The 72089-nt window shown below is 37.3% G+C and overlaps 3 protein-coding genes and 1 pseudogene across 5 annotated transcripts; 3 read left to right on the top strand and 1 right to left on the bottom strand.

Moving 5' to 3' along the window:
- The first annotated feature begins 26470 nt into the window (after nucleotides 1-26470).
- On the top strand, nucleotides 26471-30954 carry LOC110623581 (respiratory burst oxidase homolog protein D). Its single transcript, XM_021768575.2, has 12 exons — nucleotides 26471-27265; nucleotides 27405-27567; nucleotides 27659-27707; nucleotides 27851-27964; nucleotides 28068-28493; nucleotides 28636-29022; nucleotides 29121-29216; nucleotides 29301-29416; nucleotides 29505-29607; nucleotides 29737-29810; nucleotides 29922-30454; nucleotides 30568-30954. The coding sequence occupies exons 1-12, from the start codon at nucleotides 26692-26694 to the stop codon at nucleotides 30675-30677; spliced, it is 2745 nt and encodes a 914-aa protein (XP_021624267.1). The 5' UTR covers nucleotides 26471-26691; the 3' UTR covers nucleotides 30678-30954.
- A 12281-nt stretch (nucleotides 30955-43235) lies between these two features.
- LOC110621894 lies at nucleotides 43236-45759 on the bottom strand. Its single transcript, XM_021766176.2, has 2 exons — nucleotides 45398-45759; nucleotides 43236-43818 (listed from the first exon to the last, which is right to left on the bottom strand). The coding sequence occupies exons 1-2, from the start codon at nucleotides 45697-45699 to the stop codon at nucleotides 43329-43331; spliced, it is 792 nt and encodes a 263-aa protein (XP_021621868.1). The 5' UTR covers nucleotides 45700-45759; the 3' UTR covers nucleotides 43236-43328.
- Nucleotides 45760-48008: 2249 nt separating this feature from the next.
- LOC110623345 lies at nucleotides 48009-54120 on the top strand (annotated as a pseudogene).
- Nucleotides 54121-56687: 2567 nt separating this feature from the next.
- LOC110622234 (probable protein S-acyltransferase 6) lies at nucleotides 56688-60524 on the top strand. Of its 3 annotated transcripts, none has more exons than XM_021766679.2 (5): nucleotides 56688-57456; nucleotides 57995-58171; nucleotides 58707-59003; nucleotides 59460-59693; nucleotides 59782-60524. In XM_021766679.2, exons 1-5 carry the CDS (start codon nucleotides 57313-57315, stop codon nucleotides 60220-60222), a joined length of 1293 nt encoding a protein of 430 aa, XP_021622371.1. In that variant the 5' UTR covers nucleotides 56688-57312; the 3' UTR covers nucleotides 60223-60524. The 3 variants fall into 3 exon arrangements, with proteins under 3 accessions (XP_021622371.1, XP_021622372.1, XP_021622370.1); XM_021766678.2 differs by having other exon boundaries at nucleotides 56729-57456; nucleotides 57995-58177; XM_021766680.2 differs by lacking the exon at nucleotides 57995-58171.
- The last annotated feature ends 11565 nt before the right edge of the window (nucleotides 60525-72089 follow it).

The raw sequence follows: 72089 nt of genomic DNA, 5'->3' as shown, positions 1-72089 counted from the left end.
CTCCCTAGTCCCAGACTGGACTTAACCTTGTTCTAGAACTTGTTCTTCTTAGACTTCCTGGGACCTCTGTCCCACTTCTTGCTACCTGAAGCTGCTGCACTCATTGAAGAAGAGCCTGGGGTCTTAGAACCAGAAGGTTGTACCACTGACTGTTTAACTGTCCCCTGAACGATGGCACTGGCCTTCATTTTCCGGGCCATATCCACTATGGCATGGAAGCTCTCCCTATCTGCTGACTGGATCAAGGAGGAATATCTGGAGTGGAGTTTCATGATATACCTCCTTGACCTTTTCTGGTCTGAGTCAAGGTTTTGCCCTGCAAATGGCAACAACTCCAAGAATCTGTCTGTGAACTCCTCTACACCCATCTCATCAGTCTGCCTCAACTGCTCAAACTCTATCATCTTCATCTCCCTTAAACTATCTGGGAAAGCCCATCCTGCAAACTCGTTTGCAAACTCCTCCCAAGACATGCTGTCTACTCTGGGGTTCACATAATTCTTGAACCACTCTCGTGCCTTCTTACACTTAAGAGTGAACCCAGCCATCTGAATGGCTCTACTGTCATCAGCCCCAATCTCATCTGTGATCACCTTAACCCTTTCCAGATACACAAATGGGTCATCCCCTTTTTCATACTGAGGAGCACCCAGTTTCATGTAGTCGGTCATCTTGACCTTACTCCCACTAGCTGAGCTAGGTCTAGAAGGTTGAGTAACTGAGGCTGCTGGTTCTGTAGGTGGTGGAGGTGGTGCAACATTTTCTGAGGTAGGGTTTGCTGGATTTGGATAGTAAGGTGGGGGTGGATACATTGGGTATTGTGAATATGGTGGGTAGTAGGGTGGGTACGGCATCTGCGTGGGATAAGGGGTGAAGCTAGGGTAATCCGACGTACCTCCCATCGAATACCCGGGATTTTGTGAGAAGGGTGGGTAGTAAGGTGGCTGAACAAATCCCGAGGCCTGAGTGCCTCCTTGGGATTCTCCCATTCCCTCTTCTGACATGCTAACTCCCAAACTGTCGTCCCTCCTCTGCTCTACATCCATATCATCCCCCATGTCCTCTGACGCTCCTCCCTGAACTGTTCCTCTGACTGATCTGCTTCTACCCAGATCCAAAGACCTTCTAGGGTCTCTTACTACTCTTTCTCGGTTAGACCTACTAGACATTGCCCTAGGCAATGTAGGAGGACGGGCGCTCATGCCCTCATCCTCAGGTGGCACTCCAGTCAATCGTGCAGATCGACGAGTTCCTCTCATCCTGTTTTCTGAAAAATAGTACACATTACAAGCAAACATTAGCATCATATGGTTCATGTGGGCACACATGAACCCGCATCACATACATCACATATCATAGCATATCATTAATGCACATGCATATTACCATGGCATTTCACATCATTAAACAAGACAGGACTCCACATCCTATCCTAGTGGACATGATCTTCCTATTGTGCTTGACCTTCTATAACATCTATGAGCCCGACACTCTAGTTCCGACCATATGAACCTAGGGCTCTGATACCATTCTGTAACGACCTAAAAATCGGACCGCTACCGGCGCTAGGACCCAGGTCAGCTTAAGGCCGCCGGGACCTGTAGCAAGCCTGACATGAAACCTGTAAACCTGTTTAATCCCATACATGATCAACAACATACATAAAAATTAAAACTTTTCTTTCATACATTCTCTCATACACCAAACTCAACCTGAGCATGCACTGAACATAATCATAATCATAAACTTGACCCCTCTGTGGGATCTCATCAATGCCCCCAATGGGTGGCATAACATGTGTTGAGTTGATTTACATCTATATCATAAACATCTAAGATCATGTATCAAAAGGGATAACAATAATCATAGGGTCAAGCACAACTTCTAATCCTCAATATTAATATACATAACATGTCTATTCATAACATTACATCATTATACAATTTATCATGTCCACTTTCTATCTATTACAAAGATAAGACTTTACTCTTCTGGACTTCTCTGCCTAGCCCGTACCTGCAATCCTGGGGGATTAGGGAAAAGGGGTGAGCTACAAGAGCCCAGTGAGCAGAATAGTAAAACATTTAAACATATGATAACATGGAATGCATCACATCACAACTAATCATATCAAGGATGAACTTGTCACCATTCAGCCCTCTACATATTCCAATCATGCCAGGGGCGTAGTGCAGGCCACACCTGGTCTTTCTCTTATACATAACATAACATACATAATCCATGGTGCCGGGGGCGTAGTGCAGGCCACGTCCGGTCTTTCTCTTACATAGTGCCAGGGGCGTAGTGCAGGCCACACCTGGACTTCCATACCATATCATCATGTCATAACATATGAGGGCTAATGGATCATTCAACATTCATCCACATCGACAACATATTATGCAATGCAACATATTCGTGATTTCTAATGCAAACAACCTAAAATATCTCATGGCATCCGTGATGCATGAACATGCTCAAAACTGATTTATTTACTTGAAACATAAGGAGTTATTCTACTCACCTCTTGGCTAGCTCTGACAATGACTGAAGCAGCTGACTCACTGCTGGGGTCCTAGGTTCCTCGGGTCCGAACCTACACAGGTGGACTCAAATGAGGGACCAAACATCTAGAACATAACTCTAAAAATATCCCCCAAAAACCCCCTAAAACACCTCAAAACAATCATGCAAAAACATGCAAAGGAAGGCTGGACAGGGCAGGTTCGGCGGCACCTTCGGCGGCCGAAAGTCCCTCCAGAGCCGAAATCCAGGCAGGTTCGGCGGCACCTTCGGCGGTCGAAAGTCCTAGACAGAGACGAAAGTCTCTTTTCAGGGGCAACTTCGGCAGCCGAAAGGCCTGCCTCCCCAGCCATGTTCGGCGGCCGAAAGTTCCTTCGGCTGCCGAACCTGGTTTCTGCCAAAGGGCAGAAACTTGGCTCCTTTATGCACATTTGCCTCCCAAAACTTCCAATCATGCATATAGCTCAACCAAAACATGCATACAAGCTCCTAGGGGTCTCAAACTACCTTAAACCCCAACTACAACACATCAAACAACACAAATCCAACATACATTGTCCATAAACCAACATAAACCCAAAAACTCATAAAACCCTACACATGCATTTCTACTTCAAGAATCAACTTAAAACTTGTTAAAAACATGTAGTGAGTTCAAGATCGGCCCTTACCTCTTGTAGATCGAGAGGAAGACGACCCTAGCTCGGAGATGGGAGAGATTTGAGTTCTTGAACCTCAAATGTAATACCCGGCTAGAATCCGGCATCGGGATTCCTGCCTTCCGGCGGAATCTAGGGTGTTGGATCCCTCTAGAAGGGTAGAATGTGTTTTCTAAAATGTTTTCACATGATTTCATGGTTCTAAATGAAAATGAATTGAGTTTTGAAGATGCCTGTTTGTTTGTGGAACATTCGGGGACGAATGTTCTTGAAGGGGGGAAGAATGTAATACCCGGCTAGAATCCGGCATCGGGATTCCTGCCTTCCGGCGGAATCTAGGGTGTTGGATCCCTCTAGAAGGGTAGAATGTGTTTTCTAAAATGTTTTCACATGATTTCATGGTTCTAAATGAAAATGAATTGAGTTTTGAAGAAAAAAAGGCCAAGGAGGAAGAACCCAGGTTCGGCCGCCGAAGGTGATGTTCGGCCGCCGAACATGAGATGGTTTCGGATAGACTTTTGGCTTCCGAAAGTTGAGTTGGGCAGAAACCAGGTTCGGCTGCCGAACCTCAAGTTCGGCCGCCGAACATGGGGGACTTTAGGGTGCTGGTTTGGCCGCCGAATGTGGCTCAGCCGGTCGCCTATAAAAGGCCTCAGACCGAAAATGGGCGAGTTTTCTCCCCATTCTCGTGCCCAGGTGAGTTCATGTCCTCCCTTGGTCGATTTCACGTTTTCCTTCAATCTTCTATGGTTTTTATGAGTTTCATTCTTGGTTTTGAAGAGTTTTAAGCTTGGATCAAGGATTTGGAGCTTGGAGACCCCGGAGCTAGTTTCCTCCACATCTCCAAGGTTCGGGTCACACCAACCCTCGATCTCCAAGAGGTTAGTGTAGATCCTTGCTTTTCCTTATGTTTAATGAAGTTTTAAGTAAATTTTATAGAGTTTGATGGTTGAGTTTGGGTAGAAATGCATGTTTAAGGTTTATGTGGGTTTTATACCCAATGTATGTTATGTGATGTTTGTGTTGAGGAGTTTATGTTAGTTTATGCTCCTTTATGCTTGTGGGAGTGAGTATGCATGATTGGGAGAGAGTATGTGAGGATTTGGGTATATTTGAGTTTGGTTTTTGGCTTGGCAAAATCGGACCTGTCGTCCAGAGGGGACCAGGTTCGGCCGCCGAAAGGAGTTTCGGCCGCCGAACCTGCATGGGAGGCAGTCTTTAGGCTGCCGAACGTGCCCCCGAAGGAGGGACTTTCGTTTCTGTCCAGGAGTTTCGGCCGCCGAACCTGCCGCCGAACTTACCCGAGTTTCGTCTCTGGAAGGGACTTTCGGCCGCCGAAGGTGCCGCCGAAAGTGCCTTGTCCAGCCTTTTCAAGGTTGTTTCCTATGCATGTTTTAGTGATGTTTAGAGGGGTTTTTGGGGGTATGTTTATGAGTTGTTTAGAGTATGTTTGGCACCTCATTCGAGTCCACCTGTGTAGGATCGGACCCGAGGGACTGAGGAGGCCAGTAGTGCTAGCAGTTTCAGAGTCTGTCAGCGTCTGCCAGGAGGTGAGTAGAACTAACTAAATCTTTTATTTTTTAAGAAATCAAATGTCTAATGCATCTTTATTTTAAGGAATTCAAATGCCTAAAGCATATGCATGCATCATGTTTATATGTAATAGGATGATTGCACTAGTTTCACGAATATGACGCATTGCATAAATTGTTGTGTATATGATGTGATGGGTGGACCAAGGCGACCTCAATAGCCCACAAGTCTGTCAATGAGTTTTTGTCAGTCGGGCAAGTACATGTAGGAAAGCCCTATGAGAGCTCCTTCGGGGCCAAGTTTTGACAGAGGGAATGTTGGGGTCATGTCTAACCCTGAGGGGAAGGACGTTTCGAGAACCCTCTAAAATCACCCGCAAGAGGAAGAGATTGCTAGCGTGAACTCAAGCGGGGAAGAAATGTTTGATGTGTATTCGTTGTGATATGACGCATTTCATGAAAGCATGAAATAAAAGAAAGAATGAAATAAAATAAAAAAAAATAAAATAAATAATGAATAATAAAATGAAATCATAATTAATGAACTGTTTTCTCTGTTTCTACTCACTGGGCTCTTGTAGCTCACCCCATTCCCTTAACCCCAGTTTTTGCAGGGCCAGAGTAAGTAAGCCAGAGTAAGTCAGATAGAGCTATGGGAAAGAAGAGGTTCAAGCATGGGTTGCCATGTTTGGTTGTAATAGCTTAGCTATGTTTTGTTTATGTTTGAGTAAGGCTTGATGTGTATGTTTATGGTTATAGTGGATGTTATGTAAGGAAGTTGTTAAAGAGATGATATGTTATGTAATGCTATGTATGTTTTGTATGCCTGTTTAGCTTAGTAGTGGACATGATGATAATGATGATATATGGACATGATAGATGGACTTGATGTATGGTCCTTATGTATATAAAGAATATGATGAATGGAAAGAGTAATGAGTATGTTATAAGAGATAGAGCCAAGCTAAGAAAAGTATGTGAGATGTATAGTATAGAGTTGTGCTTTGCCTAGTGTTGGTAAGTCCCTTGGTTTTGCATGATCAATATGGAAGTTAAAGAAATGTTTTAAGAATGTTTTCAAGTTATATGAAATGTTTTAATGGTTTGAAGTATGTATGGCCGTGAGGGAAGAAAGGGTCTCAAACCCTTGACCCAAAGCGGATATGTTTTTTACAGCTAGCTTGATGACTCATCTAGTATGAAGTTCTATGTTTCTATACATAGGTCAAGCTGAAATAAAGAAAAGTTTAAAGGCTTTCTGAAAAAGCTTAAGTTTTTATGAAAATGCTGATCATGTATGGGATTATACCTAGAGTTCAGGATGTCTAGAGGCTTACTACGGGTCCCGGCGGCCTTAAGCCGATCTGGATCCTAGTGCCGAGCAGTTTGGGGCCGTTACAAGAGGTGTACCGGTTTTCGGGCTGTTACATCAAAGCTCCAAAACTTGCTCAAAACTTGAACTTGAGGTTCGGCGACCGAACCTGGGCTTCCCTCACTTATGCCTTCGGGGGCCTAAGGCTCACCCGAAATGCATACATGTTCGGTGGCCGAACTTTGAGTTTCGGCGGTCGAACCTGAGTTTTCCTCCAAAGTTGTTTTCATGCAAAAACTCATTTCCTTTTCATTTAAAATCATGAAAAACATTAAAACGTTTTCTGAAAACATGATTTTACCCTTCTAGAGGTCTCCGACATCCGAGATTCCACCGGACGGTAGGAATTCCGATACCGGAGTCTAGCCGGGTATTACAAGTTGGTCAACTTGTACCAACACATCTTCTAGGACTCCCTTGGGGTAAACAACTGATCGGTCGGCCAATTGGATTACTATGCTGGTGCCCTTGAGTGTACCTGCATCCAACAAGTTAAAGATGGAAAGTGGCATAACATTGATTGATGCCCCAAGGTCGCACATGGCCTTCTTTATCCCTATGTTGCCTATTTTGCATGAAATGGCAAACATTCCTCTATCCTTACATTTGGTTGGAAGCTTCTTTTGAATGACAGTTGAGACACACTCCCCCACACTTACCTTTTCACGTTCAGTAAGTTTCCTTCTATTGGTGCATAGCTCTTTGAGAAATTTAGCATACCTTGGTATTTGTTTGATAGCATCAAGTAGAGGTATGTGGATTTTCAACTTGCGAAGTGTCTCAAGTATTTCTTTTTCCTCTTTTCTTTTGGAGATCTTGCAAATCTTTTGGGAAGGGAGGAGGTACCTTGAATTTTTCTGCTGGTTGTTGTTTCTGCCTTTGACTGGACTCTGCCTGATCTGTTGATTTGGGCAGATCGATTTCTGCCTTCTCTGGTGATTTGGGCAAATCACTACTGCTGGGCAGTTCAGTCTGCCTAGCGATTGGGTCTGTGATTTGGGCAGACCGACTGCCCTGATCACTTTCTGGCAGATTCTCTTCAGTGATCTGTTTTTGCAATTTTTCAGCCCTACTGTCTTGCAGCTATTTTCCACTTCTTAATGTGATGGCACTAACATTATGTCTTGGATTTATTTCAGTTTAGGAGGGTAGCTTTCCTTGTGATTCAAGCTTACTCAAGGATGAAGCCATTTGTCCCACTTGTTGCTCAAGATTTTGCACCGTATTTGCTAAGGACTTCACAATCTCTTCAAGAGGTGCATTGGACTTTTGAGGTGCAACTTGTGGTTGATTTCATTGCTGGTGGCTTGGATATTGATTGCCCCTCGCATAACTGAAATTTGGTTGGTCCCTCCAACCTGGATTATATGTATTTGCATAGGGATCATACCTTCTTTGTCCATTAAAGCCTCCAACAGCATTGACTTGCTGGTCCTCTTCTTGAAGGGAAGGACATAGATCAGTTGGGTGGTTTATGTTTGCACATATCCCACATGGCCTTGGTTGGTGAATCTGCTGGACTTGTTGGGTTTGACCCACAACAAGGCTACGGACAGCATTTGTGAGATCAGAAATTTTGGATGCTAAAATGGATGTACTCACCTCATTTACCCTTCTTGGTGGTTGCTCTTGGTCTCCAAATTGCTGAGAAGCTGCAGCCATGGTGGAAATTAAATCCCTCATCTCTCGAGGTGATTTATCTCGAATTGATCCTCCACATGCTGCATCTATAAACTTCCTTTCTGCAGGTAGTAAACCTCCATAGAAATACTCAATGAGAGACTTGTCAGAAATATCATGCTGAGGGCAGCTTGTGCACAGCCTTTTGAACCTCTCCCAATACTCATATAAGTCTTCAGAATGCTTTTGCCTTATACCACTTATTTCTCGACGGATGCCAATGGCTTTCAATGTTGGAAAGAATTTATTCAAGAATGCTCTTACCATACCGGCCCATGATGTGATGGATCCTGGTGTCAAGTAGAATAGTCAATCCTTGGCATAGTCTTCAAGAGAGAAAGGAAAAGCTCTAAGTTTGACATAGTCTTCTGAAATTCCTTGAGGTCTCATGGTTGAGCAGACAATGTGGAATTCTTTTAAGTGCTTGTGGGGATCCTCATTTTCAAGGCCTCTAAACTTGGGAAGGAGATGGATCAGACCTGCCTTCAATTCAAAAGGTGCTGTCAGTTGGGGATAAGTTATGCATAATGGTGCTTGGTCTTCAGCTGGCATATCCAGCTCTCGGAGTGTTCTCTCCCGTGGCTGTGGTGCTTGGACAGGCAGGTTTCCAGCTTGAATTTCAGCTTCTTCACGTGCAGCAGGAGGTTCTGCCATTGCTGGATTTTCTACAGCAACCTGGAACTCAGTTTCTGGTGCAATTTCAGCAGTAGCAGGTGCGGCAATAGGTGAATTTGCTAGTGCAGAAATTTCTGCAGCAAGGGCAGTAGGTGTTATGTTTGCTGGTGCAGTGGCAGATCGGATGGTAGACTCCAGATTTGTTGCTGATGAAGATGAAGATGCTTTTGAGGCTTGGTTTCTCAAGTTTGCTTGCTTTCTTAAGCTCTTGGCGGTGCGTTCTATCTCCGGATCGTAAAGAAGATTTTCTTTACGGCCAGCCCTGGTCATAAAGGGTAAATACGTTAGTTTAAATCAAATCTCCGGCAACGGCGCTAATTTTTTATAGCGGTTGTCGAAGCCGTCAAAAATAAACCTATTAAACAATCAACAATTAACTTGCAGATAGTGGCAATAGGGTCGAACCACAGGGATTTGACACCAAGGATTTTTCTAATAATGACTAAGGAAAATAAATGACAAATAAATAAAAAAGGGGGGTTTTGTTTTGATGAATTAAATCTAGAAAGCAAAAGAAAGCAATAATTTAAATAAATGAGGATTTCAATGGGAAAGAGATTCTAGTTGAAGTATGAGTGTATTTCAGCTTGTTCAGAATTGATCATTGACTATTTAAGACTCCTATTTTATTTCAATAAATTAGTTTTGGTTGTGGAAGACGCTTCTCACAACCAAATTCCTCCTTAGTTCTAGTTTTATTAGGAAACGTTCGCTGATCAAACACTAATCAACAAGTTGTCAAGGAACGTCCTTGGGGCATTTAGCATCGAACAACTATTGACTGCTTTAAGACTTAGAGGAACCCAATTCTATCCTTGCCAACCGCGTGGTCAAGTCTAGATTATGCAACTGATTATATTTGTGTTCAAATAATCTAAATAATTACGGACCTAAATCATTCAAACAATTTATTACTCAAGCAATTTAAAAGCAATGGGCCCTTATTGATTCTAAAAGCAAAGTAATAATTATAGAAAAGATCAAGTTGCATAAATATTGAAAGCAAATAAGAGTTCAACAATGGAGTTTTAAATCTCCCAATTCATCACAAATCTGAATTTCCTCAACTTCAACTAGAAAAGAATGAATTTAGCCACTCATGGTGGACAAAAATATACAAAAGAAAGAAGAAAGGAAGAGAAGAAGAGTCTGCTGTAATTCTGCAGAATTTTCGAGGAGGAGAGGATGATTTGCTGGTCTGGAGGCTGCTTTCTTATAGTTGGAGAGTCCAAGTTCAATTAGGGTTTGGAATCCCTAACCTTGACTTGGTCTTTTGTAGTCTTTGATTCCTCTTTCTCTTCTTGTATTTTGTTGTGAATGAATTTCTTTGAGTGAAAAGGACCTTTACATGGCACTTGGAACTGATCTAGTAGTGTTTGAGGCGGATTTGGATTTCTTTATTTTTAAATCTGATTTTTCCCTTTTTCCCGCTCTGCTGTCAGTTTCTACTATCAATGTGATTGGGGCGGGTGATTTGGGCAAATCACTTGCCCCAATCGCTTTCTGTGAGTCAGTCCAGTTTTTAGCTTTCTGTCTCTGCGAGTGATTTGGCCAGTTGATTTGGGCAAATCGTCTTGCCCAAATCATTTCTGTGTGTTGCCTCCAGGTTTCTGTTTTTGCTTCCTGTATCTGCTTCCTGCGGGTGATTTGGCCAAATCACTTTGACCCTATCACTTTTCTGTGAGATAGTTCAGGTTTCTGCTTTAGCTTGATCTGGGCAGTGATTTGGCCAAATCACTTTGACTCAATCACTTTTTCAGCCTTTTCTGCACTTTTTCTCCAATTTTCCAATTTCTTCCTTTTCTGTAAAAACAAGATAAAAACCATAAATTAAGCTGAAAAATGTGTAAATAATAATAAAGATAATAAAAATGTGGCTATTTTATATTTGATCAGCCCCTTAAAGAGATCGTGAAGTCTTTGACAAATACAATACAAAATCTTGAACATCAAATGAGTCAAATAGCCACCTCTTTGAGCAATCTAGAATCACAAGGGAAGTTACCTTCCCAAACAGAGATTAAACCTAAGCAAAATGTCAGTGCCATCATATTAAGAAGTGGAAATGAACTTCAAGGTGGCAGATCTAAGCATCCGTTTGCCCAAGTACAAGAACAAGTTGCTGAAGAGGAGCTACCGAATGATGACCCAGGGCATCGATTTGCCCAAATCACTAGCCAAATCGATAGACAGACAGAATTGCCCTGCAGGGACGATTTGCCCAAATCTCCTTAGAAGGCAGAATTTAATTTGCCCAAATCGACAACCCAGGCAAAATCTAGACTAAAGCAAAAAAAGACAGAACAGCAACATGAAGAAAAGTTCAAGGTACCACCTCCCTTTCCAAAAAGGTTTGCAAGATTACAAGAAGAAAAAGAAGAAAAAGAAGAAAAAGAGATACTTGATACCTTTCGCAAGGTGGAGAACAATATATCTTTGCTTGATATTGTCAAACAAATACCAAGGTACGCCAAATTCTTGAAGGAGCTATGCACCAACTATAGGAAGCTTACTGAACATGAAAAGGTAAGTGTGGGGAAATGTGTTTCAACTGTCATACAAAGAAAGCTTCTAGCCAAAAGTACAAAGATAGAGGGATGTTCATTGTTTCATGCAAGATAGGTAATATGGGGATAAAGAAAGCCATGTGTGATCTTGGGGCATCAATTAATGTTATGCTTCTTTCCATCTATAACTCATTAAATGCAGGCATACTAAAAAGCACCAGCATAGTTATCCAGTTGGCTAACAGATCCATTGTTTACCCCAAATGAGTCTTAGAAGATGTTTTAGTGCAGGTGGACCAGCTAGTCTTCCCAACAGACTTTTATGTGATTGACATAGAGAAAGACAAAAACAACACCACCTCGGACATCCTACTCGGACGACCATTCTTGAGCACAGCCAAAATTAAGATTAATGTGCACAATGATACATTAACTATGGAATTTGAAGGGGAAGTAATCAAGTTTAATGTTTATGATGCCATGAAATTCCCCAATGATGTATCTCCTGTTTATGGTTTGAATATTATTGATTGCTTAAGTCAAGAAATTTTTTATTTTGATCAAAACAATTTACTAAATGCTGATTTATGCAGGAACACCAGCCAGGGGAACATGGAGGACCAGTGAAGCTTGACTGAAACAGAAATGGGGGAGACAGCTAACAGGATTTAACACCTAGTCATCGGCCTAGCGGGACTTAAACCCAGTCATCGGCCTAGTGGATACTCGCCTTATGGCTTTGGTATAAAATGCCTTAGTTAACGGGACTAATATCCGGTCATCGGGCTGGCGGATACTCGCCTTGTGGCTTTGATATAAAATGCCTTTTAATTAATGAGACTAACACCCGATTATCGACCTGGCGAATATCCACCTTGTGGCTTTGGCATAAAATGACTTAAGTAACGAGACTAACACCTGGTCATTGGCCTGGTGGATACCTGCCTTGTGACTTTGACATAAAATGCCTTAATTAATGGGACTAACACTCGATCATCATCCTGGTGAATACCCACCTTGTGGCTTTGGCATAAAATGTCTTAGTTAATAGGACTAACACCCAGTCATCAGCCTGGCGGATACTTGTCTTGTGGCCTTGGTATAAAATGTCTTAGTTAATAGGACTAACACCCGGTCATGGGCCTGGCAAATATCCGTCTTGTGGCCTTGGCATAAAATACCTTAGTTAACGGGACTAACACTCGGTCATGGGTTTAGTGGATACCCACTTTGTGCCTCTGATTTAAATACCAAAAAAGTATGAAGAATACATCATAATTTTTTTATAACATTTTCATAAATTACAAATATTTTTAAGAATAATTAACAGATTTGGTCATCTAACTTGACCAATTTTAAAACTCGGGGTTTGATTTAATAGCTGAATATTTATGACATTCTACTTTTATAGACCCTTATTTCCACTTGGCCCTCCTACAATTACGTGAATAACCCCTACGGGTTTATTTTCATCAGGATTGAATGGTGCTCTTACCTCAGGTCCTAATCTTTTTTCTTCTCTGACTTTTATAGCAAACCTTCGGAGTGTGTCGTCCCTTATCAGTCTCCCAATTTTATCTTTTAGTTGTCGGCATTCTTTTATACTATGTCCATGATCCTTGTGAAATCGGCAATATTTTATTCTATCTTGCATGCCTGATTTGCCAAGTTAAGCTTGGCGAGCCATTTGACCTCTTTGCTATTTTTCTTTATCCATGTAAGTATATATGTTCGTGAGTTATTTATCGGAGTGTGATTCTTATACTTACCTTAGTCATCCCTTCTTCGGGAGACTGGATAACTTCTACGGTCTTCTTCATACCTCGCCTCTCTAGCTTTTGGTTTGCTTTTGACTTATCTTCTTGTCTTCTCTCAGCGCTTAGACTTCATCATCTAGTCTTATATATTTCTGGGCTTTAAATTTAGCTGCTGGTAAGTAGCGGCTTGATTTTTTATTAGAAAATCCATGAACTTGATGTTGCGTGTTTCTTTTTTTAATGCTTCACATGCTACCTCATAATTTAATTTTTTCACTTGTATTGCTTCTTGATCAAACATAAATTAGCCACATTTTTATCATTTTTATTACCGTTTAAATATGTATTTTTCTAGTTTAATTTATGTTTTTATGATATTTTTGCAGAAAATGAAGAAAATGGAAACTTGGAGAAATTTTACAGAAAAAGCTGGAAAAATGATTTGGCCGAAGTGATTTGGTCAAATCACTTGCAGAAAGCTGAAACAGAAACCTGAAAGCAACTCACGGAAACGATTTGCCCAAATCAACTGCCCAAATCAAACTAATGCCAGCAGAGTCCAGCAGCGCGGGAAAAGAAGGAAATTTAAATTCTAAAAGTATAAGAGTCATATCTTACTTCAAATACCACAAGACCAATCCTATTACAACTCCAACAGCCACACTAAAGAAAAGCATTCACCAAATGAGTTTTACTCATGATAAAATACAAAGGCAAAGGAATGATTAAAAGACCATCAAGAGACCAAGTCAAAATAAGATTTCAATTCCAAGAAGGATTAGGACTATTCACCTATAAAAAGGGGGCAGCAACCAACCAGCAAGATATCTTTAGATTTTCTCCAGAATTTTAGCAGCTCTCTCTCTCTACTTTTCTTCTTTCTTTTTGTGTATTTTTGTCCACTATGAGTGGCTAAACATCTTTTTCTAGTTTAAGTTGGAAAATTTCAGTTTTGCTATTAATTGGGAGATTTAAAACTCCACTGTTAAACTTCTATTTTTCAATATTTATGCAACTTGTTCTTTATGTCTATTATTGCCTTGCTATTAGAATCCATTGAGGCCTATTGCTTTTAATTGCATGAGTGATATATTGTTAGTTTAAATAATTTGGGTCTGTAATTGCCTAGATTATTTGAACACAAGTACAATTGGTTGCATGATCTAAACTTGACCACGCGGTTGGCAAGGTTAGAATTAGGTTTCTCTAAGACTTAATGCAATTAACAGTTGAAAAGTAAAAAACCCCAAGAACGTTCCTTGGTAACTTGTTAACTAGTGTTTGATTAGCGAACGTCTCCTAATCGAACTAAAACTAAGGAGGAATTTGGTTGTGAGAAGCGTCTTCCATAACCTAAACTGAATTATTGAAATAAATAGGAGTATCAAAGAATTAATAATCAATTCTAAAACTGAAATAGATTCATGTTTCAACTAGAGTCCTTTTTCCATTGAATTACTCATCTTTTCAATTATTGCTTTCTCTTACTACTTAGTTTTAATTTTAATTCACTATCATCAAAACAAACCCCCCTCTTTTTATTTTAGTTATTTATTTGCTTAAGTCATTAACAGGAAGATCTTTAGTGTCAAATCCATGTGATTCGACCCTATTGCCACTATGTACAAATTATTTTGTTGATTGATAATAGGTTTATTTTTTACGGCTTCGACAACCGCTATCACTGCTGTATAGAAACATGAGATAAAGCTCTTTAAAGGCTCGCTCTCTCCCAAGTGGATCTTCTGCAAGTGAGAGGAGAGCTTTTTAAGAGGTATGCAAGTAATAAACCTAAACTTAAATAACATAGAAAATTATGTAAAATTTTGAATTGAACCTAGGCTCAGATGTTGGTATCATTTCTAAGCCAAGCCTATGAGTGTAGACAAGAACACTCAGTACAACACAAAATCGTTGACGTCTTGAAGTTATATTTTTGTTCAAAAATCACCAGGTGGCTCTTGGGATTTGCAGTTCCATCGTATTTGTCCAAACTTGGGAGCTTAAATTTGGCAGGGAAAGTTTCTACTAGGATCTGTTCTGACAAAGGCGAGGCATCGTTCAGGCCATAATTCTCTTCCTACTCCTTCTGGTATCTTTGCACGGCCCATATCATCTTCCAGTCGACGTCTTTTAGAGTCTCGCCCGAAGATTTCTCTTCCTCCAACTTGGCCTCTCCTTTAGACTGCGTTTGGATTGCTTCTGTCCGAGTTCTTGGGTGTCGATGGAAGCTTTCTCTCTTATCCTGGGAGTCATGAAGGAGGCCACCTCCCTAACTTTATATTGTTCTAGAATGGCCTGTAGCCTTTTTATATATTGGAGCATCTGCTCATTATTTAAATTGCTCAGATCAACCTCATTGATCATGGAGGGTGTGTTTTGTCCACTACCAGGAGTGGAGAAAATGATTACGCTCTTGCTTGCGGCAGCCTTAATAGTAGCTCATGAATTTGTTAACCATTTTAAAGAATGGAAAAGGAATAAAAAGGTTTCTTTTTAGGAGAAAATAAATGAGAGGCCGGTTTCTAATGCAATTGAATAGAGAGAATCCAATGAAAATATCCCGGCAGTGGATCCAAATGATGTGACTGAAATAAAACTATACTGCGATTGGTCAATCTGCAAGAAAAAAAATGAGGTCATTGGCACCTATACTAGCCACTTTGACGCTCAAGTCAGTAAACTGAAGAAAATGGTGAGTGTAGTGAACTGTTTAGAACTCAAGGATAGTTGTGTAAGAATACGTACCTTGATTTCTGTGTTCCTCAACTTTTATACTTAAGAAGGTAGAGTTGATTATCAAATCTCCTGGAATCCAGCTAGCACTGGCTAGCAAATATGGGATTTCGCGATTATAGGTACAACGAGGATCTATTGCATTGTGTCTGCTAATGGTAACTTTCTGTGAAGTCTTGTCCCGTTGAAGAGAGGACGTGCCTTGACAAAAAACCAGGTGCAACGATGTCCGGGTCTTCCTTTTCATGAATGGGATTGCATATCAGCTTATCAAACTCTTATTACATGACTCTATTTTATGATAACAACTCATACTTTGATTTAAACGATTATTATATCACATCAAGTACTACCTTACACAATATAAAAACTATATTTATAGAAGATATATCTTACATATTTGTAAAACTTTTACATGTTGGATTTTTCAAAAGTTTTCTATCTCACATGTTTTACTTAGTTTATAAATGAGTTTTAAATAATGAATTTGGAAAGAGTAATGAGAGGAGCAGGATTCATGCGCATAAAATTAAATAAAACTTAGTTTATAAATGAGTTTTAAATAATGAATTTGTAAAGAGTAATGAGAGGAGCGGGATTCATGCGCATAAAATTAAATAAAAAAATCAATTTCAATTTAAAATCATCAATTTACTCTCTGCACGTCAGAATATATGAAGTTGTCAAATTTTAATTTTCATTCATTTAAATTTAAAATTAAAGAGTTTTTACATTCTTTAAATTTTACCATTATCTCCGCTAAATGCAATAACTATTTTCACATTTTCTTAAAACCTATTTATTATTACCTTTTTCTCTTTTTCTTAATTATTGTACTTTTAGTAATATATTAATAAAGAGAACTATTAATATTAAATAATAAAATAATAATTAAATCAAACTAAAAATTATTTTATTGTAATTTAAATTATTTAATTACTTCATTAATCATCGTATAAAAACTTTATACTACAGATAAATGTAAATGAGAAGGATGGATGGATGGATGGATGGAGTATTTATTATACGGAAATTGGTGCGGCAGCAATTAACCATTTGAGTTTTGACTTTGAGAGACTCTCTCTCCAAAATTCCACATCTGGTGGCATCCGTATAACTAACTTTTATAAATAAATAACTCTATAATATTGAACTTTAATTTTCATTCAATTTTTTCAGTACATGTATTTCTTTCTTCTCTAAATTTATACTTCAGTTTCTTTTATATATATATATATATATATATATATATATATATATATATATATATATATATATATATATATATATATATATATAACCGTATGAGAAACTAACATCAACGAGCATGCATAATTGATTTAATATGAGCAAAACAGTTCCACATGCATGCTTATTCTCAAAATGATAAGAAATAATTATTTTTGAATTTTACAATCTATTTAGACGATTAATAAAAATTTATAATAATTTTTTTAAAAAAAAATTTTGAGATGTACGATTTTCAAAAATATAATGAAAGCTATGAGTTTATTACAAAATTTAATATAAAACTTTTACTCATTATGAATTAATTTTATATTTTAATTAATTTTTTAAATATTTTTATAATTTTATGCATTATAATTTTTTCTATTATAAAAAATTTTTTCTTAACTATTTAAAATTTATTTTTTAATAATTTAAAATTTTTGATAAATTTTTTAATTTTTTAATTTTTAATTTTTAATTTTTAATTTTTAATTTTTTATATTATTTTAATTAAATAATATTAATTAAAACTATGGTGGAGTCTAATAAAGTTCTGGTATAATCAGCAAAATGGAAAGGATGATGCATGACCTGTTGCTGGTCCAAGTTTGTATGGTAGACTCGTTGTAATAATTTGACATTTCGTGACCATTTCTTTGAATAAGAAAAATAATACAAATTGAGAAAGAATGAATCCGCGTTCGGAAAATGTATTACAATTTACATGTGATAATTGATAAACGCGTCTCTCTTCTCTTTGGAGCGGGTCAATGTCAACCCCTTTTTATTTTATTTTATAAATTGGAAAACACTACGATGTTGATTTTGCTTTTAATACAAATTTAAGTTTTCTTAATTAATTAATTAATTAATCATTGCTGACAAACCCCCTTTTTTCTCACTTTGTAGTTTTCAGTCTTTCGTCCTTTTATTTAATTAACGTCCTATCTGGGCTGCAACTCCAATTTTTCTTTTTTTTTTTCTTTTTTTTTTCAATAAAAAAAGAGAAGCAATTGTATTCGTTTATTTTGTTAGGGAAAAGTTATAGACTTCATGGGTAATTTACAAAATAGTAATTACTTAATAATGGACTTACAAATTTATTTAACCAGTTTTGAAAATTATTTATGTTTAATTAAATTATCATTATATAGAAAGACATTTATCATGTGCATTTAAAATATACAAAATTTATTAAATACTGTCAGAATATCACCGGATATAAATGATATGTTGTTTTTTTTTATCAATGAAATTAAAACATTTCATCATTACGTGTTAGGTTTTTTAGTTGGTAATTATATATTGATTAAGTGGATACAAAATTAAACTATTGGGCAATTTTTTTGTTAAAAATTATTATCTAAATTTGGTTCATCATGAATTTAAAATAAATATAAGTGGATCTTGAGTACTTAATTCAAACAAAATTTTCCTAGTTATATTTTAATTATTTTGAACCCAACTCATCCTTTCATCTGATGCAATACTCCACTCGTCGTACAAATTTTAAAAAATATGGTTAGCAAATTCAAAGTTCAATTGGTATTAGTTCTTGAGGCGTCTGCTTACTCGGCAAGACGATGTCATCGATCCTTCCTTTTGCCGTCATAATACATCACCATTTAACAAAGATGGTCTCAATATATTGAAGATGTTCTGTCAATGTGACCTGAAAGTGATCACCAATGAAACAGTGGGAAAGATTTTTAATTAACTGTATATATAGAGTCAATTCGTTCACCTGTCTTCCGCGCCCATCAAAGTCAGAAATCACATGCCAATTACCGCACTGTTGATCAGCTAGTGAGGCCATTTTTTACTCGCATTGGATTTATATAGACATATTAATGTAAATACATAAAAAAAAATTTCCTACAAATATAAGGTAATACTTGACATTTTAATTAGGAGCTAGTTTAGTTATATAAAGGAATTACCAACATTTCAACCATTGAGTAGTTCTCCAAACTGTTAGAAAAAATTCTCCATCATAATTGTAAATAAATCAGTAATCAAATTTTACCATTTTTAGTATAGCATGATTCTAAAACATAATTGAGAGTACAATCAAAAGTTTAATTGTTCATCTTATATACTCTATAAACTCTATAACCTACTACACAAAGTATAAGAAAATAAAAACAGTTTTTTTCTTAGAATTTCATATTGGTATCAGAGCAGATTTCGGTCTAAAAATATAGTTGTCCTGTAATCATCATTTACCAGATACCTTTCCTGACCTTCCCTCACCAAACCAGCTTACCAGATACCTTTCTCGACTTTTTTCTCAACAAAACAACAATAGCCGACCTCCCCAGCCCGGCTGACCAATCCCAGGCAATCATTGATCCAATAGCAGACCTGTTACAAAAACTCTTCCAGTTAATTCAGAATAGCCAAAATGGAAATCAGAAATCAGCAAACCAATTTACTCTTGACTCAGCACAGCCACCATCCGACATGAAATTGAATGACTCCAATTATGTTTGTCTGGGCAAAGATGATGGAGATGTTTATCACAGGGCGAGGGAAATCAAACCATCTGACTAGGATCCCTCCCCCTCCGGCAGAAACAGACCCCGCAATTTACCTATGGCAAACTAATAACAGCATTGTCCGAGGATAGCTAATTCAGACGGTAGAGTAGAAGCTCCGTCCAAATTTATTGCAACACAAGACAAGTAAAGGGCTCTAGGATGCCCTCAAGATCATATTCAATGCATGTAGCAACAAGCTTATCATTTACGAGTTATAGTCTAAAGCGTACAAATTAACACAACAAGGAAGCACTCTGGAGGATTTTTACAACGATCTTCAGGCCATCTGGGCCGAGATCGATGAAAGACAACTAACCAAAATCGAAGGAGACAACAATATCATTATCCAAACCAGGAAATCCAGGAGGAACGCCTTTACCTGTTTTTGGCCGGAGTACAGTTGGACCTTGATCCAGTCCATCGAGAAATTCTCAACGAGGAGCCATTGCTGACCTTGGACAATGCCTACTCTCAACTCTGAGGTGAGAAGTTGCGTCGTGCCATCCACCTTCCTCTTCCATCACTAGCGACAGTAGATTCCGACCTCGTGGGTGCCGGTTTATTGGCTAAAAACCGGTCAGACACAGACAAGTCATCACTCTGGGATGACAAATCAGGCTTAAAATGCACCCATTGCAGCGGATCTCGACACACCCAGGACGGATGCTTTAAGATCATAGGGTATCTGGAATGGTAGGAGGAAAACAAGACTCGTAAGAAGAAAGGAAGGGGACAAGATGTAGGGAACATAACCGCGGTCGCTGCCAGCGACAACCAAAAGGCCGCCTGCAGCCTAATCGGACAAATGGAAGAAGACTCGGGCGACGGATAGAGCTCAGGGGTGGCAGCAGCGCTACAAGGATCCGAGAGAGGAGGAGGCACGGGTGTCCCTTATGATCGGGAAGGAGGTATTTTAGGGTTAGAAAGGAGGACAAATGACCTTTCTACCCATGTCTCTTTAAATAAATCCAAATGTGCCCCTGCTTGTTTTAATTCTAGTAAAATTAAATCCCTAGTCCCAGATGTTTTAGATAAGTTTGTTTGTAATCCCAAAACTGAATCGTTAGCCCTTAATTCTATCGGTCATGCTAACAAGGTACATAATACTAGTGGGTAGATATTTGATTCATGAGCCACAAACACTATAACCAATAATTCTTCAGATTTTGTTTTGTTAGCCCCACCCTCAAAATCCAATATTCTAAATTCTAAACGCTACCGATGGCTCCTTCTCGGCCATCGGTGGTGGTACCGTTTCTATAACCCCCACTTTAAATGTCTCAAACAGCCTCTATATACCTTCCTTATCTTGCAAATTACTCTCTGTCAGTCAGATGAACAAACAGTAAAATTGCAAAGTACTCATGTATCCTCATTTTTGTGTTTTACAGGATATTCATACGGGCACGATACTAGGTCGTGGTACTGAGAAAGATGGACTGTACTATATGGAGGAGGTCTCAAGTACTAGGTCAGCTCATTTAGCTCAAGGGTCCTCAACCCGACAGTTATGGCTCTGGCACCTGCGCTTCGACCATCCCTCAAGTGAATATCTCCGTACTTTGTTTCCTAAGTTTAAATCCATTGATATTCCAGTTTGTTCTTCATGTGTGCTTGCTAAGAGTCATAAGAGTACTTATCATATATCCACAAATAAATCTGATACTCCCTTCTCAATAATACACTATGATGTATGGGGGCCTGCCCTAGAAACTGCCTCACCTGATTATAGATACTTTGTGACTTTTATTAATGATTGCACTCGTGTTACTTGGATTTACCTGTTAAAACAAAAATACGAAGTGGCTGAGAAATTCTGTAATTTTTTCTGCATGATTAAAACTCAATTTCACAGGATCATTGAAGTCCTCTGATCTGACAATGGGGGGAATTTGTCAATAATAATCTCCAAACTTTTTTTCGGGACAATGGGATCTGTAACGACCCCAAAATGGACCGTCACCGGCGCTAGGATTCAGGTCGGCTTAAGGCCGCCAGAACCCGTAGCAAGCCTGCTATACTCTCTGTGTACCTGTAAATTTCATACATGATCATACATTTTCTGTGAAAATAAAAACTCTTTGCTGAACCAAGGCTTAACCTGTGCATGCACTATCTCTGTACTCTGTAATCTGTACTCTGTACTCTGTACTCTGTACTCTGTACTCTGTACCCCTGACTAGAGCTTGCTCTAGATGGGTTAATTCATACCTGTTAAGCCTGGTTTTTCACATACAGCAAAACATATATGTTTAACTTAAAAACCTGAAAACATATCAAAATACTTAAGAAAAACATACATCCTACCAACACCCCGGATTCCACCGAACGACAGGAATTCTGGTGTCGGATTCTAGCCGGGTATTACAGGATCCTTCACTAAACTACTTGTCCTTATACACCACAGTAAAATGGGGTTGCTGAAAGAAAAAATCGGCATATCCTTGAGACTGCCCGAGCTCTATTGTTCGAAGCCCGAGTTCCTCCTAAGTTTTGGTCTGAAGCAGTTGCCACTTCCATTTACCTCATCAATCGACTCCCGTCTCGCGTCCTTAATTTCCAATCTCTATTGCATACCTTATCTTCTCATCACACCATCCCCTTCCCATCTCAACCTTCCACCTAAAATCTTTGGCTGCACAGTTTATGTTCACATTCCTAAAACACACCGCACTAAACTTGATCCATGTACTCTTAAATGTGTTTTCTTTGATTATGGTGTCCATAAAAAGGGTTATCGGTGTATTGACCCAATCTCTAAACGGCTCTTCACCACCATGGACTGCTCCTTTTTGGAAGAGGAATATTTTTCCCCTCACCAACTAGCAGTGAGGGGGAGACAACGGCAGAATCACCATCACTGCCAAATTGGCTTAGTCAAGGGGAGCCAGAAATTGATCATTCTTCTCTTCCTGAGTCTACACTAGGACTTGGAGACACTAACCATCTAGTACAGTCCTCGGCCTCAACGTCACAATCAAAACCTGACACTGTAGAATATCCTGAGGAACACACAACTGAGGTATGTGAATCTGAACTTTCCCCTATTTCTAATAACCTCACCACTGAACCCATTTCCCTTGAGTTTCCTTAAACAGGCCACTATGTTCTACCCCCTCGAAATAACAGAGAAATTCCACCCAGGAGATATGATCCAGAATTCAAGGCAGCCAAATCTAGATACCCTATGGCAAATGTTACTAGAGGAGAAAGATTATCACCTCAGTTGGTCAATCTACAGAAAAATATTTGCTCAGAATGGATACCAAAGGATGCCACAGAGGCCCAGAAGGACAAGAGATGGGTTGAGGCAATGGAGACCGAGATGGATGCCCTGGAGAAAAATAAAATCTGGGAAAAATACTAGCTACCCAAGGGAAAACGATCAGTGGGATGCAAATGGGTGTTTACCATAAAGTATAAGTCAGATGGAACGGTGGACAGATATAAAGCTAGACTTGTAGCAAAAGGATACACTCAGACTTATAGAGTTGACTGTTATGAAACATTCTCTCCAGTAGCAAAAATTGATACAATACGGGTCCTATTTTCTCTAGCTGCAAACCTAGACTGGCCACTTCACCAATTTGATGTGAAAAATGCTTTCTTGCATGGTAATCTGGAAGAGGAAGTATACATGGATGCTCCACCAGGGTTCACGAATGGATATAGAAGGGGAGAAGTGTGTTGATTAAGGTGAGTCTTGTATGGGTTAAAACAGTCACCCAGAGCATGGTTTGGGGGATTTACTCAAGCAATTAAAAAATATGGATATCGGCAGAGTAACTCCGATCACACCCTGTTCTTGAAGAGGCAAGGAAGGAAGATCACGTGTTTGATTATATACGTGGATGACATGATTATAATAGGAGACGATGTGGACGAAATCAAACAACTGAGGGACAACTTATTCCAAGAATTTGAGATCAAAGACCTAGGGATGTTAAAATATTTTCTTGGAATCGAAGTTCTCAGGTCAGACTAGGGAATTTTGATATCACAGAGAAAGTACATTTTTGATTTGTTAACTGAAACAGGAATGATAGATTGCAAACTGTTAAATTTGGGTTAGGCCTAACTCACCCCAAAAGCTAACTCAACAAGGAGGATTGCCTATACCCCATATAAGGGGCATATTACCCCTTTCCGCAACCGATATGGGATTCAACACACCCCCTCACGCCCAGAATTTTTACTGGTGCGTGACATATTTATGGGGCACCCAACATCAGATGGGGAGGCTCTGATACCATGTTAAATTTGGGTCAGGCCTAACTCACCCTAAAAGCTAGCTCAAGGAGGAGGATTGCCTATGGCCCATATAAGGGGCACATTACCCCTTTCCGCAACCGATATGGGATTTAACACAAACCAATCGATACTCCGGTAATGGTCAATCACGAGTTGAGCAAGGGCTCAAAAGAAGGACCCACAGACAGGGGGAGGTACCAGAGACTGGTAGGAAAGCTTATTTATTTATCACACACCAGACTAGACGTGGCATATGCTGTGAGTGTAGTAAGTCAGTTCATGCACGATTCAAAATAAGACCATATGAAGGCAGCATTGAGAATCGTTCGATATTTAAAGGGAACAGCTGGGATGGGCATGTTGTTCAAAAAGAATGGTCATTTCAGTATCAGTGGATATACTTATGGAAATTAGGCAGGAGATCATTCCGACAGACGATCTACTTCAAGATACTTTACCTTTGCAGAAGGAAATTTGGTAATATGGAAAAGTAAGAAACAAAAGGTGGTGGCACTGTCAAGTACTGAAGCAGAATTCAGGGGAATAGCAAAAGGGCTTGCAGAACTTATATGGATCAGAAAGTTGATGTTTGAGCTTGGATTCCCATCAAAGGACGCAGCTAAACTCCATTGTGACAACAAGGAGGCAATAAGCATTTTCAAATATCCGGTCCAGCATGATTTAACAAAACATGTTGAAATAGACCGACATTCCATCAAGGAAAAGTTGGACAGTGGTCTGATATCTTTACCATTTGTTCGATCAGAGCATCAGTAGGTGGACATCCTAACCAAAGCAGTAGCTGGACGAATATTCCATGACGTCTTAGGCAAGTTGGTCATGCTAGATCCACATGAACTAACTTGAGGGGGAGTGTTGGAAAGAATCCTCTGTCATAATTGTAAATAAATCAGTGATCAAGTCTTACCATTTTTAGCATAGCAAGCGAGGACATAATTGAGAGCACAATCAAATGCTTAATTGTTCATATTATATACTATATAAACTCTGTAACCTACTACACAAAGTGTAAGAAAATAAAAATAATTTTCTTCCTATAATTTTAAGACAAACCCCATATATGTTATTTCATTTTTTCCCTTTAGAAATACAATTAATACGTTAATTCGTTGTAATTAGGAACAAAGGATTGGAGCTATTTCCTCGTTCATTAACTTGAACAATGTTTCAATTGAAACAGCCGGGTCCGAACTGGCCCAAATAACTTTTAGACCCACTTTCCACTTGGCCCAAAATGGTTAACCCAAATTATTTAGTAGTTTCGTGCTAGTTATTATATACAAATCAATTTTCTCATCATTTCTCGATGTGGGACGGATTTGCGCCGCAAATCCGTAAGCAGGCAGCTGGAAGCAGCTGACCGTCACACTCGGTCCCACTAAATTTTGCGACGTCCTCGTCGCAACTGAATCGGTTACAATTGCTAACCAGGACCGGACCCTTGGGTATTGTGGTTCGTTAGTACCTCGGACGGCTCCACCTCACGGGTAGCCCTTTCCTCGCAGGCCCACTAACTCCGCACAATTTGTCTGACCCAGGATGGCTCTGATACCAAAAATCCGATTACACTCTGTATATGCACCGAACAGATAACACCTTGATGACAGGTAATTTATTTTCAGTATGATATATGTATTTATACTGTCTTTGGGATAGCGCTTGATATACAGATAGCCTTTGGGGCGTATGTCAGGTGGTCACCCTTTGGGGGTAGCTCTGCACATGTGTATGACCAGTATTTTATTTGCTCTTGGGCCAAGATTGTCATTATAGAGCCTAAGATGCCAGCATTGCTCTCAGGCTGTCATTATTTTATCACACCTGAGATGCCAGCATTATCTATAGGGAACATATTATGAGTGTATGTAGATTCTATTTTTCACAGTTTATTGTATATTGATGGAATTAAATTATATTTATTCAGCTGACTTATTTTAGCTAAATATTTGGTACTATTAAGTACCTAAACTTTATCTTTTCCCTTTTGTTATTTATTTATCCACTCACTGAGTAGTTTGTACTCACCCTTATATTTCTTTTAATATTTCAGTTCCTTTTTGGTGATCTGCTCAGCAGTCCTCATCTTCTTGTTTGTCCTTCCTTCCACATCATCCACTCAGAGTCTAGAGGAGGTCGGACCAATCCTAAGTCTTTTGTCTTTTCTTTTTGTAATTTTGATAGATCATGTATAGATTGTACAGCCCAGTGGAAAAGGTATTTTGTTGATTGTAAATATTTAATGAATTGACAGGTCCAACTATCAGTTTTTCTCTTATATGCTTAATGTTTTGAAATTATAGCAGGTTATATGTATAAATTTCATGGGAAGTTCTGTCAGTTTTTCTAGTCATATCCATTCTATAGTTCTGGGTTTAGGTGTGACAGTTTTGATGCTAGTAGTATATATATGATGTCAAAAAGAAAAAGAGAGAGATTGCAAAACTCAAATTCCAAGGCTTTACCTATGTACACTTCTTGTAACACCACTCGCCAAATTACTAAAATAATTTGTCATTGACGTTGTAACATCTCGTTTGGTGGCAAAATAATAGTTTCAAAGAGCATCTATATATATATATATATATATATATCAGGTTTGGGATTTAAAATTATTAAAATTAAATTAAACTTGAAATGTTATCATTTAAGGTTTAAACAGAACTAGTCATCTTAAGAAAAGAACGCGGGTGATCATTAAAGGTAAGATAGAGTTGTCTAAGATATTAATTAATGTAGTAAATAAAAGGGTGAATAACAAAATTATTCTAAGTTTTAATTTCATTTTTTTGTTAAAGACCAAAAATTTTTTGCTACTATATATAATTTATTTATTAGAGTAAACGCATATTCTTCGATAATATTATAAGTTATTCATTCGGTTTGAAAATCTATGGTGCTTGAGGTCTGTTTGACCGGCAGATCCTTCCTTCAAGTTTCGCAGTTCCGTATTATTATGACCGAGCTTATATGAAATTAGCTACGCCGGGACAATGGGAATGCAAAATTGTTAAAGCATATCATGAAGCACTTTCCTTTTTTTTTTTTTTTCTCTTTCTTTTACTTGTCTTCGTCTGTGTATTATATATGTAGAGACGAACATAGAGAGAAAGTGTGTTTCTCCTTCTCTCCGGGATTCTTTGATCATATCTATAGTTCTAAATATACCTAATTCTTTTTCGATTAGCTTCTCAACGGCACGTTTTAAAAAATGAGAAGCGATGACTATTCCGACTCCGAAAGCATAGCCAGCGACCGCACTGCCTTTAGCGGGCCTCTAGGAGGACCTCCACTAAACAAAAAGAGATCTTCCAAGAAGAGTGCCAGGCTCAATATTCCTCCTGAAACCACCACCACTTACAGTAACGCTGATGAAGATCCCTCCTCCTATGTTGAGATTACCCTTGACATTCGTGATGACTCCGTCGCCGTCCACAGCGTTCACCCAGCCAACGAGGACCCTGAATTCGCTTTGCTTGCCAAGAAGACTCTTGAGAACAAAACATCTTCGTTCCGAGCCTCCTTGTTTCGTAACACTTCCTCCCATATCAAACAGGTATCGCAAGAGCTCAAACGTTTTGCTTCCCTCTCAAGGAGGCCTTCTGCTGCTAGACGATTTGATAGGACCAAGTCAGCCGCCGCTCATGCGTTGAAGGGCCTCAAATTCATCGCAGCAAAAACTGGAGCCTCTGGAAATGGATGGCCCGCAGTTGAGAAGAGATTTCAGGAACTTACGGCCTCCACCAACGGCCTTCTTCACTGTTCCTCATTCGGAGAATGCATAGGTATATACTCCCGGCCCGTTGCTTCCAGACAATAACTAATATCTTTTGACTTTTTTATAACATGTTCTCTTTCGTGTCGAATTTAACAATTGCCAAATGTTATACATATAGTAATACTTTTTATTAACCACTGTGACAGGCATGAACAAGGAATCAAAGGAATTTGCCGGGGAATTGTTTCGCGCACTTGCTCGGAGGCATAACATAAATGGTGATTCCATTAACAAGTCGCAGCTTAAAGAGTTCTGGGATCAGATCTCAAATGAAAGCTTCGATTCTAGACTCCAAATCTTCTTTGACATGTATATATCCCGATCCTTCAATTCTAGTCGAGCTTCACGTAAATTGCTTTCCTGCAGGTAATAAATGATCTAACATATTGAATCCATACAGGGTGGATAGAGATGCTGATGGAAGAATCACAGAAGAAGAAGTAACAGAGGTAAAATAAAGTGAATACTTGGTCAATGTGGACTCCTTCAAACCAAAGTAGAATCCATAATTAAAAATATATATTTATTTTTGTTATGCGTGCAATGTAGTATCACTTTTGACTAACTACATCAAACTCCCGACGAATTGTAGATCATAAGCTTAAGTGCTTCTGCAAACAAACTCTCCAACATTCAGAAACAAGCCAAGGAGTATGCAGCCTTAATTATGGAAGAATTAGACCCAGATAACGCTGGATACATCATGGTTCGTACATATATATGCTCTTACGTATGCTTCTTTGTCATCTCTAATTGACTCTAAATATTCTCTTTTTCACCTTCTCCTCGCTGCTGCTGATTTTTCACAGATTTATAACCTGGAAACACTGTTATTGCAAGCTCCCAACCAATCCGTCAGGGTTGGAGATAGCCGAGTTCTGAGTCAACTGTTGAGTCAGAAACTCAAGCCTACACAGGAGAACAATCCATTAAAAAGATGGTTCCAGAAGGCCAAGTACTTTTTATTGGATAACTGGCAGAGAGTTTGGGTTATGGCGTTGTGGCTTGGAATTGTAGCTGGTTTATTTACTTACAAGTTTATACAGTATAAGAATAAGGCCGTATACGATATAATGGGATATTGCGTTTGTGTTGCCAAAGGAGGGGCAGAGACTCTAAAATTCAATATGGCCTTGATTTTACTACCAGTCTGCCGGAACACTATTACTTGGCTCAGAAACAAGACCAAGCTGGGAGTAGCTGTGCCTTTCGATGACAATCTGAATTTCCATAAGGTAATCTAATCATATGAATATGTGCAAGGTGCATTAGTTTTTCTAGCTTCAAAATATAAAATTGACTTCTTAACTATAACTATGGCGCTTTTCAAAAAAAAAAAATTATATATAACTGTGGCGTGTTATATGTGTTCACCAGGTGATTGCAGTTGGAATTGCGGTTGGGATTGGACTGCATGCAGGCGCTCACTTAACATGTGATTTTCCCAGGCTTCTTCATGCGACTGAAGAGGAATACGAGCCTATGAAACCTTACTTTGGGGATGACCAACCTCCAAACTACTGGTGGTTTCTGAAAGGCGTGGAGGGTATCACCGGCATTGTAATGGTGGTGCTAATGGCTATAGCATTCACATTGGCCACTCCTTGGTTTAGGCGTAACAAGCTTAACCTGCCTAAGCCCCTCAAGAAACTCACTGGCTTCAATGCCTTCTGGTATTCTCACCATCTATTCGTTATCGTCTACACATTACTCATAATCCATGGCATTTACCTCTACCTCACAAAAAAATGGTATCAGAAGACGGTGCGTCCTCCTTCCACACGTTTTACTGCAACCTCTTCTAATGTCTTCTTTTTCTCTCTTGTGCTTGACAATATCCCTTTTCTAATTCTACACCGCAGACATGGATGTATCTGGCAGTCCCAATAATCCTTTATGCATGTGAAAGGCTGATTAGGGCTTTTAGATCAAGCATCAAGTCCGTTAAGATTCTCAAGGTAACACATCATTATATATAAACTCTGCTAGCAACTTACAACTGAAATGGTAAGAATTTATTAATTCCATATACGCTACACTAGGTTGCTGTATATCCTGGAAATGTCTTGGCATTGCACATGTCAAAGCCACAAGGCTTCAAGTACAAGAGTGGACAGTACATGTTTGTCAATTGCGCTGCCGTTTCTCCCTTCGAATGGTAAGTTAGAAACATGTTGCATTATAGGCCATGCCACTTACTTTCGAAAGCCATAGACACTAAAGCAATATACATAATCACTACGTAGGCATCCATTTTCTATCACTTCAGCACCAGGAGATGACTACCTTAGCGTGCACATTCGAACACTGGGAGACTGGACGCGGCAACTCAAAACTGTTTTCTCCGAGGTCTGTTACTAGTTAACAACTAATCCATAAATCTTCTTTTTTTTTTTTTTTGTATTAATCTATATACCTACTTTTTAGATTGCCAACAAACCGTCTAACCTCTCCTAATATATTTGACCTGGTTACTAGGTTTGTCAGCCTCCACCTGCCGGCAAGAGCGGACTACTAAGGGCTGAGGGTATGCAAGGAGGAAACAACCCCAGGTAACGTACTTAAGAATCCTACTATTCTGAGGTTGTTAAAGGATCGATTTTGTTGTATATGTGCTCTCTGGGAATTGCAATGATATATAGTGTAAATGAATGAATGAACAGCTTCCCGAAGATATTGATCGACGGTCCATATGGAGCTCCGGCTCAGGACTACAAGAAGTACGATGTGGTGCTACTGGTAGGGCTTGGCATTGGTGCCACACCCATGATCAGCATTGTGAAGGACATCATAAACAACATGAAGGAAGAAGATGATGAGGAGACAGCCTTAGAGGCCGGGAGAGCAGCTCAGGGTAATAGTAATAATAATATTAGTAAGAAAGGGTTCAAGACGAGAAAAGCCTACTTCTATTGGGTGACGAGGGAACAAGGTTCATTCGAGTGGTTCAAAGGGATAATGAACGAGGTGGCTGAAATGGACGATAAGGGGCTGATAGAGCTGCATAACTACTGCACCAGCGTGTATGAAGAAGGGGACGCCAGGTCAGCCCTTATTGCAATGCTCCAGTCGCTCCACCATGCAAAGAACGGTGTGGATGTTGTTTCTGGCACCCGAGTCAAATCGCACTTTGCCAAGCCTAACTGGCGCCAAGTCTACAAGAAAATCGCTCTCCAGCATCCAAATGGAAGAATCGGTTGGTTCACCTACCCATTCCACTTGCATTTGTTGACAAATTATTCAGCAAATTTTACTTTACTTCTAAGGCAAATTATGACCAAATTGCATATATACTATTAAAATATGCAGGAGTTTTCTATTGTGGGGCACCCGCACTAACGAAGGAGCTAAGGCAACTGGCTTTGGACTTCTCTCACAGAACCTCCACTAAGTTCGATTTTCATAAAGAGAACTTTTGAGGGACACCCTTGTACATACGCATAGCAAATAGCAAATAGCACAATAAACTAGAAGAAGCTTCATGACTCCCGAGTGGTATACAGCGTCATCAGCAATTGTTCGTTAATTAATTTTTGTTTCTTTGTTTATGTCCATATTACCAAGTGGATAAGCATCCTTTAAATTAAAGAAAGAGAGGTGATGATAATGATATATTAACTCATTTATTTTGTTGTATTCGTTAAAAAACTTAAGCTTAAACAGCCTAAAATTGATCATTCATGTCATATATACTTACTCAAGTTCTTTAATTTACAACGTTCTCTCCCTCTTTCTCATTCTCAATGCAGTGTGTCTTTCAACACTTCAACATTTAAGAATGCGCCTTGCTTTAGTTGATTTTTTTTTTTTAAATGAATTGCAAAAGTTGAAAGTTTATTTTTATACATAATTTTGTGTTATTAATTAGCTCATTTTATATCATTATCCTTAATTAAAACTGTAGCAACGAAGAATTTATAAATTTTTTTATGATAACATAATTATTACTCTTCATTTAAAAACTATATTTATTAAGTCTGTTATTATTATATGTGGTATAATTAAATAAATTACATCTTTTTAAAAAATAAATCTCTTGAGTATAATTAAAGAAAAAAAGTTTAAGTAAAAAACTTAATCAGAAAGATCTTGAGTTTTTTACGATTAATTATTTTAAAAAAAGTAATTTAAGTGAAAAATTAAGATATAAAAAATATTGTCCATTGAATCAATATATATATATATAATTATATAATAGACAAAAGAATTGGCTAAAAAGTCCATAAGGTCCACCTATTGCAAAATTTTATTTCAATCAATTAAGATGAAAGCGTTAGAGTCCACACGTGACGACATGAGAAATTTTTATATGGGTCTTTTTTTTAATATCCATCTAAAGTCCGTAGCGTACATGAGATGCATTCGTGAAATTTGTAATAATGGCGTTTTGCAAGTCTTTGAGAGATTGATGGCAATAATGGCTCTCAGAACGCAATTTCATTGGGATTATAGTAAGTGACACACCTAAGGGGCAAAAGGGTCTCACCTCCTAAAATTTTAATTTCTTTGTTTTTTTTTTTAAATATAAGTGTGAACTTATTTTTAACATATTCTTAGTTTAAGGCCCTCTCATTCATATACGTTTAGCCTCCTTTTTCTAAAAAAAAATAAATAAATAGAAAGTTAATTTTTTATTCAATTTAATTAATATTTTTTTATAATTAGTTTGTTTGAAATGAAATTTTTTAATTTATTTTAATTTAAAAAATTTTCATTTTAGAAGAAGTTAAATTTTGTGAATTTATTTAAATTTTTTTCCTGTAAAATAAATTATATCAAACAAAGAATTATTATCTAAATACAAAAAATATGAAAATTATTCTTATAAAAATATTTTCAATAAAATAAAAAGAGCATAAATTAAATTTTAATTACTTTATAATTAATTTAATATAATCACATTTAATTTAAAAATATTAAATATATATTATTCTTTCGCTGTATGTAAAATTTGTATTAATAAATATTTTAAATGTTAAATATAAATGTTGTGTTCCCTTATTTTTATATTATATATAAAAATTAAAAGAGAAGGAGGGAGTATTGCTGACTTTCTAAACTATTTTTAGTATGTTTGTTAATTATAATTTTATTATTTTTAAAAAATTTTAATTTAATTATTTAATTATATTACTAGTCTATTTAAATTCAAATTAATTGATAAAATCTTTAATTATAGATAAATTAATTCTATTCAAATTTAAATTATTTGTATTGAAATTTTATTATAAGTTAATTAAATTAATTTTTTTTAAATAATTACAATTTATTATTATTTAAAATTTTTTATTTAATTATATTATTAATCTATTTAAATTTAAATTAATTTAAAAATTCTTGATTAAATTTTATTTATAGAAAATTTTTTTGATATTTAAATTCTATTTATTGAAATTTTATTATAAGTTAAATATTGGTGATGACCGCTGGATTTCTTCACCCCGGACCAGGGGCTTGACCACAGCCCAAGGCCCATGACGTAGAGGCCCACGCACCTGATATACATAACAAGCCTGGCTCATCCAACCTTCAAGGTCGGGCTCGACCTCTCTTCACTCAGGCTTAGCACCCGACCCAACTCTCAGCCCAGCCCAGGATCCGGAATAATATTCACCAGACAGCCTGGCAGATCCGCTCGAACGTACGCACGAGGAGAGTCAGAGGCCGTTACGCATGGAGCAGGCGGCTGATACCCTAGTACCTCCGAATCCGCATGGCAGAGACGCGTGGCCCAATCCTGGAGAGACCTTTACACGTCACCAGCAAGCAAGACAATGTATAAAAGAGGAGTCCCCTCCTCAGGAAACCAAGGCCTTATTCAGTAATACAAAACCCTTGTAAAACCATATTCTATTGGATCTCAGATCATCAATTGGCGCCGTCTGTGGGAAACGAATGAGATCTTTTCATCACCGGAGTTTTCACTTTCAAAACCCACTGAGATCCACGATGGCAAACCACCAAGAAAGTAACCTTAATATTCCAAATGACCTGAGTTCTGCCCAAGATGGACAGCAGTTCTCCTTTTCTAGCCCTACAACGTTGAATAACCAAACACCTATTTCTCTTAATCCCTCGCCAAGCTTGGTAGGGAATACTCCCACCATGACCCTGTCTAACCAAGACATTCAAACCATGGCTCTCCAGCTACAAACCACTGCTCACTGGTTGGGGCAGATAATGCAGCAAAGGGGACTTAGCACCCCGGTAAACGCACTCCCAGTAGTGGAGGAACCCAGAACCGATGAACCCCAACCTACCTCTGCCCGCCTCCAAACTAACAACCACGATGCCGGAGAGGAGGAAGAACCGAAGGCCCGAATCCATGGGAGAAGGGCAAGAGAGTTGATAGAAAATGAAGAGGTGAACGGCTATTCTGCTGAAACAACCAGGGAAACAGAAACTGAAACAGAGGAGGAAGAATGTAGTTTGGGCAAAAGATCCAGCCCGGAAGACGAGAAAATGAACCAAAAGCTGAAAAGGTTGAAGGAACAGCTCCTAGCCGAGTTAGGTAAGAAAGATCAGAGTCAAACCTCCTTGCCTACTTCTTCTCCCTTCTCAAAGTTAATGCAACAGGAGACCGTTCCCAAAAAGTTTATGATGCCGCCTATGGCGGCCTATAATGGGGCTGGTAACCCGAGAGAGCATGTCATGAACTATAAGACCTTCATGGAGTTGCAAACTCTGTCAGATGCTCTGATGTGCAAGGTGTTCCCAACAACGCTCTCGGGACCAGCGAGGGCATGGTTCAACAGCCTGGAGGCCGGAAGCATTAAAAGTTTCGGAGATCTTGCCACCCACTTCATTAGCCGGTTCGTAGCCGGGGTGCCAGCAGATAGGAAGACGAGCTATCTGGAAACAGTGAGACAAAAAGCTGGTGAATCCCTCAGAGAGTATGTCGCCCGTTTCAATACGGAGGCCCTGCAGATTCCCGAGCTTGACGAAGGAAGGGCGGTAGAGGCCATGCAAAAGGGAACAACCTCTGCCGAGTTCTTTGGTTCTCTGAGCAGGAAACCGCTGACCTCACTGGCCGAGTTAATGAAGAGGGCGGAAAAGTATATAAGGCAGGATGACGCCTTAGTAACGAGTAGATTTGCCAAAGGGGTGGCAGGAAAAGAGAAAGCCCCGGAGGAGGGGAGACTGGAGAAACACGAGAAGAAGCATGGAAAGAGGCCTGAGCCATACAAGCAGGCCTGGGAAAGAAGGGATCAAAGGCCTCCCCCTCCTCCCAGGGCTCATGAACCACGAGTGCTCCCCCCTTGGGTCCCGGAGAAACCGACCCCATTAAATGCGTCCAGAGCCGAGGTGCTCATGGCTGTCCAGGATAAGAAATTTCTCCAGTGGCCCAAACCTTTGAAGTCAGAAGCAGATCAGAGGAATCCTGACAAGTATTGTCAGTACCACAGGACGCATGGCCACGATACAAATAACTGTTTTCAGTTAATCGCGGAGATTGAAAGATTGATAAAAAGGGGGCATCTCAAAAATTTTCTGAAGAAACCGGAGGGACAGAGGCCTCAACCCGGTTTGGCAGCCCAGATGCCAAGAAGAACTGGAGCTGGACCAGTGAATGATGGGTCCAGTGGGACCATTAATATGATTGTTGGAGGAACTGGAGGACGGATGAATCGTCGAGGAAAGAAGAGAAACCGGGAAGGGGAGACCAGCAATGGCGAGGTGATGCAGATCGTTGAACACTCTCCCATGACCATCACTTTCTCTTCGGAGGATGCACAGGGCATTCAGATGCCCCATGATGACGTGCTTGTCATTGAAGCAGTCATTCATAATTTTCGGGTAAAGAAGGTTCTGGTGGATGATGGGAGTAAGGTCAACTTATTGCCATATCGGGTTTTCCAGCAGATGGGAATCCCAGAGGAACAGCTGGTTCGGGACCAGTCACCCATCAAAGGGATCGGAGGAGCACCGGTACTTGTAGAAGGGAAGGTGAAGCTGGCCCTTACCTTGGGAGAAACACCCAGAGCTCGCACCCATCATGAGGTGTTTTTGGTGGTCAAACTCCCACTGAGCTACAATGCGATTTTGGGGAGGCCGGCGTTGTTCAACTTTGAGGGGACACCCTCAGACCTCTCAGGCTCAGTCCTCACAGGGGCAGGGGCACCTTCACCAGAAACCTCTGGGCTTTGATCCTCTAGGAGGATGATCTCCATCCCTGTCCCAGAGGTCTCCTTGTCTTCAACAGGGGACTTAAACTTCCCCCCTAACACCCCCTCAGTAGAATGGACGGCACCCTGCCCCACTTGTTCAGTAGCTTGGGTCTGCTCCACAATAGCTAGGGAAGTTCCCCCCACGACCTCTGAGGAGGCTGGAACGGATCTAGATCCTTCAGCAGGCGTCGAGGTTGAGCTCGACCCACCATGGCTAGATGGCCGAGCTGATTTGATGCTGCGCGAGCTCGGCTTGGAAGTCCGAGAAGAAGCTTTGACGGGAGGTCGGCTGACCTTCTTGAAGGAAGCGGCCTGAGCCAGCTCTGCAGCAATCTCAGTTACAGAGCGCCCATCCCCAAAGGCGTCAAAATTGCATGCATGTTCTCCCGAGACAGGTCAAAATTCTTGGGGAATTTGATGCCATCCATCCTAACCTCAGAAGCTGCAAGAAACACGAAGTTTTAAAGAGTCAGCATACTTCCTGATGTTATGAGCAAAGAGGAAACAGAATAGTCGGACAAAGCACTATACCCGTGTCCCGGATATCCCTAAGGTCGGACGCAAACATACACTTCTCGACATCATACTTCCTCTCAACGGAAGTCAGTCGAAGCAGCCCAACCTGCTCAATAAGACCCAATTCGGGCAGATCGTTGCAGCCCGGATAGATCTCCCCCCACCTTAGGTCCACATCCCACGATCGGCAGGACCCTAGTTTTAACTCGGCCACAAGGAAATTCTCTACCCATCCCTTTATAGAATCCTTGTAGCCCGTAAGAAGAGACAGCCCATGGCGGGGGGAAAAGTAATAGAAGTTTTGCTTCGCCCTAACCAGACGAAAGAAAGTGACAAACAGACAGGCTGTAGGTGCGAAGCCCCAACCTAGACAGATAGACTCGAAACAAGACATGAATAAAATGGAATTTGGGGATAACATTCGAGGAGTTACCCCAAAGTATTCAAAGACCTCAACAAAGAAAGGGGTAAAAGGCAACGGTAGACCAAATTCTCTCTGCTTCAGGAAAAACACTATGCTACGAACCTCCTGGGGATCCACCAAACCAGGAGGGCGAGGGTAAGGAAGAACTATCCTCTCATTTGGAAGAGGTGCTCGAATAAGATACAACGGAGTATCTAAAAGCCTCCGGGAAATGTGATTAGTTATGTTGGAAGGTGTAATATGCGACTCAAGGTCAAAAACATCAGGAAGCTTTAAACTTGCCATGGAAGAACAAGGAAGCGTACCTGAAAATGAAATAAGGTGAGAAAAGCAGAAGGAGTTGCAGGGAGGCAGAGAGCAGAAGAGAGCTAATTTCTTTGGAAGACAGAAAGAATTCGAAATGAAAGGCAATGATAAGACGGAACGTTGATCTGAACAGTTTTGTCTTGGAGCGGCGCGATCATTAATTGCTCTCGAAGTTTACCCTCTCAACGGTTAAGTAATAACCGGAGAGACGGTAAAGGGGCAAAAGGATGATCGCTGGGCTTGTCTACATCTATCAAGGGCCAGGTCCACAATGATAGCCCATCACTTAAAAGCTCAGGCAAGCCCAACTTGTTCGGACCTGATTTCCAGCCAAGACAACTTAACCCACAAAATTCATCACTTCACCACATCCGTGGTAAGTATCAAGGAAATAGAAGGAAAAACTCAAAGATGCAAGCAGATGAAAGCATGATAAAGGTTAGACCTACTCATCACGTAGAATACATATAAGATTTGACTTGTTAAAACAAGGGTTACGAGATCGGAAAGAGACGACAAGGATACCTCGGATCCATACTGAGCTGAGAGCTTAGAGTTTAACTCATCAGAAGCCGAGCTCAGAGGTCGGATTAGTCCAGCTCGGACAGCATGACTTGGGAGCTCGACCAGCTAAAGGAAACTCAGAGCTCATTTCACTAAGCAAAGACAGAACACTTGACCTGAGAGCCCGGTCGGATGAAGGAGACTCAAGGCTCAATTCATCGAAGTAAAGACCGAGCCCACAGGTCGGTCAGACAGTCCAGCTCGGAAACTTGAAAGCACAGTTGGCTAAGTGGATCCGGAGTTCAACTCATCAGAGCTCGCAGATAAGTTAGATCAGCTCGGGAAAAAGCAGGACAGAGCTCAGTTGGTTAAAATTGTAAGGCGAGCAATCTAAAGTATTTCACACATGATAAAAGAAGAACAGCTTAAGCATGAGAGCAGAACAAGAACTTCATTAAAAGAAAAGTACATTATAGCACGTTACGAAGGCCTACACTATGGGATGAAAGACTATCCTTAAAGGATTTACATATCCAGATACATCATCATCTACGATTACACCGTTATCACCTATCCTACTACTCTGGTCTTCAGCCCGGAGGAATTCTCACAGCTCGGAATGTGAGTTTTGGCAGAAAAGGCCAAGATCTGTCCCGCTATTATAGGGGAACTGAACAAGTTGATTCCCATAAGCATTTCTCACTATCCCCTGGGCAAACTTCCGGTTACCCAAATGTGATGCACGGTACATTCGAACAAGCTCAGATATTGTATACCGGCCGTGCACCACACATGAAAAACATAAGTCTTCGAGGCTATGGCCCCGAAGAGATCGCGAAGTACACATTCGAAGAAATCGCTGGAGACTTGACTGAGTGCAGCAGATCCCAGCCTCACGTAATACTGGTACTTCACACCAAAGGGAATAATAATACTGGTACTTCACATCAAAAAGAACAACAAACTGAGCACCGGTGCCACTCCCATTTATATCAAAAGAGGACAACAGGAGCATCGAGGAAATTCCCTGTTTCTCTGCGGAAAAAGGCAAAGTTAGAGCGAACCCCACAACAGCCCAGAACTTCTCTGGAGCCCGGACAACAAGCAGAGGAGGAGGCCGACCAGACGACCTGGGTAAAGCAATTTCAGCAGCTTGCCGAATGGTCCCACCCTTCGACTGCCATACCCGAAGGATCTTCAATGCACCATCCAGACGCCTTAGAGGTAACATCGAATTTTCAAGAATTTTGAACTGACCCATTTTTATCTCAGGAACTGCGAAAAGTTTCGAAACAGGGACAAGTCTGAAACAGTTCTCCCTTAAGATGATAAGAGCACAATCAAGGCAAACCTCTGGGGCACAAGGCAATCTGTTTGAAGAAGGCGTCGGATAGACCTGCCACAGATACAACAAGAATTTCTCGCTTCAACAGAAGGCTCAAGAATGAAGAAAAGCTGGCGCTGATATATACTCGGAGCCTGAGGACTTAGCACGGGGCAGAGCTACACTAGACCCTAAGCTAATGGTGTCAGATTTCTAAAAGATATTCACAGAAAAGGAAAGAAAGGAGATGTCCAGATAATGGCGACAAGGAAGAGGACAAGAAGAATAGAGAAAAGACAGAAAGAGGAAAGAACAGATAGAATTCAGAAACTGCGCAACGACTGAAAGATGAAAGGATGTTATTAAGGCACCTGAACCCGAACAGACGCGATCATAATAGTTCTTGGTATTCACCCCCTCGGCAGTTGGAGCAATAACTGCCGAGAAGGTGAAGGGGCAATTGATGACCGCTGGATTCCTTCACCCCGGACCAGGGGCTTGACCACAGCCCAAGGCCCATGACGTAGAGGCCCACGCACCTGATATACATAACAAGCCTGGCTCATCCAACCTTCAAGGCCGGGCTCGACCTCTCTTCACTCAGGCTTAGCACCCGGCCCAACTCTCAGCCCAGCCCAGGATCCGGAATAATATTCACCAGACAGCCTGGCAGATCCGCTCGAACGTACGCACGAGGAGAGTCAAAGGCCGTTACGCATGGAGCAGGCGGCTGATACCCTAGTACCTCCGAATCCGCATGGCAGAGACGCGTGGCCCAATCCTGGAGAGACCTTTACACGTCACCAGCAAGCAAGACAATGTATAAAAGAGGAGTCCCCTCCTCAGGAAACCAAGGCCTTATTCAGTAATACAAAACCCTTGTAAAACCATATTTTATTGGATCTCAGATCATCAATTGGATATTAGGATTGTTATTTATTTACTATATTTTAAATTTAAAAATAAATAATGATTTTATTATATAAATAATTTTGAATTAATTAATAAATTACTTCAAATATCATCAAAAATAATTTTAAATATTTTTACTTAAAATTAATGCACGTTTAAGTCTTAGTTTAATTAATTTATTTAGTCATTAGATAGGATAAATATTAAAATTTAGCTATTTTGATAATATTGAAACTTTAATAAAAAATTTTGAGATAAAATTATTAGAATAATAAAATTAAATATTAATAAAATATTAAAATATTAAAATAATTATCACAATATTAAATTATTAGATTTTAATTTTTCAATTTTTAAGTTAATTATTTTAGTAATTAATTAATATTTAAATATATTTAATAATTAATCATTTTAATTTTTTTGTACATTGATATTTTTTAATAAAATTAACATTAAATTAAATAATAAAATCATTATCCATAATATTATAGGTTTATATATATATATATATATATATATATATATATATATAATTTAAAATTATAAATTTTTAAATAAGATTATTAAAGAAGCAAATTTAAATATTATATATATATGATTACAATATTAAAATATTAGTTAATAATTTTAAATTTAAAAAATAAAAATGGTAAGATATACCAAATAAAATTATCAAGAAATTAATAATTTTAAAAAATAAAATAGTAAAGTGATTATTTTAATTTTAAAAATTATTTTAGGTTTGAATATTAATAATTTTAATATAATCTAAATACTTAAAAACTGATTTTATTTGGTAATTGATTAATATTTAAATATATTTTAATAATTATTATCCTAAAATTTTCAACCTTGTTGTACTTTATACATTCAAAATTTTGATATCTTTTAACAAATCTAACAATAAATTAAATTATTTTAAAATCATCACCCATAAAAGGTATATATATATATATATATATATAATTAAAAAATTAAAATATTAATAAATAAAAAAATAGAATAATTTTTAGAATATCAAAATCAAGTTTACAGTAAAACTAGGAGCAAAAACTTAAAACTAACTATGAATTATGAGCAATTAATTAAACATAATAATTTTTTTTAAAAAAAAATTAAATATAATAAAATCAACAATCAATTGAGAAAAGCCAAAAAAAAATCCTAAATAATATAATATATGAATATCATACTCAGATATAAACTAGCTCATATATTTTAAAATTTTTAATAACATATTTAAATAATTTAAATAATTTTTTTATATAAAGAAACTTGATAATTTTTTATATAATGTTATTATAATAATTTTTTTATTAATAATATATATGTATATTATCTTTTATCTATTTAATTTTTTTAATTTTATCTATTTAATACATCATCAAAAGTCAATTTGCAAAAAAATTAAGGTAATTCTTTGTAATTAAGATTTTATGATAATGATTTATCTCTTGATTACTGTAATTATTTTTATATATATTATAATTATAATAATTTATCAGCTATAATTTATAATAAAATTAAATTTTTTTATAAGTATGTTAAAATAATATAAATATTAATATAGTTATAACTAATTATTATTATAAAATTATTATATTAAGTGAAATTAATTTCTAATGTTATTAATTTTAAATTTAGAAGAATTAAATTACTTATTATAATAAAATAATTTATTGAAATTAATATAAATTTTAACATTTAAAATTATAATTATATAATGTATAAATTTATATTTATCTAAGTATATAATTAAAACTTAAGTAGATAATATATATTTAAATTTATAAGTGGATGATAATTTTATAATTGAATTTAAATTTATAGTCGATAATAATTTTATGATTGAATTTAAATTTATAGTGAATGATAAATTAATTAGATAATTATTTTATTATTTAAATTAATTTAGCATTAATAAAAAATTTAAATTTTGAGTTATATATAAATACTAAAAAATTAAATTTATTTTTTTAAAAAAAATTCAAATATAAGGCATAAAATTATTAAAATAACACATTTAAATATTAAATAATATTAAAAAATAAAAAAGTAATATATAAAATTTTTAGATAATAATAATTATATATATATATATATATATAATAAATATATACCTATAAATACAATTTGTTTATATTATAATTTTTAAATAATATTAATTATATATATATAATTTATTTATATTATAACAAGTGTTAAACGTATGCACGCTATTAATTAATTATAAATATTGTATTTACTTCGTAGATGTAGATAATGTGTCCATGACTGAATATAGTATCACATAGGGACAAATCTCGAAAATGTATTCAGTATTCATCCCTGTTACAATCACGTCTTTTTATGTCCTATTAATGGAAATGTTTAATTACAGTGTCAAATAGATGCCCAACCTTTTGGGATGTTTGCGTAGACGATATCAAAATGACTATATCTACAAATAAATTAATTTTACCATTAAGATAAGAGGGGAAGAAAAAAAAGGGGGGCAAATGGAGAGAATTTTAGACCCAAAAATGAAAAGCTTTTTCGTCCTCTCCATATTCAAAGAATGGAAAAAAACCTACCCCACTTGTAGAGCAACTTCTGGATTCATTTTCCTTCAACAGCTTTTTTTTTTTTTCTCAATTTCCTTCAACATATTTATTCACCAAATAATGACTACTTGCATGATATGCTAACGATCATTCATTGAATTTCAAGTTTTGAACGATAGCCATTGTTGACCATGACCTATTGACTTTTGGATGGCACAGACGCCGCCGCGTCCAAGGGGTCGGCTTCTTCCTTGATTAATTGTATTTGCATTCACATATCCAATTAATCCAGCCTGCAATTCTTGAGAATTTCCCAAACTGTAGGATTCTTCTGCACAACCCATGATAGTGACAAAGCTAATTGCTAATGTGTAGATGATGAATGCTATTAATGCTAATTTCTTCATTTTTCTAATCTTTATATATACGTGCATTTGAAAAAAAAATATATACATATATACACGTGCATAAATATATATATATACACATAATGCATGTAAACTTTTCCAAGATTATTAACACGTCATTACTTTCAGGTTGCCAGTTTGCCACAAGAATTCTCCATAAAGAGTAAGCATTATCCTCTTATGCTAAATTTAATTGCCACAATGTGCCGAGGGAAGGGAAGACGACAGTAGAAGGAAACAAGGAAAATTACCAATTGTTTACAGGAGTGCATTTGGTTGCTTTCAAAGTAAATGCATGCATACATCATCTCATTCTCCAGTTTCCTCAACAAATGAACTTTGCAATAAATCCATTCAACTCTTACCCTATGACAATCCTTGGATTTCCACATATTTTATCTCAGCATCCTCATCCATGTTGCCTTAAGCTTGTAAATCTATAGCCTAACTTCCAAATTTAACCCCCATACTAAAAATCCAATCTCTCAAAAACCTCACAATTTAAGAATATTGTTAAGTTTAACGTTATAAAACGCACTTAGAATCTGCAGCAAACTAGGCCAGAATAAAAGTTTACAGCAAACTGGATGCCTTTCACGGCAACATAAAATAGTGTCAAGATAACCATCTGACTCTCTTCTTCAAGTAAATCCGAACAAAAGGATTGTAGGCAGAAACAGACATGCTATGCATTAAAACATGGTAATATGTGCTACATAAGCAGGTGACGAAGGCCATAATAGAAAATCTATAAGCTTAGAGCACATTTAACAGCACCTCTCAGTGCATCAAGGGGCAGAAAGGGGAGAAAAGATTATTAAACTTAAAGCCAAAACATTCAGCCAAAAGATACTCTAAAATAAAATACGTGAGTAAAGAAAACACAGTGGATTAGAAATCATATGTATTTATAAGAGGAGAATTAGCAAAAATATCCATGGAAATATTCCACTAGTTGCATCTTCTCTAACGACTCTTCTTTGGTCTGTCACCACCTGTTCTACCAGAAAGTGTTTGAGATGAATCAACATCATTACAGTCACTAGCATGATTGCTAGGAGAGGATGCTACTGTTGTGATATCATTGGAGTACTTTCTTATTCTCAAGGAAATAAGGACGCTGGATACAATACCAAGTATGGGAAATATGTAAGACCACACCTGAGATTTCTGAGACCCAGATGTAGAAGCAACGGCAGCACCAGCAAGGCTGCCTATGGATGTGTTCTGTAAGATCATTGGCAAACAGCCAATGACTGTGGGGAGCAGGAAATCCACCAGGAACCCAACTTTTGTAGCAGCTAGTGCATAGTTGATTACATAAGAGGGCATTGGAGAGAAGCGGGCAAGCAGGACAAATCTCCAACCATCGCGTTCAACTCCTCTAGAAAGGAGATGGAAAATTTTATTTCTCTGTGCCCATTCCATGGCTGAACTTGAACTCCTGAAAACTAACCTAAACAAATCCACAATGTCAAAGCACAGTAAAGTAGATTCGTTGGACTAACAAAACCACTACTAACACACAAAATATAAAATCCTAAGGGAAGTATTTCCATCGGACTTCAAAAATTGCAGAAGGTAGATATACAATTTCTACACTGACCAGTGCCTGCCAGCCATTAGGCTAGTAGACGAGCAGTCAAGTGCTTACTTCAAATCCTGACACCCACTTCTCCTCTATTAATTTCAGAAGTACCATAAAATGACCTGCTAACTCCAGCCCAGACCAGATGTTTATCCTTGAACTTGATCATCCCAATTTAACCATATGACCAAATGTCAAGCAAAAGGGATGATCTGGGTTCTCCTCGGGATTTGTATGAAAAAGATCTGAATATACTAACCTAAATCCTACAAAATGATAAATTACTTCCACTATTAACAACAAAACAAACTTTCTAATGAATTGTAGAAGAGCTAAATAAAACCAGAGAACAATAAGATTGGCAAGACCTTTAACCAAAAACCCACTCCAGTACCATAAAAAGGGGAGGGGTGGGAAAACATGCTCTCCAATCCACTAAATGGACCAAATTTTATAAGAAGCATACACCGAAAGAACTTTCCTAAAAAAAATCTTGTTACTTTTAATAAATATTCAAGATTTTTACCACTGTCACTAGCGCTTCTTCAATGACATATGCAAGTTAGTAATCATAGAGGCAAAGAACCTGTGACTGAGTAACTGACTTGGAATGAATTACAAGTGTTAATGGAGCTAGTGGTGGAACACAACATTTGAGTTCCATCTCAGAGTCACATTCGAGTGCATTAGTTGGGTAGCTTTTATGACTGAGTGGAGATAACATAGTGGTATGCATTATGATTAATTTTTAACAATAAAAGAGTTGCCTTAGCCACCACATGCTGCACGATCCAAGAGAGCAAAGAGGTCAATATTTCGCAATCAACAATTGCTTCTTCCAATCATGGTATATCCTTTTCCCTTGTCTTCCTACTCCTTCAATAGGATAAAATGCATAATTCTGCAGGCTAAATTTTGAAATTCTAGTTTAAATTAGACATTCAGACCTAGCACATCTATCCACCATTCTAATTTACATTTGTACTCCATCAACTGAAACATATCATCAAAATTTCACATCAAACTCTTTCTAGAATTCTCAGATAAATCATAGATCACCCACATCAAGGGGTAACAATCAATCTCAAATAGAGAAAGTACCATAATCTCCCATGCATTTCTAACTGTTGACATGACCGTAAAACTAAGGAAAAAGAAACTCGGGGACCTCCCCAGCGGCCCTCCAAAAGAAAGGAAAAAAAGAAAAGAAAGAATAAGAAATGATTCAAAAGCATAAATATCGATTAGTCAACACAATGTTCCTGACAATAAGTCAGTTTGAATTCTTCAGATAACATTTAAATATGAGATTGATAAAAATGGTGCCTATAGACAAACCAGAAACAGCAGGACTGGTTACATAGATTCTAACTTGCAATAATAAAGAATAACTTAAGTTAGAAATACAGAACAAGGAAGGAAGGGATATATAAGGGGAAAAAAAGACCTGCCGATCCAGAAGGAGAGGGAAGCCCCGAAGACTTTGGCGGAAAACACGCAGAGAACAGCAGGAAAGAATCCGAAGAGTAAAGAAGCGCCAGCCTCGAAGAAAACAGAGTAGGGCAAACATAGTGCGAGGCTAACAGTGTGAATCCCAACATAAACAGGCATCGCCCACACTCCCAACCGATCGGACCATTCAGCAAACACCTGGAGAGCAGCGTCTTTATCCCATCCCAATTGTTTGCTCAATTCCCTGAATATCCCAACGATCCCCACTACTACTGCTAACTTCCACCATTTCTGCATCGTTCTCGCTGGCACTCACTCTCAGCCTCAGATCACGCTACTCGTCAACCTTAATACTGGAAGCGAATTTTTACTGTTTTGCAATTTTAACCAACCACTGCAAGGAACTCTGAGAGGCCTCTCTGTTTTCTCGGCCTGTTAATGCCCATAATGGGCCTTCAAGTTCGTAGGTTGTTTTTGTACGGCCCATACCTGTAAACTATACCATTATTTTCCACATTAGTTTCATTAATCTTCACATAAAAGCTGTTAAATTTATTTTTATGTTTTCGTCTTATCAGTTCTGGAAGAAAGGCAGCTCTTTTGTATTATATTAGTATGAAAGAAATTAAGGATGCAATTTTCCAAATGAAGCATTGGAAAGCCCCGAGTTGAGATGATTTGTATGTTAGGGCTTTTTAAAAAATACTGAAATATAGTTGGGGATGATGTGTTGAATCCTGCAAGGAGGACCTATTCATTAGTTTTTTTCAATAATTTATAAAACGGTAACTAAAATTCTCCTTAATAGATTAAAAGACATTATTCTATATTTGATGGCGCCAACGTAAACCAATTTTATTATAGGAAGACATATTATAAAAAATATTATTATCCTTCAAGAAGTTATTCACTCAATAAAGAAAAATAAAAGGTAAAAACAATTATATGGTGCACTCCAAGACTTAGCCTGGTGGAAAGTGCATCCTGTAACTTTGAAAGGTCTAAGGTTCGACTCCCCCAACCCCATTTTAAAAAAAAAATAATAATAATTACATGGTAATTAAAGTTGACCGAAAGAAGGTTTATGATAGGGTCTGCTAAGGTTTTCTTTATGAAACATTATTTGAAACATGTTTGCCAATAGTTATGATTAATAATAACATGTATTGTTTGACTTTTTGTTCTATACAGATCTGTGAAATAAAAAATAACCATGGAATTTTATCCGAAAAGAAACATGCAACAAAAAGTTCATTTGCTACCCTATTTATTTGCATCATGTATGGAGCACCTAGCTCATAGCATTCAAAAAGCTATTGCTGCATATTTGTGGCTACCATTTAAGTTGACTAAAACAAGACCTTTATTGTCTCACTTATTCTTTGAAGATGACTTGATTTTATTTGTTAAGATATCTATTTCTTAAGTAGAAGTAGTGAAGGGGGTGATAGAGGATTTTTATGCTTGTTTGAGTCTGAAGATTAGCACTATGAAGACTAAAGTTTATTTTTCAAGAAATGTTTCTAATCAAAGTAGGATGATCTAGGGATGGCAACGGATCGGGTATTTTCGGGTACCCGATCCGACCGAACCTTAATAGAACGGATTTGGATGGTTATAATCGGGTTTGGGATGGGTTCGGGTTTTAAAAATAATACCCGTTGCAGGTTCGGATCGGATTCGGGTTTTATGTACAGGATACCCACTACCCGAACCCGTTTATATAAATAATTAATTTAATATAAAAAATATATTTTACAATAATATTTATAAATTTTTTTTATATATTTATATTTAAAAATTTAAATTTAAATATTCTTTAAAAATATTAAATTTTTTAAATAAAAATTATTAATGAAAAATATTTTTTATATAAATTATTAATTAAAATATATAAAATTAAACGGATTCGGGTTTTATTCGGATAATAATAATCGGATTTGGGACGGATTCGGATAGTTTAAATTAATTTTTAATCGGGTTCGAAACGGATTCGAATATTACTAATATAAATCGGGTTCGGGTAGTTTAATTTTCACGGGTACCCTACCCGTTTACATATCCTGAGTAAGCAACTTGGATTTTTGTGATCAATAATTTAGGTTTCTATCTTGGAGTTTCTCTTATTCGTGAAAGAGTTATATCATTATCTTATTAACCATTTAGAGCTATATGACGCAAACAATTAAGTTATCGACTCATGGTTGTGATTAATTGGAAGATTGTGCCGACAATTCTTACAGGGAGATCTAACCATCAATGGACTCACAGTATGATTAAAAATATAAATATTCAATATATGAATATTTAAAATAAATATTCAATATATAAATATTCAATATATTAAATAATATGTATATTTAAAATTATATGAATTAAAAATATAAATATTTAATATATAAATAAAACTTTTTCAATAAATAAGACTTTTTTTAATAAAATTATATGGATTAAAAATATAAATATTCAATATATAAATTCCACTATTTATCGCTATTTAAAAGTGGACAATTTATATCGACTTCTAATTCATAATCTAGGGAAAAACATAGAGAATTAAGACTTTTGGCAAAAACATGGAGAGTTATGCATAAAATGAGTGATATATGGATAGATCACCGTATTTTCTATTATGTATTTTGGGTTCAAAATTTCATCCATAGAAAAATATAGGCTATGGAGATAAAATATAGGATAGCTTGGACAATACAGGGCTGCCTCATATTTTTGTTTCTTTCATAAAAAATTTCTTCAAACTTTTTCATATTTTTCTTCAAAATTTTTACTTTTGACTTAGTTTTAATCTATAAAAACACTAAAAATTAAGTAAAAACATCAAATAATAGAATAAAATTAAAAATTTTAAAATTAAATATATAAAAATCAATTAAATTAAATAGATAATTTCACCACATCAAAAGTGGTCATATCCATAAAGATCACCCATCACAAAAATTGATTGATAAGAGGATGGAGGTTAAAATTTGGGGATTTTTCTTTCACCCATCAAGTGTTCGATGAAATACCTCTCTTGATACATTTACTTGGAACAATCTTATCAGCAACCACTTGATCAGTAGGGATCCGATCGATGCACTTTCAATTTATCTTTACATGTTGCTCCAAGGTGCTCGTGTTGACAATTGCACTTTTTCTCGTGTTTTAACTGCTTTTCGCCCTTGCAGCAACCTTTGTCTTGGCAAATAGGTCCATTGCCAGACTCTTAAGCTTGGCTTCTCCCCGGACCAATATGTTGTTACTTCTTTAATCGAAATGTTTGGGATCCTAATAGCATTGACGCTGTAAAATGGTTGTTTGATAAATCTCCTATGAAAAGTGTTCCTTGTATCTTGTTAGCTAGGCTCTACTTATTGCAAAATATGTAGGATTTGACTATTGATATGTTTCATTAGATGATGGACTCCATTGTTGATCAATATCCCACAACTATTGGTTGTAATTAAATATTATTTTTTATATATTTTAATTATTTAAATATATTATATAAAGATTATCATTTATTTTTAGTGTTTATTTAATTAAACTTTAAATAAAAAAAATTCATGAGACTATACTATGCAAAGAAAATTATGATGTGGTTATAGTTGTAAGATTTTCATTCCAATTAAGTAATGTTTTCAAATGTTTTTGGTTGATTGTAACACCCCTTACCCGTCTATAAAATAACTTAGTAAAGGATGCCACATACTATACTATATGCAATTACATATGTGGACTTAAGATAGCTTTGACATTATAAATTGTTCCTTAGTTTGTTTAAATGCATGTTGATTCACAAAATAATTTTAAATGGAGAAACCGCAAAAGTCTCCCCTGTTTATTAGCAATTATCCCTGTGAAAACTAGTCATAAAATTTCAATATTTACTCATTTCACACTATTAAAACCACAAATAGAATATAATAACTTAAAATAGTAAACACATTTGGTTATATTCATACTATTTACAATACTCATTTACAGACTCTTGGTAGACTATTAATGTACATGCCAAACATAAACAACCTCTGAACAAATCTTGTGAACAACTGGTTATGATGATGTCTCTGTGCTGATGCAGAACCAGACCTCCTAACTGTTGCTTCCTCTATTTATTACCTGCGCATGGAAAATCCAATGCGCTGAGCTTATGCCCAGTGGGTGAATAACAACATATATATATTCATTCAAGTATACTAGGAATAATCATGACATATATAATGAAATCATTTGATATAAAAGCACATAAATATTTTATGTGTCAGTGGACAAATCAGGTCATTAAATTTTATAGCAGTAAGATCATTCATATTTTGGTAACCATCTTGTATGCATGCTAGCAAAGCATTAACAAGTCATATAATTAAATCTTAGCCCCTATAAACTCTTCGTAGGATCAACTAGCTAGATAAGGGAAAACTGTATCTATATAGCACAAAGTGCCAAACTGTATGGCCTGGGGGCCGAATGCTGTGCCTGTATGGCTAAAAAGCCGAAAAACTGTATGACACGTAATGTGTCGAAAATATCATATCATGTATCCCATTAGGGCGCAGTACTGCTAAACTGTATATGGCATGCCATACCCTTATACTATTTATGACTCCTACTGAGGTTTACTAGGGCCAAGAATGCATATGTACATGTTAAATATTTATTGGTATCAAAATTATTCATTTAGATGCTTAACATGTTGAAACAAGCAAAGATGTCGAACTAGATATTCATAAGCACGCATATCGATAAAAAGAGTCCTTAAGAGCATTCATATGTGTGTCATAGACCATATTCACTTATGAGCATCTTATTCAGCCACAAACATATTACTATTTCATCAAGAACATGTGTGTAAAGTTTTAGTCTATTAAGCTAGCACGTGTATAAAGCAGGCATGTCAAGCTAGCATGTGCATAATTTGGCCACAAAGCTAGCATGTCAATCCCTTTTAGGTCAATATTTACATTTAGCTTTGTTTCTGCCTGAGATTGTATCACATTTTTAAGTATCTTATGGACACAATTAGACTCACTTTCTAGCATGTCAATCCCTTTTAGGTCAATATTTACATTTAGCTTTGTTTCTGCCTGAGATTGTATCACATTTTTAAGTATCTTATGGACACAATTAGACTCACTTTTCTTCATGAACGTTGTGTATTTATGTCTTAGCTTTCATTTGGTATATGTTAGGCTTAATTTCAATGACTACACAATAAGTTATGAGGTTTCCAACACAAACTGTCCTGTTGACACCAATTCTGCCAGTTTTATGTTTTTGGTTCCCATGTTGGATTTATGTGCTTTAAGCCTTCCAATCATCATTTCAACATTCATATTACATATTCAGACAATCAAAAGAGCATTTCCAGCAAACAAAACCAATCCCTAATGTTACATATTCATAAGAAAATCAAAGGAAAAACAGAAGTTCATACAATCACCAAACCTTTCTTGAATTCTTCTTTTCTTTTCCTCTTCTAATCTCTAGCTATCTCCTTTCCCTTTGATGTTCCTTCACCTATGCCAATTTATATCTTAGGGAAGGATTGAATAAATTGTAAATTAAAGCTTTATAATTCAAATTCATGCATGAAGAAATGAGATGATGCTATTTCCTACTCATTTCTAAGCTCACCTTTGATTTTCAAGCTTGGTGCATATGGAACCCTAAACTTTTCTTCTTCAAGTCTTTCACTATATGGCTGTTCCTTTAGCTCTTAATCTTAGGATGAATTTTGGTTAAAGGAAGAAGTTGTTTTGGTAAGGTTTTGGCTTGGCTTTGGTGGAAGGAAGACAAAATAAAGCTTTGGTCTTCTATGGTGTGAGCTACGGCAATTGTGTGATGGAGAAGATGAAAATTTCTTTTTCAATTTGCTTTATCATTTCTCCTTTCCTTAGTTAGGTGACACATGGAAAGTAAATCTAAATTTTTATGTTTTAACTTTCCATATTTATACTTTGACCTACTAAACTCTTTCCACTGTTTCAATTTAGTTTTTAAACTTTCAATAATCATAGATTGACCTACTAAACTATACATATAGCCTTTAGAAGCCCTTTTCACTTAAGCAAGCATGACGGATATAAACAAGCACCTCAAGCAAGCACGTCGGGAAACCCTAAGCACCTCCTGAAAGTGACTCGTTCCCGACTCGCTAATCACACTGTCTGCTTTATTTCTGGATATGTCCGTTTCTTTTATTAAGTTTTCTATGATTCAGTTATTAGCAGAGTAGAGTTAAGCTAGCACCTCCCCTAATGCCCCTTACTCTAGGAATGAAATAGCCTAACGATGGCACTACTCTACCTATGGGTTTGAGGATGTTACATTGATATTTTTGTTATGATTAAATAATGATTAGAGCCATTGAATAGGTTCTTTCCAGAAATAATAGATCTCATAGATTGACATATATGAGATATCTAGAACTAAAATATAGGTGCTAATTTTTAAATAAGTGCACTAAACTGACTCATCTGAGAAATTCATATGAAAAATAATGTGTTTATGGATTATTTAAGTGATAGTTGTATAAGTGATCTTTTGACTTGAAATCAATAAATAATCTTATATAGAAATTTTTGTATTTTGATTTATTTTACACGTTACTTAATTTATGAGTAACAAATAGAGATAAATTGGATATATTAATAATTATATGAAAGTGTTTATGCAATTGAGATGGGATTTGTCACCTTAAATTAAATTAGGAAATATCTCATTTATTTTCTATTAGTATTGATCATGAAATCTAGCATTGATCATGAAATTCTTATGCAAGGTGGAATAAAATTAGCAAATAAGATTTGAAATTTCATTCAAACGATCAATGGCTAATAGATGAGATCTAATATGATTTAATATTGTAGACATGTTCCATGTATTAAATGTTAAATTAGAACATTTATGATGAAAAGATATTAATTACACCGAAAAACCATGGGTTAAGTCAAATCACTTTTGATATTTCAAATATTTGGGTAGTTTTGACATATTGCTAGACAATAATGTTATTGGCAACAAATATAACTAATCAGTTAATTATATTTGTTCTAATATATTTAAAATTTAATGAGTAACACATAAAGAATTGCATGAGAAAATAAAACGAGAAGTTAAATCATGGAGGACTTGATTGCATATAAATTGACATTAGGATAAACTTGTAATTTGAAAGAATTACGATTTTGACTAATTAAGTAGATATTTAGTTAAAATTGTCTAAAATTTATATGGCCAGTTTATTAAGTTTTAGACCATAGTTGTAATTTATTTATTTAGTTAATTAAATAAATAAATAAATATTATTATTATGTTGAAACTGTAAAATTTTAGTATAAAAGGATTTTTAAGACAACTTTTGAGAACCTCCAAAATTTATAGAAAAAGCAGAGAGGTAACACTTAAAATCTCTTATCTTCTTAAACTCTTATAACCGTTTTATGGTTTTTCAGTTATCATTCTGTGTGGACATCGTTAGATATAGCACATTTAAACGATTTGTAATTTATGACAATTCAATCAAGATAAACGATCTTATATTTTTACTGCAAAAGGAATAAAAAGTATTTATTTTTTCTTTAATATTTTTACTTTCTTCGTTTGAAAATTTTTTTTCTTTGTGTGAACAATTTTATTTTTCTGTTTCTTCATTTGTTAGAATAAAATCAGACTCCCTCCTACGTGTGCAAGGCCAGCAGCTCATAAGCATGGAAAAAGGACAGTATTGAACTTAATCATATATATGGTCCAAAAATGCGGCTATGGACATGTACATTAAATCAGGATTCATAGACTATGTTGCAAATATTTTCGCTTGGATGAAGAAGAGGGATGTTATTTCTTGGACTATTATGATATTAAAGTTTAATTAGCTTACATGGACAAGGTGAACTTGGAGTAGAATTGTTCCACAAGCTGGAGAAGGACTCGTGCATAGAGATTGATCAATTTACATTTGAAGCTGTCCTCCATTGTTGTGTTACTGCATACTTGTTTGAGGAAGGAAAATGTTACTTTAATTATATTAAGGAACCGAATTCCACACACTATGTTTTGATGGTTCTCTTTTAGCTCGTGCCGCTCTTTTTGATGAGGCAAGGGCCTTTACTGAAGAGCAACAGATTGGAGGGCATGGAGAGGTACTAAGAACACTGCCAGGTGGGTGCCAAATCCACCAGAAGCAGAAATAGGTAAGCCGGTCACTGAGCAACTTTGTTAGTTGGAACCTCTTAATGCTGAAAACAATGTGTTTATTGTCAAATTGGTAATGAGAAATGAGAAAAAGGTTGGCAAATTAGGAGAAAGAATTTTTTTTCTTTCTTTTGGCCAGAATTAGGAGAAAGAATTAAAGACGTGGTTTTGAAGTTTAAAAAAAATTTCCGTAATAAAGTTCACACATTGGGGACATGAGATATATCCCATCCGCGATAAGAGAAAATATACGAGGAGATATGGTATTTAATGAAGAGAATTGAAATTGAAAAACATCGGCCTCCTGTTTTTAGTCTCAAAGATCCTGAAGAAGAGCGGAATTGCAATCAAATTGAGCATAGTGAAATGTTGGCACTTTGTTTTGGTCTCATCAGTACACGGAAAGGGGCAACGTTCGTGTTACCAAAAATCATAAGTTGCTTCCATCATTTCAAGGATGGAACTTGTTCGTGAAAGGATATTTTGGTGATGGATTTTTTATATCTATGTCCTATAGGCATCTAAGCTCATGATATTGCTGTGATGAACCGTGACTTTTAACTTGCATTGGATGTTGAACACAATGCATGGAAATGTGTCACGGTTTCAGATTTCAGCAATTACCTAGAACCGTGCGGCACTTGACTTAAACACCTTCAAGCCAAGTCAGCCTTAAGAATCACTCGATATCCTGTGAACATGACTACCCTGGTTAGTCAAGTTTATATAAATGGACAACGAAGCCTACAGGCAGCATTCCATCAGAAGCCTCACAGTAGGCCTAAAAGATAAGAATTGAACATGAGAATTCATGAACATGCTACTTATTTTATTATAGGGGCAAAATAGTAATTATACATTATCATCGACGCAATCATTACAATAATTCTCACCTCCCTTGTAGATAGGAGGACGGTCTACAAAGAGTGAAGGCACAACTTGGATCTCCGTAGGCCTACGGTAGCCAACTGGGCCCAGCCCTAGCTGGTGGCCAACTAGTCACTCCCCCCTACCTATAGAGCCTTAGGAACAACTAGGCTTGTGGCAGGAGGAAACATCAACATGTCTCATATGACACCCCCCTAAAATAAATACATGAAAAGAAATTACAACAAATTGTCTTGGCCATTATCTTCCTACTAATTTCTACTATTTTATCCCAATATTGCTTTCTAGAAATTCCAATGTTGAAAAATTACAGTTTTGGTCCCTGAAAACTCTATGACCCTGACAAAATGCCTAGCAGGTTGCTCAGCTAGTCTCTAATCTGTAGCCCTGCAAGGGGCAAGCAGAATATCTGAGGTGAAGAACACTTTGGCCAAAGAGAACAGTATCATCGTCTGTTTGCTCTTGCTAGTCCATTGGCCATTGTCTATCTCAGGTTGCTGCTCAACTTGTATATATGCACCGTTCAAATCCCAATATAGAAGTGAAATTTACCAGACATTAACCATCCTTTTTTATTCTCAAAGCAGAAGAATGATAATGATTTTAAAACCAAGGCTTTAATTTGCAGGCTTTTATGGTACAGGAGGAGAATTGTGTATCCTATTATTCTCCAATCTCTAACTTCTTAATAGGTTGTGTTTAAATTTGGATTTCTATCCAAAAAAAAAAAAAAAGATAATGTATTAATCACATAACAAGCTACTTCTCTCAGTATTCTTTTCACTGTCCAACTTCACCATATTAATATTCAATTACTTTTTGAGAAAAAATTTAGAGACAAAATCTATTAGATTCTGAATTTTTTAAAAATTTATTATTTTAATTTTATCTCAAAATTACTCAATTAAAATATTATGTATTTTTATAAAATTAATCTTTTTATTAAAAAAAAGACATTTTATCGTCTCACACTACTCATTCCAATTGGTAACTTGGCGCTTGGAGAGTTTCCTAATTAGGAGTATTTATTCTGACGTGGGGGAGTGAGTTGGCCCCGTAGACGAAAGGGAAAAATTTTAATATTAACTTATTGTTATATCGCATAGTAATAGCTACTAATTAAATTTCATTGAAAAGCATAAAATTTGCACTGGTTTTTTCACTTAATGTACATGCACATTGAAGCCTCCCAGCTACTCCTTGTGTTCATTGCGGAAGAGGCCTCCACCATAACTAAGTTGTCCTACTCGTGTAGTCTCTTCGTTCATCGATAAACTTGATGAAACCTGTGCTTTGTTTAAGAAATGATACCATATTTATTTTAAAATAAGTTATTATAATTTATAAAGATAGAAAAATAGTTTTCTTCTATTTTCTATGAATTGCAAACAGCTTCGAGATTATATCACGTTTATAAGTTCTGATTATTTAATATTCTCATTCTTTTTTCATTTAACTGTTAATACTTTAAAAAAATCAAATTTCCTAATGAAAGAGGATGTTTAATTTAAGTTTTTTTTTTTTTTAAAATTGATGAACGAAAGTATTAATGTTAATAAAATTCAATGATGGTTCATATATAAAATATAAAATATAAAATTGCAAAACAATATACATAATTTTCAGAACATTTGTAAATATACATAATGGGACTAGAATTTGTCAACAAAATAATGAAAATGTGAATAATTTATAAGATAAAAGAGATTGATAAAATCTTGAAGAGTGGAAGAAAACGACGACCAGGGATGAACGAATAGGAAGGGGGCCAGGCCCAGAGCCCAGGACAGAGAAAGCAAAAGATAAAACGTGTCAATTGGGTGGCCAAAGATTCTCCAGAGACACGTTGGGAGCTGCAGATGCATCGCTGTCATAGAATTACTTTTGACTCACTTTTTGCTGGAGCAGTGGCGTGCTCAGTTGCTCGGCCCACGTTGTTTGCTCTCTTGTTTTACAACCCCAACACGTACTTTATGTTTACTGTTATTTTATACCATAAAAAAAAAACGTTGAAAGTATTGTGTATTTTTAGAACATGTTTTTGTATAAATACTCCATGTTAACTTACTTCTCCAGGCAGGTTGTTGGAAGCAGAAAGACAGATTTGTTGCGGCCTTCAAATCTGTTCAAACTATATTTTTATATATTTATAGTTATAAAGTAATTTATTTTATTCAGGAAATTTAGATTAATTAGAAATTATGATTATGATAATGTCTTAAATAGTCAAGAAGGGTCTATAATTAATTAAAAAAGAGCCGAAAGTATAATTTGAATAAAAGAAAAAAAAAAGAAAGAGGAGACAGGTAATAGCAGCAAGGCGTTGATGGAGGGGAAAGAGTGAAGATGGAGCTTCTTTAAGGGCAATGGCAAAAGATGAATTTGCTTTAAGACCTCTATGAATAGACAGTCAAATGAGTATTAATGCTTTATTTTTTTAAGAAACAAATAGAGCTGGATTACTTACACTTTTGTCGCCAAAATCGGCGATCCGACTTTCCCTGCTTTCCAACTGAAATCGCCACGGACCCTCTCATTACCCTCTTCCTCTGCTTCTTTATCTCTAACTTTCCCTTTCCTGAACCCTGGTTGGGGTTCAGAGTTTCCGATTTCCTAACCCTCTCTCTTCCAAAATCACCAACTTGCTTTTTTGTTGCGCTGGTGCTCATTTCCTGAGAATTCTGTTTCTCTCCAAATTTGACAATTTGCAAATCGCTTCATCAGCTCTATCTATTTGCTTGTATATTTTGCCAAAATAAGTACGTTGGGGAGTGGAAGACAATCATAAAAGGAGATCTGGTGAAAATCGAACAAAAAAGCAACCAAATCATGGGGAGTGCTGACAGAATGAGGGGGAAAATGTACGCTGCTCCAATGCCGCCGGCACATCGTCATCTTTCCGGTTCCGATCGCCAAATCATCCATAACAATGGCCCTGGCCTTCGAGTTTACCAAGCTTGGAGGGGCAACAATGTATGCTCTGCCCTGTCTCTGATTTTATTTTATTTTATTTCTTTCCCCCCATTCTCATGTATGTTTGTCTTCTTCTGTTCATCTTCGCCTTTCGGCTTCTATCTTTAATTTTTTTTCCCCCATTCAGGCTCTTGGCCAACTTAATCTACAAAGTATTTCCTATGCAAAGATGAAACTTCTTTTTCCGCTGTAAGAAACCTATTAGCATCCGAAAACTCTTATGTTGGTTCTGGGATCACCGATCAGTTAGAGCATATGGGATTCCTTGACCATATATCTTAGACTCTCTGGTTGTACTTCATATTTATTCAGTAAGAATTAATAAGCATATAATTAGACTACATTAGTGGATGTTAGTCTAATAATGGTCGCACATCACCTTTATGTTTAATACCGTTTATGGAGCAATATGTCCTCTCAATTTCATGCAGTTCTACCCTGCACTTCTATTTTCTATTTAGGACCATTAAGCATGTAGTTCATATGTGATTACACTTGCAAACCATGCAGCTGGCTTAATCACCTCATTCTTCTGCAGATATTCTGCCTTGGGGGTAGAGTTATATTCGGTCCAGACGTGAGGTCGCTATTCCTTACGGTTTTCATGATTGCGACTCCAGTAATCTTGTTCTGCACTTTTGTTTCACATGAGCTCATAAATGAATTCCACCACCATCTTGGCAATCTTATTGACGTTATATGTGCCATCTTCACGGTATATGTGAGTAACATACAGTTTTTGTAAACATGTAGTACTTGAAAAATTTTTTAGACTCCAATTTCTATTGGATGTAGCCTGAAAGAAATTGATAAAAGTAATATGAGACAAAATATGAAAAGAAACGACATTAAGATTCATCCTGATTCATTTCCTGAAAATGATGATAATTGAATTTTTATTGTTAATTCTTGCCCAGGAAATTTTAATTGTCAGTTGGGGTTCGAAATCATATTGCTGTTAGGTTCCTATGGCTTCTAGTTTAATGCTGCATGGGAAAAAATCCACTAGTTATAGTTAAGACAGATGAAGAAGTCTTGTTTTTCATTTGATAGTAGTCTTTAATTTGTATATTGGAAAATGATGGATAACTAACCATGCATCAAATTTTATGATAGTAATTAGTGAGAATCTCCCAAGCCAAACTATTGCATAGACCTTTATGCTGGCCGTCCTTTCATTTACATCCTTAAGTCCCGCTACTTTCTTTATCAAATTGCTAAGATTTTTTTTTTTTGGGCAACTGATTCAGGTAATGTTTCTTCTGTTCATTACATCCTCTCAAGATCCCGGTATTATTCCTCGTAATCTTCATCCTCCAGATGAAGATGGCTCAACTATTTCTACAGATTGGCCAGCAATTCACGGTGGTGGTTCTAGTTTACCACCCATGAAAGATGTTTTGGTTAATGGGATAGTAGTCAAAGTCAAATACTGTCAAACATGCATGCTCTATCGCCCACCAAGATGCTCTCATTGCTCTATATGTAACAACTGTGTCGAGCGTTTTGATCATCATTGCCCATGGGTGGGGCAGTGTATTGGGAAGGTAAGCTCCAGCTTGAAAGTGCTTTTTTGTTCATTTCTCGAGTAGATCATGAACCTTTTTTATTCATCTTGCATCCTTGTTTGGTTTAATGCTTTATAAATAATATACTGTCACATACATTTTCTTTCTTTAGGTCCTGAAACTTTTTTGGGGGTAACAAAGAGGGAGCAAAGCTCGAAATTTTGATTAATTTTAGAGGCACTTTCTCACTTCTCTGCTGCCCAACTCCATTCTTGGTTCACCTGTATAGATGAGCAGGCATTTTGGGGAACTTTCTCAATTGTTTTTATTTTAGAAAGCCCATGTTGTGATCGATGTCCTTACGTTTTGTAGGCAAACTGCATATTTTTTGACCTTTCAGAATTTTTTTGGGATCTTGTTTTGATGGTTCATGCTGTAAAACAATATAACTTTTTTCCCTTCATTGGTTTAATGGGTTGAATTTTTTATTGACAGAGAAATTACAGATTCTTCTTCATGTTTGTGTCCTCTACAACCATGCTCTGCCTCTATGTTTTTACATTTTGCTGGGTGAATGTCAGGAAAATAATGGAAGCATATGACTGTAATCACTGGAGGGCTCTTTTGAAGTCCCCCTTTTCAGGAATTCTAATATTATATACATTCGTATGTGCTTGGTTTGTTGGAGGCCTCACTGCATTTCATCTGTATTTGATATGCACCAATCAGGTTGGGATTTTCTCTTTATCTTCATGCTCTTTGTTGTTCAAAATGTGGTTCCTCATCATTATTGTAAGCCTTTTTTTTTTTTTTCCAGACAACGTATGAGAATTTCCGGTATCGGTATGATGGGAAGACGAATCCTTATAACCTTGGTTTTTTACGCAATATTATAGAGGTATTTTTAACAAAGATTCCCAAATCAAAGAACAATTTCAGGGAAAAGATCAAGGCAGAGCCATATTCAGTATATGCCACTTCAATGTCATTGGGACATTCCTTGAGCCCTGAGGTGCCTAAAACTAGCTTTGATGTAGAAGCGGGAAAACGGCAAGCTGTTGCGGATGAGGATTTTGAAGAAATACAGAGCCATATTGACAGCGTTGGTGGATTGGAGAGGTGTGGGACCCAACCAAGACACACAAATCGGGATCAGAAAGCCAACTGGGAGATAATACCTGACATACATATTTTGGCTGCTGACGTTGAAATGGATCATGGTTTGAGAGATAGACAGAAAATTTCTCGAGATCATTGAAGTTGATTGTACCGTGTAAATTGTGGGAGGAAAGCATTCACATCCCAAAGACCAATACCATATTACATTCTATAACTGGGCTGATTGGAACTAGCCCATCCGCATGCCATTCAACTAGAAGGATGAAAAGGATGTTATACGCTTCAAGAGCAAAAGGAATGCTCGTGCTTGATATGGTGTGAAGGACTAGATATTGTAAATCAAACTGTCTTCGGTGTTAATTTGGGAATGCTGTGCTATTACGTATTGAATTTTCTGGAAAATTTTAGTCGGTTGTCAATATTAGTCAGTTCATTCCATAATTTTAGCAATATTCAGGTAGTTTCATTAGCCTCTAAAATCTTAACAATTTCGTTGCCGATAAAAGATATGAAATTGAGAGAGCAGCTTACCATTTTGGTGAAATTTTAAAACCGCTTCTTTTTGTAATTTATAAAACTAATAGTTTGCTCCAGTATTAAAATTTTTTTCATTATTATTATATAAAATAATATAATTTTATTTTATAAAATATTTTTTTATAAAATATTTTTTTATTTGTTTCAAAAAAATATTTTTTTTATAAATTTATTTTGCTTATTAAAGAAGCAAAATATTTATTTTTTCATATTTAGATTTAAAACTTGAAACTATTGATTAATAAAGAAAGGATTATAGCAATTTATTTTTATTTTTTATGATTCAAAATAATATAAAAATAATAATAATTTTTATAAAATAAAATATTTAATTTCATCAATATATATATTAATTAAATATGCAATCCATTACTTTTAAATAAAAAAAATAAATATGAAAAAATAATTATACTAGTGGATTTTATATAAAATACATATAAAAATTATATTTTTATAGAAAGTGAATATATTAAAATTATTATAATAATTGATATAATAAATTATAATAATTTAATTATTCAATATTTGTAAATTTAATTTAAAGTATTAGAAACACTGTTTTACTTTTAATTATATTTTAACTATTTATATCTATTTATTTTTATAATTATTTAAATTAAATAAAATTTTAATTTGATAATATTTTATACAATTAGTTTTATTTATTTTTTAATTATTTTATATTTTATTATAATTAATATTTTTTATAATAATTTTAATAAATTTTAACTAGTGTTATGTATAAGTTCATATGGTTATACCAAATAACACTTTTAAATTTGCACATTTGTGTCCAGTAACACACATTTTATTTTTATTTTTATTTTTAAATTATATTTTTATATTTAATTAAATTATTAATTAATATGTCTATAATAAATAAATTTTATTATTTTTATTATTACAATTTATATATGACTTTTTAATTTCTCTATTACTATGTTTAGTATATAACTTTTTAATTTTTTATCATTACTGGTAGTATGTGATTTTTTAATTTTCTACGGCATCTTAATATAATATATCAATCACAATAAAATAAAAATTTTAATATATATATATATAGTTTATTTTTATTTTTAATAATAAATAAATATAAAAAATATTATTAATTAATTAATATTATATATTTTCTATCGTTTATGTGAATAATAATAAATATACGAGAGATTGTCAGGTCCACAGTTAACCTTATATAATTATGTCATATTACATGACTTTAAAATTTTTTATATATTTTTAATTGTATATCTATATAAAATAATAATTAATATATATATTAAATACAATTTATTATTTTTATCATCATTATTAATATATGATTTTTTACTTTTTTATTTTTATATAATAAGTTTACTAATCTCTTAATTTTCTATTACTTTTTAATATAATATATTATTAACATTATAATAAAAATTTTATTATATTTTATTATTAAAATAATTATTATATTTTTATTTTAATATTTAATATAATATTAAAAATATATTTATAAGAATTAGATAATTACCCTATAAAAATATTTTTAGATAATAAAAATAAATAACAGTAAAAGATTATATATATATATATATAGGGAGAACATGTTCAAGTTGATAGTAAGTTATACCAAATGACATTTTGAAATTTGTATATTTATATCACAATCATATATTTAATTATTATATTTTTATTTTAATATTTAATATAATATTAAAAATATATTTCTAAGAATTAGATAATTACCATATAAAAATATTTTTAGATAATAAAAATAAATAACAGTAAAAGATTTTATATATATATAGGGAGAACATGTTCAAGTTGATAGTAAGTTATACCAAATGACATTTTTTTTTTTTTTTGAAATAGGGGTGGGTACCAAATGACATTTTTAAATTTGTATATTTATATCACAATCATATATTTAATATGTTTTATTTTTATTTTTATTTTTATTTTTATTTTTATTTTTAAGTTATATTTTCATATTTAATAATATTATTAAATAATATGTTAATACTAAATACAATTTATTATTTTTATCATTATGATTTATATATAACTATGAAACTTTTTAATTTTTTATAACTTTTTAATATAATATATTAATTACAATATAATAAAAATTTTAATACATATATTTTATTTTTATTTTTAATAATAAATAAACTATAAAAAAATTATAACCAATTTAATTAATTGATATTACGTATATTCATTTTTATGTGAATAATAACAAATATATGAGAGATTGTTAAATACATAATTAGCACTATGTAATTGTATCGTATGGTATAAATTTTTAATTTTTTATTTATATACAATAATAATTAATATATATTAAATATAATTTATTATTTTGTAATTACTACTTGATGACCACTGGATATCTCCATCCCGGTCTGGGGCCAGGTCCATGACGACAGTCCATCACTTGGAGGCCCTCCTGTCTCTCGCGTGAACCAGGACTAGCCCGCTCAGCATTAGGACCGGGGTCCACCCAAACCCCCTAATCAGGGCGGCCCAGCCATTTGTCCCTGAGACTGGACTACCACTGGGTTTGGTCTCTTTTTCTCCAACCCTGTCGTGAGAGGAAAGGACAATAAGCCCAATCACTTCGCAGCCCTGTCCACTCGCGCGCCGGAGGGAATTAAATGGCCGCCTGACACAGGGAGGGTCACTGCATTATCCGTACATACGAGCCCATACGACAGAAAATGTGGTCCTGTAGCAGAAAGGTCGTGACACGCCACTGGAAAAGTAGGATAGGAGGGTTTTTCTAAGTTTACATAACCCTTTGTAAGCCCTATTTTCTAGATCTCAGATCATCAATTGGCGCCGTCTGTGGGAACGAAGCAGATCTTTTCGTAACCGGAGTTCCACTCTTACAATACCCACTGAGATCCACAATGGCCAACCATAACAAAAACAACCTTGCAAACACTCCCAATGACCTGAGCTCTGCCCAAGAGGGGCAACAGTTCTCTTTTTCCAGTCCCACAAATCCAAACAACCAACCACCAATCCCTTTCGACCCCTCGCCAAGCTTAGCAGGGAATGTACCCGGAGCTGCGTTGTCCAACCAGGACCTCCAAACCATAGCCCTTCAACTATAAAACACCGCCCACTGGCTGGGACAGGTGATGCAACAGAGGGGCCTTAGCACCCCGATGAATGTGTTGCCGGTGGTAGAAGAACCCCGAACCAACGAATCTCAACCTACCTTCAACCATCCCCAAACCAACAGCCGAGAAACTGGAGAAAGGGGGAGAAGAGCTGGGGGAGAAGAAGAACCAAAGGCTAGGGTTCATGGAAGAAAGGTGAGGGAGCTGATAGAAAACGATGAGGCCGACAGTTATTCTGCCGGAACAACCATAAGAACGGGAAGTGAAGCATGGGAGGAGGAATGCCGCCTGGAGAAAAGGCCCAGACAGGAGGAAGAGAGTGTAGACCAAAAGCTGCAGAAGATGAAAGAGCAGCTCCTCGCTGAGTTGGGGACGAAGGATCAAAATCAAGCTCTCCTGCCCACCTCTTCACCCTTCTCGAAGTGGGTGCAACAGGAGACTATCCCCAAGAAGTTTATGATGCCGCCTATGGCAGCATACGACGGAGCTGGCAACCCAAGGGAGCACGTCCTCAACTACAAGACTTTCATGGAGTTGCAGACTCTATCGGATACCTTGATGTGCAAGGTATTCCCTACGATGCTAACAGGGTCAGCACGGGCGTGGTTTAACAGTCTGGAGGCTGGGAGTATCAGAAGTTTCGGGGACCTAGCTATCGCCTTCATTAGCCAGTTCATAGCCGGAGTGCCAACAGATAAGAAGACCAGCTACTTGGAGATGGTCAGGCAGAGAAGAGACGAATCGTTGAGGGAGTATGTTGCCCGTTTCAACACGGAGGCCCTACAGATCCCCGAACTGGATGAGGGCCGAGCGGTGGAAGCCATGCAGAAGGGGACAACCTCTCCCGAGTTTTTTGGCTCGTTGAGTCGAAAGCCCCCCACTACACTGGCAGAGCTGATGAAGAGGGCAGAGAAATACATAATGTAACGACCCGGAAACCTGACCGCTACCGGCGCTAGGATCCAGATCGGCTTAAGGCCGCCGGGACCCGTATCAAGCCTCCTATACCTGCTATATACCTGATAACATCCCATACATGATCATACATTTTCATAAAAACTTGAACTTTTCATACACCAAGCTTGACCTGAGCATGCACCATAACATTAATCATGCAAACCCCAGACTAGAGCCCTCATCAAATGCTCTAGTTGGGTCATCATTACAATAATCAAGCTTGGTTCTCATAAAGCATCATTAAAACATTTCATTAAAAAGGTCATGTACCAAAAAGGGATTAACATACACTAGGGCCAAGCATAATTCTATCCTCAATACAATTCTTTACATTACATCACATTATAGCATTTTACAATACATGTCCACTACTAACTGTTATAAACACTCAGCCTCTACTCTTGCTGACCTCCTGGTCTATCCCGAACCTGCAAACCTGGGGGTTAAGGGAAAGGGGTGAGCTACTAGAGCCCAGTGAGCAGAATAATAAAACATTATATATTAAAACGTATGCTCTCATGAAATGCGTCACATCACAAACAATTCACATCAAGGATGGACTTGTCACCAATAACCCTCTACATATCCAATGTGCCCGGCCTTCGACGGAGCTCCACAGGACTTCCTCTTAATCATCACACAATGCCAAGACGCGTGGACATGGGCAGCCCTGGACTTTCATAAATCATACATAACAAATGCCAGGACGCGTGGACATGGGCAGCCTTGGACTTTCATTAATCATCATATCATATCGAGGGCTAATGGGTCATCCAACATCCATCCACATCAACATCAAGTTATGCAATGCAACATATTCATGAATTCTAATGCAAACACCCTAGTACATATATCATGGCATTCGTGATGTGTGATCATGCTCAAAATTTATTTGCTTGCAACATAAAGATTCATTCTACTCACCTCAGGCTGACTTTGGAAAGACTCTGAAGCAGCTACCTCACTGCTGGGGTCCTCGGTTCCTCGGGTCTGAACTTACACAGGTGGACTTAAATGAGGGACCAAACATACACTAACATGACTCTAAACAACTCCCCAAAACCCCCCTAAAACACCATAAAATAATCATAAAAAACATGCAAAGGAAGGCTGAACAGGACACTTTCAGCGGCAGGTTCGGCGGCTGAAAGTCCCTCCAGAGCCGAAAGTCATGCACCTTCGGCGGCCAAAAGTGGTTCCAGAGCCGAAACTCGCCAACCTTCGAGGGCAGGTTCAGCGGTCGAAACTCCCTTCCACAGCCAAAAGTCCGGACTTTCGGGGGCAGGGTTCGGCAGCCAGAACTGCCTCCCCAAGCAAGTTCGGCGGCCGAACATTGCTTCGGCTGCCGAACCTGAGTTCTTCTTGAATGGCAGAACTCAGCCTCAAACATGCACATTTGCCTCCCAAACTCTCCAAACTCATACACAACTCTCCCAAACATGCATAAACATGTACACAAGCATATAGGGGTCTCAAACTAGCCTAAACCCCAACAAACATCACATTAAACATGCATAAAAATACATATTACCTCATATAGCTCACATAACCCTAACATTTTACATCTAGCTTAAACATGCATCTCTACCCGAAAACCCTTCACAAAACTTGCTTAAAAGATCAAAGAAGGTGAGGGTCGACGCTTACCTCTTGAAGATCGAGAGAAGGCGTGACCCAAACTTGGAGATTAAGAGGATTTGGGCTCCGGGGTCTCCAAGCTTCCCAACTTCAATTTTAAGCTCAAAAATCTTTAAAACCAAGTTAAAACTCGTTAAAACTTGAAGAGATTGAAGAAAAAACCTCAAATCTAACCATGAAAGGTCATGGACTCACCTCTACCCGAAAATTGAGAAGAAAACTCGCTCATTTTTGAACATGGGGCCTTTTATAAGTGGCTAGCCAGACCACCTTCGGAAGCCAAAGTTGACTCCAAAACTCTACCATGTTCAGCGGCCGAACATGAGGTTTGGCGGCCGAACCTGGGTTTTCTTCCCTGGTGCTTTTCTTTCAAAACTCAATTTCTTTTATACTTAAAACCTTAAAACACAAGAAAACATTTTAGAAAAACATATTTTACCCCTTCTAGAGGGTTCCGACATCCGAGATTCTGCCGGGAGACAGGAATTCTGATGCCGGAGTCTAGCCGGGTATTACACATAAGGCAGGATGATGCCTTGGTGACGAGTAGATTCGCCAAGGGGGCGAAAGACAGAGGAAAAGCCCCCGAAGAAAGGAGGTCGGAAAGGCATGAGAAGAAGCAGAGCAAGAAACCTGAGCCCTACAGGCAGCCCTGGGACAGGAGAGACCAGAGACCTTTCCCCCCTCGGGCTCCAGAACAAAAGCGATTCCCTCCGCGTATTCTGGAGAACCTGACCCCGCTCAACGCCTTCAGAGTCGAGGTGCTCATGGCAGTACAAGACAATGAGTTCCTTCAATGGCCCAGGCCTATGAGAGTAGAAGCAAACCAGCGAGATCCTGACAAATACTGTCAATATCATCGAACACACGGCCATGACACCAACAACTGCTACCAGCTGATCAGTGAGATTGAAAGACTGATAAAAAGGGGGCACCTCAGGAACTTTGTGAAGAAGCCGGAAGGAGAAAGGCCTCGGCCAAACCCTGCGGCACAAACACCCAGGAGGGCGGGAGCAGGACCGGTAAACAATGGTTCTAGTGGGACCATCAACATGATTGTAGGAGGAACCGGAGGTCGGATGAGCCGAAGGGGAAAGAAGAGAAGCCGAGATGGGGAAGGCAGCAGTGCCGAGGTCATGCAGGTAGTTGAGCACTCTCCAGTGGCCATCACCTTCTCTCCGGAGGATGCCCAGGGTGTTCAGATGCCTCATGACAACGCCTTAGTTATTGAGGCAGTCATCCACAACTATCGGGTTAAGAAGATCTTGGTGGATGACGGGAGTAAGGTGAATTTGCTGCCGTACAGAGTCTTCCAGCAGATGGGAACCCCAGAGGAGCAATTGGTTCGAGACCAGGCCCCAGTCAAAGGGATCAGAGGAGTCCCAGTGCCTATGGAGGGGAAAGTAAAGCTAGCTCTCACTTTGGGAGAAGCGCCCAGGACCCACACTCATTATGCGGTGTTCTTAGTAGCCAAACTCCCCTTGAGCTACAATGCGATATTAGGAAGACCTGCGCTATTTGACTTTGAGGCCGTAACCAGCATCAGATATCTGGCTATGAAGTTCCCAACGGAGGCAGGAGTGGGAGTAGTCAGAGGAAGCCAGGAAGAGGCAAGAGCAGTGTACCTGGCTACGGTATCAAAGCCGAGCTCGACAGGGGAGGAGCTTGACTCGGAAGTTCTGGAGGTCCGAGATGAGAAAAAAGAGGCCAAAACAGAGCCGGTCGGAGAGCTAGAGACCTTTCCCTTGTTAGAAGCAGAGACAGATAAGGTCTTCAATCTTAACGCCGACCTCGCTGAAGAGTAGAAAATAGAAGTCATGGCCTTAATCCGAGGTCACGCGTCAAGCTTCGCCTGGAAGCCTTTTGACATGCCCGGGATCGACCCTGAAGTGATGACCCATAAGCTGAATGTCCTCCCAGAGGCTAGGCCGGTGAAGCAGATGAAGAGGGTGGTAGGAAGGGAGAAGCAACAAGCCACTAGGGAGGAGGTGCAGAAGTTGGAGGAGGTAGGGTTTATCAGGGAAGTGATGTACCCTCAATGGTTAGCAAATCCTGTATTAGTCAAAAAAGCCAATGGCAAATATAGGATGTGTATAGATTTCACTGACCTGAACCAAGCATATCCCAAAGATTGTTATCCCCTCCCTGATATTAATAAAATGGTCGACTCTACGGCCAGTTTTGATTACATGTAGTCTTTGGATGCTATGTCTGGTTACCATCAAATTCCAATGGACAGGTCGGATGAAGAGAAGACCTCATTCATAACAGAAGATAGAACCTACTGCTATAAGGCCATACCTTTCGGGCTAAAAAATGCCGGGGCAACATACCAGAGATTGATGAATAAAATCTTCAAAGATCAGATCGGCAGGAATGTCGAAGTATATATGGATGATATGGTGGTGAAGAGTCCGAATTTTCAGCAGCACTTGGTGTATCTGAAGGAGGTACTCGAGGTGTTAGAGCAGTACAGAATGAGGCTGAACCCAGCGAAGTGCGCCTTCTTTATCAGGGGAGGACAGTTCCTGGAATACATGGTAAGTGGAAAAGGCATTGAGCCCAATCCGGAGAAAGTGGAAGCTATCCTGAATATGCCCGAGCCGACCTGCGTGAGGGATGTCCAAAGACTTACTGGGAGAGTGGTGGCGCTAAATCGCTTCATGTTGAGGTCGGCGGAAAGATGCTTGCCGTTCTTTAAGAAGTTGAGAAAAGTGCCGAACTTCGAGTGGACCGAGGATTGCCGGGAGGCTTTCAAAGAGCTCAAAAGCTATCTCAGCTCGCCTCATGTACTTAGCAGTCCATTGGAAGGAGAAAAGCTCATGATCTACTTGTCAGCCTCAGAGCAATCAGTCAGCACAGTGTTGGTAAGAGTAGAGGGGGGAGAATAGAAACCAGTGTTTTACGTCAGTAAGATGCTTAAAGACGCCGAGATCAGATATCTGAACATCGAGAAGATAGCATATGCTCTGTTGCTAGCAGTCCGGAAGTTTAGGGTCTATCTGGAAAGCTACCAAGGGGTAGTAATGACAGACCAGCTGCTGAAAAATATTCTCCACAGGCTGGAAACCTCAGGTCGGATGCTAGCCTGGTCTATCGAGATTAGCCCTTACTGTTTAGAGTACCGACCTCGGACCACCATAAAATCTCAAGCCCTTGCTGACTTCATAGCAGAGTGCTCGTTCAATGAAGAATAGATGGAACGGGGTGAGTCATCTTTGGAAGTGTTGGGGAATGAGAGAGAAGGACAGTCCTATCAGTCAGGTAGGTGACTAAGATCCCCAAGATCTCCTGACACCGCAAACCGAGCTGAGATGAGAAGACCTCAGTCAGGTAGGTGACCGGGATCCCCAAGATCTCCTGGCACCATAAAACTGGATGAGATGACAAGACCTCAGGAAGGTAGGTGACCAGGATTCCCAAGATCTCCTGGCACCGCAAACAGGATGAGATGACAAGACCTCAAGGAGGTAGGTGACCAGGATCCCCAAGATCTCCTGGCAACACAAACCAAGCTGAGATGACAAGACCTCAGTCAGGTAGGCGACCGGGATCCCCAAGATCTCCCGTCGCCATAAAACCGGCTGAGATGACAAGACCTCAAGGAGGTAGGTGACCGGGATCACCAAGATCTTCCGGCACCAAAAAACCGAGCTGAGATGACAAGACCTCAGTTAGGTAGGCGACCGGGATCCCCAAGATCTCCCGGCGCCACAAAACCGGCTGAGATGACAAGACCTCAAGGAGGTAGGTGACTGGGATCCCCAAGATCTCCCGGCACCAAAAAACCGAGCTGAGAAGACAAAAGCAACGTAAAGCTCGAAGCACCGACCTGAGACACGCAAATATAAGCCCGGAAAAGCAAGCAAGAAAAGGGCCGAACTCAGAAAGCTCAAGGGCAAACTAAAGTTACAAGCTTTCTACGATCCAAGAGGAAATCTAAAGCATGAGCAGACAAGGCCCCAGCCTCGATTCCTATCAAAACAGAATTAAAGGTAAAAAGCCAGCCCTACTCATTACATAAAAGGTACATGGTCCATTTTCACTTTGCTTACACAAATATTGTACGTCCTAGCTCGCATTGCGGACGAGTTAACAGAACAGGAAATAATAAGAACGCCTGTACAAGGTTGTAGAAACTCATGAATTGAAAGTTTAGTCAATTGTTAAAAATCGAACTCATGGTCTGAACCCTGTGAGAGATTAATTAAACACGTAGCTTAAGGATTTTTATCCTTAAGGCAGATCCAGTTCGGAAAAGGCCTGCAGATAAGAATGCCCTTGTGAAATTGGAAAAGCTCATAAGTTAGAAGCCAAGTCTCTTGCTAAATTTCCAGCCCTGATTAGCTTAAGAGCAAGAAACAAAGGACAGTATGGTCGATTCCTTAGAAATATTATTGGGCATAGCTTAAGTGTTTTATTCTTAAGTCTTTAATAAATTAAACAAATTGGGCTTTTAACAGATCAAATAGCTTGATGAAGCAGGAAAAATAAACGAAGGAAAAAATAACTTAAGTATAAACATAAAGCAGAAAATAACCCAAGAGTGAACAAAAGATAAAAGTAAAATTTCATTAAAAGAAAAGTATATTACACCTTGTTCTAATCGTCTACATCTGCTGGAGGAAAACCGTCCTTAGAGGACTTACATGCCTAGGTATATCTACATTGTCTACATTGCTATCTCCTATACTACTATTTACAAAGGGTACCATTTCCCTCCCTTGGGGACCTACTTCCTCTCCCCCTCGAGGTCCAGCAGCTTCGACAGCCTCATTACCTCCTTCTCCTAGCTCGGCATCCTCCTGAGAAGGTGATCAAGCATACTTTAGCCACATTTTTATTATATTTTCTACTGTTTATTTACACATTTTTCTAGCTTAATTTGTGTTTTTGATATGTTTTTACAGAAAAGGAAGAAATTGGAAAGTTAGAGAAAAAGTGAAGAAAAAGCTGGAAAAGTGATTGGGTCAAAGTGATTTGCCCAAATCACTCGCAGAAACTGGCCAAATCACTCGCAGAGACAAAAACAGAAACTGGACTGAACCCCAGGAAGCGATTGGGGCAAAATGAGCAAGTGATTTGCCCAAATCACTCGCAGGATTTGCCCAAATCACTTTAATAGCAGAAAATACAGCAGAGGCGGGAAAAGAGCAGAAATTAGAAATTCAAAGAAAAGAAGTCCAAGTCCACTTCAAACACCACAAGATCAGTCCTAAGAGCCACGCCCTTCACTTAGAGAGTTCCATTCTCAATCAAACACAAAATTCAAAGAGGAATCAAAGACTACAAAGAAGACCAAATCAAATTGAGATTACAAAACCCTAATCAAATTGGACTTGGGACTCTCCAGCTATAAAAGGACAGCATCAAAGGCATCTCATCATCTCTTTCAGCATCTGCCATCCTCGGAAATTCTCCAGCAACATAGCAGAAACTTTCCTTCTTTCTTTTCTTCTTTATTTTTGTATTTTAGTCACCATGAGTGGCTAAATTCATTATTTTCTAGTTGAAGTTGAGAATATTCAGATTTGTGATGAATTGGGAGGTTTAATACTCCATTGTTGAACTCTTGCTTGTTTCAATATTTATGCAATCTGATCTTTTCCATAATTATTACTTTGCTTTTAGAATCAATAAGGGCCCATTGCTTTTAAATTGCTTAAGTGATAAATTGTTTGAATGATTTAGGTCCGTAATTGCTTAAATTGTTTGAACATAAATATAATCAGTTGCATAACCTAGCCTTGACCACGCGGTTGGCAAG

Source organism: Manihot esculenta, chromosome 9 (genome assembly GCF_001659605.2).
Source record: "Manihot esculenta cultivar AM560-2 chromosome 9, M.esculenta_v8, whole genome shotgun sequence".
In the NCBI taxonomy this organism is placed as follows: Eukaryota; Viridiplantae; Streptophyta; class Magnoliopsida; order Malpighiales; family Euphorbiaceae; genus Manihot; species Manihot esculenta.
Note: the sequence above shows the minus strand (reverse complement) of the source record. Positions and strands in the feature narration are given on the sequence as shown.

Coding starts and splice junctions, on each gene's coding strand:
- LOC110623581 (XM_021768575.2), top strand. CDS start 26,692: ATGAGAAGCGATGACTATTCCGACTCCGAAAGCATAGCCAGCGACCGC. Junction 27,568..27,658: donor CTCCAAATCTTCTTTGACAT/GTATATATCCCG, acceptor GAATCCATACAG/GGTGGATAGAGATGCTGATG. Junction 29,217..29,300: donor AGTCCGTTAAGATTCTCAAG/GTAACACATCAT, acceptor ACGCTACACTAG/GTTGCTGTATATCCTGGAAA.
- LOC110621894 (XM_021766176.2), bottom strand. CDS start 45,699: ATGCAGAAATGGTGGAAGTTAGCAGTAGTAGTGGGGATCGTTGGGATA. Junction 43,819..45,397: donor CTCTCCTTCTGGATCGGCAG/GTCTTTTTTTCC, acceptor GGATTTGTTTAG/GTTAGTTTTCAGGAGTTCAA.
- LOC110622234 (XM_021766678.2), top strand. CDS start 57,313: ATGGGGAGTGCTGACAGAATGAGGGGGAAAATGTACGCTGCTCCAATG. Junction 58,178..58,706: donor GTGCCATCTTCACGGTATAT/GTGAGTAACATA, acceptor CAACTGATTCAG/GTAATGTTTCTTCTGTTCAT. Junction 59,694..59,781: donor ATTTGATATGCACCAATCAG/GTTGGGATTTTC, acceptor TTTTTTTTCCAG/ACAACGTATGAGAATTTCCG.